Source organism: Pristis pectinata, chromosome 5 (assembly GCF_009764475.1).
Source record: "Pristis pectinata isolate sPriPec2 chromosome 5, sPriPec2.1.pri, whole genome shotgun sequence".
Taxonomy (NCBI): domain Eukaryota; kingdom Metazoa; phylum Chordata; class Chondrichthyes; order Rhinopristiformes; family Pristidae; genus Pristis; species Pristis pectinata.
Window position 1 is genome coordinate 103,477,488 of NC_067409.1, and position 72,089 is coordinate 103,549,576.

The window sequence follows — 72,089 nt, forward strand, 5'->3', positions numbered from 1 at the left end:
CAAATCTGGTTCTGATTGTGGGGAGGTGGCTGGGTGACAGAGAGGGGGAAATTAGGGTATCAGTTGGGGGAGTATCAGGACCTTGAGCAGTTGGATGGGGCATCAGGATGGGAGATCCTGACCAGCTACTGGAGGGTGGTTGGTCTTGAGCTTGGTTTTAGGAGCTAGGGTTTTGACCAATAGAACAAAAGGAAGCATTATTACCACAGATAAGTTTTTAATTTTAAAAAGATCTAGCTGAACAGATTCTCAGAGCTGGAATCAAGACCCCAGTGGTCACTGTTGGACACAATCATGCTTGTCCAGGCACCTCTAGGTATTAGACGCATACAGGATCCGAAACTGAAGACTTTGGGCAGCACACGGTGGGCCCTTGACTTTTCTAAACAATCATTTTTTTGTTAAAAACTAAGCATGTGGCTGACTTAAAAGTTGTGCTATGTGACTAAATCACTGGGATGTTGTTTCTTCTTCATATCCATTGGCTGATTATTTCCCGAATCAGTAATGGTTTGACAAAAACTATACATTGATATTTTGTGAGCTTATGTTCTTAACTTTTACTTTGATCTTAAAAGCTTAACCTATGTGATGTCTTCAACTTAGAAATTATTTCTATCTATTTAGATATAATTTAGCTAAATTTAAACTAAAGGTGTAAGAGAGTAATTGAACTGAATCCAAACTTGCTATGCTTCAACATTTGTCTGGTATGTGTTTATATTTGAGCATGTTGCTTGAATTAGCCTTCTTGTTATGTCAGACTTATTTAATGCTATTTTTCTTCAAACTTAGTTCAACAGATGAATAGGTTATATGTAACCTGATTTGTGGTATATGGAGCCAGATACCTGCAGAAGCACCTATGAACAGGATCACATGGATTTATCAAGTTCCCACTTTCACAGTACATGACTTCAAAAGAACCTCAAAATAAGATTAGTCATTTCTTCTCAGAACAAAAAAAACAATAGACAGTGATATTACTCTCAGTTTTGGAATAATATTTGCAGAATCCTAGAAGTCAGACTCCTAATCAGTTATGCTGGCAAATGGGGAGAATTATAATGGAGAAGAAAAGAGAATTTCTGTCACTCCAAAAAAAAAGGAATGAATAAAGATTATGTTAAAATATCAAGAAATTAAAAAATGAAATGAATTGAGTTTTATGTTAAAGATTCAATGTATTCCACTAATACTTCAAACACACTTTGGTAGAAGGAATATATTGTTTGGTTTATATGGTGTCTGTTTCTGATAACAAGTCCCAGTGGTGCTGCTGCTTAAGTTGTAGAGCAGTAAATTCCCTGGCAAACTTCTCCAAGCTGCACTCGTACCACAGTGAAGCTTTTGTCAGTGAAACTTCAACATATTCGCCATCCTTAATGTAAACACGGTGTGTCAGAGAATTTGCCAAATGTCATAAAAAATCTGAGATTTTTTCCGCAAATTCTTTGACATATGTAAAAAGAGGATAATTCTGACAGATTAACTTTTAAAGTGTGTTGGTATTTACAGCAACATCTGACTTTGTCACATCTGGCTGGTGTAATTCCATGTTTTCTTCCAGTTGACAACTGGAGAGTATTGTGTGCAAGAAAATCTACATAAAGTGGACAAGGCACCAATTCAGAAAACAAAAAGGAAGTAAAATGATGGACTTAATGCAAGAAATCGAAGAAAGAAAAAGAGGGAAGACAATATTAAAAAAGGCACACCTTTCTTCCTCAGGCTTTTTGTCCTCCAACTCATGCTACCCAGATCGTGCAGTCTTGGATATAAACAGGCAATTAAATGAATGCCATCAGTGCCATTCTCAACCTTCCATCAAGATCATAATCAATATGCTTTAAAAATGGCAATGCCCTCTGTTGTGGGCCTTGGCCCTTGCTTAATCCAAAATAATCGCATGTTAATTTTTCCACCTCCATCATCCTACCTTCCTCCCTGATATTTTACTGAGCATGGTTCTTCGCCTCTCCGTTTGAAACCAAATGGACAAGGACCCTATGTGACTCACACCTATAGACAATCTGGTTAAGCAATCAGCATTCTACCGCTCATGCAATCAGGTCACCAGAGACAAAGGAACAGAAAGTTCTTTATTCAAGTTTACTTACCCCTTTAAAATTAAATCACAAAGGAAAAACCATGATGGAGAATTTGTCAAAAATGTGCCTTGTAAAATTAGATGCAGTTTGTAAAACAAAATATTTGCTTTGCAAGCCTCCCTATGCAAGTTGATACTTGTGAAAGAAGCATGGTTTTTGACCCAAAATGGAGGTACTTTTCCTCTGTGAATTTCATCTTCAGCAAATCTTAGATTTGTTTAAAGCACCTTGATGTAAAAATGTTGAAATTGAATGCTTTGAAGCGAACTATATCTATAAATGTCAAGCTTGATTCTGCCTGTTTATCTAAATCCCTAAAAGGTGATGATCATAACTGATATAACTCTACAGGGATAGTCAGTGACACTTGTTCCTTAAAAACGAACCTCTTTCTACATTTCATGCTTAGCAGCTTAGCAAGCTGGTGAGAAGCTTTTTCAAAGTGCCATTGATGTGTTTATATATGTTCACCAATATAAAGGTACTATATACAGTACCTGTGAACATCTCTTCTGTTGAATGTAACAGAAAGACTTAAATGTCATAGCATTATACAGATGTACAGTACAGTAACAGGTTCTTCAGCCCATTATGTCCATGCTGACCTTTTTCCCCATCTACACTAATCCAGTTTTCCTGCAATTGGTTCATATCTTTCTATGTCTTACCAATTCAGGTGTCTGTCTAAATGTCTCTTAAATATAGTGATTGTATCTGACTCCACCACCTCCTCTTGCAGCAAGTTCCAGATATCAACCACTCTCTGTGTAAAAAACTTTCCCCTCAATTGCCCTTTAAAACTCCTTCCTCTCACTTTATCCCCATGCCCTCTTGTTTTTGTTACCCCTACCCTGGGAACGAGATTCCGACTATCCACCCTTTTATATACCTCTATCAGGTTGCCCCTCAACCTCCTTCACTCCAAGGAAAACAAGCCCAGCCTATCCCTGTTACTAAAGTCCTCCAATCCAGGCAACATCCTGGTGAATCTCTTAAGCACTCTCCCCAGTGCAACCATATCCTTCCAACCAGAACTATACACAATACTCCAAGCAGCATTTTTGTAAAGCTGCAACAAAATGTCCCAATTCTTATGTTCTATACCCTAACCTATGAAGGCAAACATACCACACAGCTTTCTTCACCACCTTATCTACTTGTAATACTACTTTTGGGGAACTATGGACTTGAACCCCAAGGTCCCTCTGTTCATCAACATTCCTCAGTGCCCAGTCAGTTGCTGCATATGCCCTACCCCTATTTGACATGCCAAAATGCAACACCTTGGACTTGTTGGGATTAGATTTCATCTGCCAACGTTCTGCCCAACTTTCCATCTGATAAATATCCTGTAGCAGTCTTTGACACCCTTCCTTGCTATTCACAACACCACCACTTTTTGTGTCATCTGCAAACTTACTGATCTCACCTCTAACATTCACATCCAACTCACTAATATATATCACAAACAACAAGGATCCCAGCATCGATCCCTGCAGTACACCACTGGTCACAGACTTCTAATCAGAAAGGCATTCTTCCAACACCACTCTCTTCTTCCTATCACCAAGCCAATGTTGGATCCAATTAGCCAGTTTATCATGAATCCCATGTGCCTTAACCTTCTGGATCGGTCTACCATGTGGAACCTTGTCAAATGCCGTACTAAAGTCCATATAGATAACGTTCTCTGCCCTCCCTTCATCAATCTTCCAACATACCTCCTCAAAAGGTTCAATCAGATTAGTGAGACAGGATTTCCCTCTGTGTGTTTGTGTGTGTGTGTGTGTGTGTGTGTGTGTGTGTGTGTGTGTCTGTGAATCTGTGTGCGTATACAAGCACGTACATTTAAGCAAAATGTTATAATTTTCACAACTTAAACCCAATACTACACAAAGTGTATTTATTACTGAAAAATGTCCCTGAAGACAGTAGTACAGAAATACTGCCATGATGAAAAATTAACTGTAATATTTTATGGGAGATAGGAATCAGAGTGAGCTGGCAGGCAGTGGTGATTTACAGCTTCTGAAATTAGTTGACTATTTGTTGGGGAGAGATTTATCATTCTGATGAACTTTACAAGATTCCTTCTTTTCCAGAAACAACAACACAGGTATTTAACCTGCTGCATGTCAACTCCTCTAGGAAAATTGACATTTTTTTAAGGAGTATGTGCAGATGTGTTTATTTTGAAATTATCCTAAATGACCATGTTATCTTTTTCCAGTGTTCAATGGAAGGTGGTCACATTCCAGCGTCTGATTAATGATGGTTTAAGTTCATCCGAAGGTTATATGTTAAGAAAAAAAACATTTATCTGGATAATATACTTGGAGTTTCTCAATAATATGCCTTTCTAACATTCTATGGCTATGTAAATAGTGAGAAAATCACATGGATCTCTAGAAATAATTAGGTAATTGCCTTAAATCTAGTAACAATGAAATTGTGTTTTGCTGCAGTACAAAATCATTAGCTCATTTAATACCTTGGCTAATTTGCTTTTCGTTGACTTCAATGGAGAAGAAAGTGGTTGGTATGCAAAATGAGTTGCTGCCGCCCTTTTGCTTGGTTTGGATTTTCACTGAGACAATCATTCCTCTAATTTCCAATCAATGAATCAGTGCTCTGTGGTCCTAGGTTCAGAGATCAGCCTCGAATGCAAAGAGCTGAATAAACTTTGGAATGGAAGAATTCATCAGGATATATAATATTTCTTGCTGTCACATGCATTTTGTTCAGAAGGCATGTTGCAGCCAGAGGGCAGAGTTTTCATAGTAAGTGAACTGCTGAAATCTGCTCCCGGTAAGTTATTGTAGGAAATATTTTATTTATTAACTGGGGTTCAATTTCCTTGCTAAAGTATTTGCATAAAATTGTCTGATGCATCAATTGAGTGCATTTGGTAGGCTGTTAATTTTCAACAGTATGACTCCCTGAGAAGAATAAGCAAGAACATTCCACCCAGAAGCATTCGTCAAAGAAAACTTTCCAGAAGATTTTTATGAAAGTAGTCTGGGTGATTTGTATGGACAAGCGTATGAACACATTCACATGACATTTCTTTCTTTGGTATTTTTAATGAATGGATTAGAACATAGAACATAGAACATAGAACAGTACAGCACAGGAACAAGCCCTTTGGCCCAAGATTTCTATGCTGACCATGATGCCAAATGAAACTAATACTACTTGTCTGTACATAATCCACATCCCTCCATTCCCTGCAGGTTCATGTGCCTGCCTAAATACCTCTTAAATGTCAGTGTCGTATCTGCTTCCACCATCATCCCTGGAAGGCTCTTCAGGCACCTACCCCTCTCTGGGTAAAAAAAACTTGCCTCGCACATCTCTGTAAACTTTCCCCCTCTCACCTTAAAACTATGCCCTCTAGTATTTGGCATTTCCGCTCTGGGAAAAAGACTCTGACTCTCTACCCTGTCTATGCCTCTCATAATTTTATAAACTTCTATCAAATCTCCCCTCAGCTTCCAATGCTCCAGAGAAAACAATACAAGTTTGTCCAACCTCGCATCATAGTTAACATGCGGATGAACCTCTTCTGCACCCTTTCCAAAGTCTCCGCATCCTTCCTGCAATGCAGCAAACAGAACTGCACACAATAGTCCAAATGTGGCCTTACAGAAGTTTTATACAGCTGCAACATGACTTGCCAACTTTTATACTCAATGCCCTAATTGATGAAGGCAAGCATGCTGTAATCCTTCATTACAACCCTGTCTACTTGTTGTTCCCACTGTCAGGGAGCTATGGACTTGTAAATGGAATTGGAATTGGTTTATTATTGTCACATGTACCAAGGTACAGTGAAAAGCTTGTCTGTTCATACAGATCAATTCATTACACAGTGCATTGAGGTAGTACAAGGCAATACAATAACAGAATGCAGAATAAAGTGTAACAGCTACAGAGAAAGTGCAGTGCAGGTAGACAATAAGATGCAAGATCATAACAAGGTAGATTTTGAGGTCAAGAGTCCATCTTATCGTACCAGGGAACTGTTCAGTGGTCTTATAACAGCAGGATAGAAGCTGTCCTTGAACCCAAGATCCCTCTGTACATCAATGCTGTTAAGGGTCCTGCCATTTACTGTATACTTTCCCCTTACATTTGAACTCCCGAAGTGCAACACCTCACACTTTTCTGGATTAAATTCCATTTGCCATTTCTCCACCCATATCTCCAATACACCCATATCTTCACAATCTACAACTCAACCAAGTTTTGTGTCACCTGTAAACTTACAAATCAGCCCATCTACATGTTTGTCCAAGTCACTTACAGGCTGACCCCAGGTAAAGAATGCCCAATTTATTGACACCCATGTTGCAACTCTATAAAACTCTGGTTAGACAACACTTAGAGTATTATGTTCAGTTCCGGTCACCTCATTATAAGAAGGATGTGGAAGAGTATAGAGGAGACTTACCAGGATGCTGCCTGGATTAGAGAACACATCTTATGAGGAACAGTTGAGTGAGCTAGGGCTTTCCCCTTTGGAGCAATGGAGAATGAGAAGCGACTTGATAGAGGTGTATAAGATTATGAGAGGCATAGATAGAGTGGACAACCAGCATCTTTTTCCCAGGGCGGCAATGGCCAATACTAGAGGACATCCATTTAAAGTGGGGAGATGACAGAGGTAGGTTTTTGTACACAGAGAGTGGTGGGTGCCTGGAGTGCACTGTCGGGGGTGGTTGTAGAGGCTGATACAATAGGGGCATTTAAAAGCCTCTTAGATAGACACATGGATGTAAGAAAAATGAAGGATGGGCTGTATAGGAGGAAAGGGTTAGATTGATCATGGAGTAGGTTTATATAGGTCGGCACAACATTGTGGGCCGAAGGGCCCATACTGTGTTGTACTGTTCTGTGTTCTATGCTGTCCTTGAATTGCCACAATCCTTCTGACAATGTACTTCCAAAATGCCTTTGGGGAGAAAGTTTCAGAATTAAAACTTGACATTCCTGATCAGTACGGTTCAGGATAAACTCTGGTGGAAACTCCAAGTAGTGGACTTGCCAGAGGCTGCCTGCCCTGTACCTCTCCTTCTGCCACTGATTCAATGAATAGCTGAGATTCCAATCGGGCTAAAAGCTTCCAGACAATATTTACATGAGGGTCATAATCTTCAGGATTTCCAGCTATATTTACAGCGTACCAGAAATAGTAACCAACATTGCTATTGAAGCTTTCAGCCAAGATGCAGAAGCTTTAATACTGGGCAGTTGGGTTGACCCACATTTTAAGTTTGGAAAGTGATGGGAACAGGTGAGAGTGGGGGAAGAAGGGTGCAGAAGTAGATGATCATGGTTGATCTACTCCAGACTTCAACTCCTCTTTGGATGGCCAAAGTTTGCATCGGTTATTTGTTCCCAGCCCGGGCCTTAACCCTTCTCACATCCCTTCCTTTATTCAAGCTCCCAAGCATTTCCATCTGATGAGCTGGAGATGGGTGAACATATGGACAGCAATCAAGAAGACTCTTGAACTGACACTTACAGCCACCAGTTCAGGTATTGGCCGTCCAAGTACTGTACAGGATAACAAAGAGGTGGACTTAACATGAGTGGCATGCAGCCAGGACGGGGATTGCTGAGGTGTTATGGTGGATCTGTAGAGCTGTCTTCTCCTCAGATCCTGACGAGTGGACAAGCGGACGGTCTGAGACTTTTTCCCAGGGTGTAAATGGCTAACACGATGGGGCATAATTTTAAGGTGACTGGAGGAAGGTATACGAAGGATGTCAGAGGTAAGTTTTTTACCAGAGAGTGGTGGGTGCGTGGAACGCACTGCCGGCAGAGGTTGTGGGGGCAGATCCATTAGGGACATTTAAGAGACTCTTGGACACATGGATGATAGAGAAATGGAGGACTATGTAGGAGGGAAGGGTTAGCTAGATCTTAAAGCAGGATAAAATGTCGGCACAACATTGTGGGCCAAAGGGCCTGTACTGTGCTGTAATGTTCCATGTTCTAGATTCCACCGTTGCTGCCCTACCAATGCCCTTGTTGTTCCTGTCAGCCAGTCAGCCCAGACTGCTGCTGTTAATGGTATGAACAGAAGTCATTTGGATCCAGTGCTGCTCAGGTTCAAGGCCATGGGCAGCCTCCTCCATTGAAGGCGAGCAGCCTTCCACTTGCCAAGCTATAGGCACTGGGAGTGCACTGATGTAACAACAAGAATGACCAGTAGGTTGAAGCTGTAACAGGTCCTCTTGGTCCTCACTTGATGCCCATCCTGAGGCAGAAAGAGCAGCACCAAACCTGATGTGAAGGAGCAAACCTCTCACAATAGTACTATAAATAAACCCTTCCCAACAGGAGGCTAGACAAGCCGCCATAAGTATTTAATGCCGACTTCTATATATTCCAAATATTTCCGACACCTACATCAAAATCAAAGTCAAAGTCGTTTCCTACAATTGCTGATTTACATGTGCCTTGTTTTCACTGGGAAGTTTCGGAAGAGCCTGAGACTGATGTTCAACTCATGAATGTTTTGAAATGTCGCTGTACTTAAGCAATTATCATATGTTAATTGCCAACCTGCCTCTCCTGAACATGTTGTTCTCTCAGTCTAACATGCTTGGGTGAAATATGAAAGCCAGTGGTGGAAGCCAGCTTCCTGACACACTGTCATTTTCAACAGCTTTAACACCCCCTATCCAAACTCAGCCTGTCATCCACAATAATATTCAGCCATTATGTTTCTAGAATCAAGGTGAAAAGGGCATGAGCCATGTCCCTCATTTGCTGCTTTCCTCACAAGCCTGCTGGAGATATGCTTGGCCCAGATCCTACAAGCCGCTTGTGTGGGGTGTGCAGCTTAATGGCCCAGACCTCGGCTACAGCTGCTGCTTGCTAACCCACATACTGTGCCAGTCTATCCACACAAATTATAAATTCCACTTATCCAGCCGTTGGAGGGGAAGAATCAGAGAATAGCTGCAGTTCAGAAGGATGAAAAACACGATGATGCTGGAAGAACTCAGCAGGCCAGGCAGCATCCGTGGAGAAAAGCAGGCGGTCAACGTTTCGGGTCAGCACCCTTCTTCAGGACTGAAGATAGGAAAAGGGGAAGCCCAATATATAGGAGGGAAAAACAGAGCAGTTTCTCTCACAGTTCAGAAGGAGTTTGGTTCCAGTCTGTTGGTTCTATGCAAGCACTGATATCAAAGTTTCTAGATACTGCAACTAGTGTCTCTGGCCAGCTGGAAGATTTTGCAAAAAAATTGTCTTTAAAAAAATGATTCAGGTGCTTTTATACAATTGTGTAGTGTGAAGTTCCTGTTGGGAACTCTCCACTGTAGTTACCATGTCTTTGCCATTGATTGTTATTTTTGTTCAAGAGAATGGGTCGTCTTTGAGATGTTTCAAAGATGTTTCAAGCTTGTTCTGAAGTCTGAACTGTTCAATTTCTTCAGATACTGCAGTTTATCACTGAAGATTCTAGGTCTAAATTTACTTAATGGGTGATAATGTTCAGCTGGTAAGTCATGAGTCAAGTAACTTGGTTTAACCTGCACTTGTTCAGAGTCCGCACAGAATTCAAGACTCCTAAAATGTTGCTACAGGCTTGCCACATATTAGTCCACCAAATATATATTTTTCTTGGGTAGTCCCTTGGCTCAAAGATGCCTTACTTCCATTCTGGTTTTGTTGGTTCTAAAGTGACAGATGAGGCCAATATGGGAACTGCAGTCTCTTCCACAGATGGGGCAGGAGGTGCCTAAAGGAACGGATGCCAGGTATCTTGTAAGCTCCCTCCATCATTTATGCTGGACTTCTATGTGTTCTTAACTTACGGACTTGAGATTCTCAGTGCCAAAGTGGAGAATACTCCTTGTCCACTTTGAGTGGTGATGGGCCAAGAATTCCCTTGAGTAAGTGGAGATGTTGTATTTTGTCATTTTGGCTTTGAGAGCATCCTTTAATCTTTTCTTCAGGGTGCCAGATAATCTCTTCCTGTGTCAGGACTTGGAATAGAGTATCTGTTTTGACAATCTCATGTTAGGCATTAGGTCATCTACCCAACAGAGCCAATTAAGTGCGATCAGAGCTTCATTGCCAGGGAGGTTGACCTGGCAGAGGACACTGACAATGGTTCACCTATCATTCCTGTGGATTTGGTGACACTTGTAGAGGCAGTATTGTGCTATTTCGCCCAGGCCTTGAGGTACTAATAGACAGTCCTAGTTTCAAAAGCACAGACCATTGCTGCAAGTAAACCTTAAGTTCTTTGCTAAGGCTTAAGGTCTTGATCTTCAAACACTCTTTTCCTCTGTAGACAAAAGGCTTGTGCTGAAAGCGCTGGTGAATTTTATCATTGATGCCTTCCTTCATTGAGGGGACTCTACTGCAAATTCTGCCACAGATAAGGAAGAAGTTGCCCGAAGGAACATATGAGTGGAAACTGTGTGAGGAGGTACCATTGTTACTACATCAATTGCGGCAGAGCAAGACATCCTGTGTTACAGATTCAGACAACTCAGGTACATGTTTCTAAAGAAATATCGGAAACAATGCTGAGACAATTAACACTGAGCATTGACAGTAAAGAGGAAGACAAACTGCCTCATATCAGTGGAGACACAAGAGACTACAGATGCTGAAATCTGGAGCAACAAACAATCTGCTGGTAGAACTTAGTGGGTGGAACAGCAGTTGTTGGGGGAAAGGAATTGCCAACATTTCAGGCCAAAACCCTGAAGCAGGGTTTCAACCCAATGTCAACAATTCCTTCGCCCATCCCCCACCCACCCCCACCCCACCCCCTTGAAACTGCTCAACCTACTGAGTTCCTCCAGCAGATTCTTTGTTGCTGCCTCATATAAGCCATGGTTTCATAAGCTAAACAGCTTCTGAAAGGAAACGTAGACTAAATGTCAAACTTGTACAGGAGGTAGCATGTGAGGAACAATTGTTACAAGTTAATTCAGAAGTTGAAGGAGAAGGAGATGTTTTAGTGTAGAATTTTGTGGAAAATTCAAAACAGGTTTTAATATAAATGGATTTTTCGAAGTTTGTTTGGTTGCAGTAATAGAAGAAATGTCCAGTGTTTTGCTGAACTGATGCCAGAAATCCAGAACATCCTGATGTTCACAAGTTCAAAACAGGGTAAAATCCCTTTAGAAACTTTCATTTCAATGAGGATCATTCTTCTTGGAATAGAAAGCTCTAGTGGGATTTTTTCCCAAGGATAGTTGCCTTCTGTTTTCCTTGCTGTCTTGGGCTCCCTCTTGTGTTTCAAATATAATTACACAATATGAAATTTTCAATCTGCAGAGCTGATTGGAATTGAGAAGGTTGGAAAGAATCAGCCTGGAAAGGAAATATTCATTTTCTCATATATCGTTATGATACAGAAGGAGACCATTCGTCCCACTGAATCCCTGCAGGCTCTTTGAGAAATCCCCCTCCCTTCCTTATTTCCCTGTGATCTATTCACTCACACATGCTGATTAACACCCCTGATATTCCCACCAGACACTACATCAGGGGCAACTGACAGTGGTCAATTAACCTTGCACATATTTGGGATGTGGGAAGGAACAGGAGCACCTTGGGGGAAACCCATGCAGTCACAGAGAGGGCATGCAAATTGCACATAGACAACACCAGACGGCAAGATCAAACCCAGGTAGCTGGAGCTGTGAGTCAGCTATACGACTGGCAGTGACACTGTGTCACCCAAAAACTGGACAATGAATGAACTAAATGAAAATTAATCTGTACTGTTTTACTTTCTTTCCATTCCTGGACTGTAGGTGTCTTTGGCAAAGCCAGGAGTTATTGCCCATCCCTGGGTGCTCAGAGCCTTTTTACTTGAGACAGCCATATGATTTGCCAGGGTGTTTTAAGAGGGCAGTTAATACTCAACCCCATTGCGATTATCTAAATATTTTGTGAAAGTTCTAAAAACTTGTTCTTTTATTATTTATTTGACATTCCATTCCATCTTACTAATTATAAGTTTTTAGACATTCTTTACGACTGACTCATAATGTTTCTTAACTGGCAATGATGTGTGGAATATTTTCTTAAGTGGAAAATGAAATTAAACCTTCAGATATTTTGCTGATCCAGGATTTAAGCTTTATTTTTAAAACCCTTTTTTATGTTCGCAGTTTTTCCATTTTCTTTAAATCTAATTTCACTTGGATGGTTATGTGTTGATTTGTGTGTAATTCAAGATATTTCTAGAATTAGGGATCTGGAATTAGAAAGGGAATCTATATTAATTCTGGATAAAGCTCGGTGATGGAAAATATCATGCAACTTCTCAGTCGGGTTCCAATAAATTACTTCTGCATGAGATTTTGCACATAAGAAAAATGAAATAGTTCATAAGCAGTTATGAAATCAAGAAACGGAAATAGCTGTCATATTGTCATTTTAGCTACTAGGCTGTTGGCAATCTGGTATTGCTTTCAGTCAAATTAATTCAGAAAGTATTATTGCATCTGGATCATAGTAATCAACTGTACAGTGAATTTTTTAACAATATCACATTTTTATGACTTTTTGGATCATTAGGTCATAATTTGGTTCATTCTAAACAATATCCACTTGTGCTTGTTGATTTCCTTAGAGTTGATAATCAACATACACATCTGGATACCTTGTAGAATTTAACTAAATTGACATTGCTATATATTTTGTTATATTGTAAAAAGGTGGAGAGTTCTTTCAGATTCCAAAAAACAACCACCACCAGCCTACTCTTGCTGCGCCCAATCGTCTCTCTCCACCTCTTCCCCAGAGGGTGTATTCCTAAGCTACAGTGCAGGCTGAAACTCACATGATTGAACTGCAGTCACGTGGGTCACAGGTGTTCAGAACAGACTTGATTTATTCTGAAATGGCTTGAGGACAAAGTAACTTCAAAATCTTGAGTGCCAGTACCGCATGTCGCTGGAATTAGACTCAGCTGGTTGGGATATGGGGATGAAGGGAGGGAGGTAGGAGGGAGGATGGAGGAAGAGGAGGCCAACCATTTCTGATTCTCAATGCAACAGTGATTATATTATGAAAAAGACCATGAAACAGTACAGGACATATGAGGTCAAACTGGTTTAGGATTAGTTTATATTATTTAGATGGGTCTTTCCCAGATTTTTGTGATCTGAGAGATTGAAAGAATGTACTTAGAAGACTCCAGCCATGGTCCCATAAGCATTCTACCTTAGGGGCATGCACAGGTGTTTAACTTTGTTGGTCTTTGGAGAGACCTTCATTCAATTCATTAACAGTACAGGAATAATGCATACAAGTGTAGCCAAAGCCTCACATTATATGTATACTTTCCAATAATTACTGGGGATCCAGGCCCGTTCTTGCCCACACATATTTCCCATACCTTTGTGCATACCCCTGTTTTACCTGTACAAAATACCCTTACATTAGGTATTTTGACAACCAGAACTAATGAGGATCGTTCTCTGAATTTTCTGTTGTTGCAAATTAAATTGTCTGCAATCTCCTCAAGCATCAAACATAACAGGGTAGGAAGTGTCTTCTTATCGGATCAATCTTTCTCAAATTCCAATGGAGATAAAAATTGGGAGAGAAAGAAAAAGAGTTACCAGCCCGCTTTGACCTGATTTTCCTTTAAAACAAATTTTCCAAAAATTAATTTTACACTAATCATGTTGCTTCCTTTTGTAATTGACTGGTTATTAATTAAAACGAGCTCTGACATATTCATTTGCTTGTGTACATGGGATCATATGCAAAGAATAACAATCTTCAGCTTAAACTATGAACTACAAGAAAACTGGAGATACTGCACAAAGCTGAATTTAGTCAGGATTAGGATAAATTAATGCATGAAACACAATAGGTCACAATTGGTTGATGACTATGATTTTAGTGAGCTATTCCAAACAAACTTAAAATGTCAGAAGATAATTAATCAGTCTAATAAAATGGCAGTCTCATTCATTTCAGTAAAAGGCCAACTTCTGGATTAATTTGTGTTCAAATATAATCTCTGCTTCTCCACTTCATCAACATCCCTTAGCAAAAACGGTCTCCTCATCCCACCTCATTCACATGTACAAACATTGGGAGCATAGTTAATAAATCTGTATAGACTTTTACAATAGAGAAACAGTCCATTCAGGCTAATGAATGCTTGTTGGTGCTCACATCCTGCATGAGCTTCACTTTATCAAATGATCAACATATCTTTCTATCCTATATTCCCTCATCCACCATTCCAGCTTTTCTTAAATGCAACCACTTATGCTAATTTATGCCAAGACTTCTTCCTGATGTCTTCTGGAGAAATTTATCTATAGAACCAAAATACTGTTTCGCAAGTGGAAACTTTCTAAGATCATTGAAAAGCAAAGATGTTATTAACAAAAAAGGATGTTCCAAGCTTTGTAGTAAAACAAGAAAATTTAAACAGTTGTTGAACTTAAATTAAAGAACAGAAGGAACAGAGGGACCAAGGAGTACAAGTAAGTGGTTCCCTGAAAGTGGCGTCACGGGTGGACAGGGTGATGAAGAAATTGTTTAGCACACTGGCCTTCATCAGTCAGGGCGTTGTGTATAGGAGTTAGACCATTATGTTGCAGTTGTGCAAGATATTGGTGAGGCCACATCTGGAGTATTGTGTACAGTTTTGGTTACTCTGTTATAGAAAATATGGCATTATGGTGGAAAGAGTGCAAAGAAGATTTGGGAGAATGTTGCCAGGACTCGAGACCCTGAGTCATAGGGAGAGGTTGGCCAGGCAAGACTTTATTCCTTGGAAAGTAGGAGAATGAGGGGCGACCTTATAGAAATGTTTAAAATTATGAGAGGCATAGATAAGGTGGATGGTAACAGTCTTTTCTCCAGGGTAGGGGAGTCCAAAACTAGGGGGCATAGATTTAGGTTGAGAGGGGAAACATTTAAAAGGGAACTGAGGGGCAACTTTTTCACACAGACGGTGGTCTTGTTTTGTACTTTCTTTTTTGATTGCCTGAATTGCTTTATTAGATTTCTTCACTTCTTCACTGGCTTTCTCACAATAACATGAGCACATTGTTTATTCAGATATATTTTCCTCACCAATTATAATCACTCCAGACATTATCTCCTTGCTAAGGCACTGCCCCACACCACTGGAAACTTTGCCTAGGAGGTAACTTTTCTTGTATTAACCTTGTTAGCTTAAGTGATATATTTAGATCCACCACCTATTAAACTGGTCAGAGTTGGTTTGACTCTCATCTGCTTGCACCTTAAATAGCAACCACTCCTCTATTTGTGACATTGGACTATATTACACAAGGACCATCACCTGCTAAGTCCAGGCATTCTGGACACTAAGTGTTAGTTTGAATGCTTCACCAATGTAATCAATTTTCATTGTTTTTTTCAGAGGATAAATGCTTCAAAATAGGGTTGGTGACCTTGCTGCTTCGTTATCACTAGAGACGTGACCTACACATTTGAAAATGCCTTGGCTGGTGTCCAGAACAGTCATCTCTTTATGGCAACAGGTCTCAGTAATATGATTCTGTGTCATGAATAGAACCGTGAATACCACCTTAGGCTGGAAGATTGTGGAGGTACAACATTTCTGCTCAGTTCATGAGTGTTGGAATGTTCTGAGTTCACCAATGCACACTACAACTTCACACACCAATGTAAAAATGCCAAAGCTGCCAGTTCTGTTAATGTATTCAATCTGCTTGCAGTGATTAGATTCGACGCTGCTCTTCAGCTGATGGTTCCTATGAGCACCAGCAGGTACCTCGTTCTTGACTTCCTTGCTTAGTTATTGCAGTGCAGAAGTCAGAAGCAAGTTGGAGATGAGATGACAGCACTAAGTCCAGGGACAGAAGACAGAATTGGTGAGCAGCAGGGATAGTTGGCATATATTCTATGACCCATTTGTTTGAAATGCGCTGCCAAACTTGAGATGGAAAGAGGTTTTTTAAATTTTTATCTCACCTTAATGGCTTAATTAATTTTTATCATTTATATATACTTGGAAGTTAATTTATTTTTAGAATATTTTAAAGAATATTTACATGATTTTGTACTATCTTGATAATCAGAGATATTCAAAATAATTCAAAGGCCTTTGGTTGCAGTTAGCTGTCAAAAGGCCATCGTCAATACAGGGTGGAGCCTCAGGATTCACCACCTGAGACCTAGTTACTGCTTGTAGATGCTTACGACTTATTGCAGTAGAAAAGCTTGAATGGGTGCATGGGGTTCCAAAAAGTGCCTAGTGCATAAACCATTTGTATGATATTCTTTGCAAATTGACCTGAATCTGCGGGAGTCCGAATGAAAATTTCATTCACAATGCGATAAAAAAGTAGGAATAAAAATGATTGGATTAGCCTCCAACAACAATTCTAGCAGCAGGAGCCAACATTTTGAGGATTAATTCATTGAGGCCTTAATCTGACAAGCTGCATTCGGGGTCTTGCTTAACTGACCCCAAAACCTGACTGTCAGATGGAAATGAGGTGCTAAACCAAAGGATCACATTAGAATGCACAGTCATTTTACATGTTCTGCTATTTGGTGGTCCAAAAACACATTCAACAAATTGATCCTGAAGTATATCTCTCAGCAAATAGTTGCATCAATTTCAGTGGCATAATTCAATCAGCCTTTATACTTAATAGAATCTGTCCAAGCCAAAAAGTAACAAAATACTGGTGCTACGGGAGAGGATTAAACATAGGTACAGGGTTAATTTTTGGCTTTTCTCCAGGAGCAGATTCAGCACCCATTTAGATTTTATGGGTTCAAAATTAATAGAACTAATATTTGAAGCCATCTGTGTGTTATATTGACAGATTGGTTCACAGTGCAACTCTTTACTTCGGTTGTAAAGCTTACGAGCCCACTGGGAAACGGCTTGGAAATAGACTACCTTAGGGTGCAATCAAGCATCTTAGCCACTCCCAGGAACACACAATGAGTTGTGTCACAAAGTCACATGCCAGATGAAGTGATACTTTCAGTAGAATAACTGGAATTTGTGGGGGTTTTCATGTATATGAAAATTTCATGCACTACAGGATAATAACATATTAATGAAAGCGGATGATTTAACTGCCAACAACAATTGAAGTGTAGCTGCTGCTGCAAAAAGAAAACTCAACCTAGATTGAATCTAACCAATGCAAGCAGGTTGATTGCAACACACAAGGCTGGTAGGCTTGGTATTTTAATGGTTTGAAACATTTATTAACTTAATCCTCTGAACATCTAAGTTACACAAAAACCTCTTTAACGTCCTGTAAAAATCTAGATATATTCAGAACAAATACAGTACTAATCCTATTAAACACTCCTTAACAGATCAGTTTTTAGACCTATTGTATGATTAAATAGAGAGACAGCATGTATTTTTGGGTGAGTTGTTATACTGATGTTAATACAAATTTATGATGATTAAAGCCACATTGTGTAGTTTTAATTGTCTGAATGATCTAAGCTAAGTAATTCCATCACACAGAAATTCCAAGTGGAAAAACACTCTGAAAATCCATTCAATGATGACTATTATTGTCACTTCCAGTCACAAGAAAGGTTCCCATGAAATGCTTTTCATGCTTTTTTTACACATCTGGAAGGGTTAAAAATCAGGAATTGTTTCTGATAGCATTTCTTTTTCATAATATTTTACATTTAATGTATATTCATATTTAATCCATTATGTGCGGTCAAACAAAAAAAAACACTGAATATACTGACAGAATGAATAAAAGTATGTCTTGATGTAAAATTTTGTGTCATAAAGCTCCTGTGAAAAACAGTATTATGTTATTGCAAGTTGTGGTTGAATGAAAAAAATCCAACTTTAATATGCCTACACCTTTTCGTGGTACTAAAAATTTTTTAACATGAAATCAATACAAAAGCAATGATATTTCTGAGTAATTATTGCTCATCTGTTTTTCTTTAACTATAAAATATTCTTTAAAACCTTAAGAGGGACTCAAAGAATGCAGCAGGCATGTGGAGACCGTCAAGTGTATTTGATCAATTTTAAAGCCGATTTAGATCATAGAAAATAGATATTATCTCTTGCTTTGGCAATATAAAAATAATCTATTCATCCCTGAAACTGATGGAAAGGTTTCTTCATGGCAGCAGGTGAGAATGCTGGCTTAGCTTTAATGTTACATCATTATAAGTTTGCTCTGTTGGCTTCACTGCCATAGACTCACTGTTCTGGCCTATAAGGCATTTGATTTCTTGACATCAGGTTTATTTTCTAAACCTACAGTTTGATATTCCAGCACTTAATTTCAGTGTGGAACTAAATCACAGAAGCCATAATATGTCAAGTGATCCCACTTGCAGGGAAAACAGTAAGTAATGAAAAACCTATGATTGCTTTTCTGTCCCACTGAATGACAGTTATCACCTCAATGACCTGCTCCGGGCGGACCCATCTGAAAATGACACGCTAAGGGATAACGTCATCTAACAGGGTAGTTACAAAAATCAATACAAAACCCATTTCAAAGATACTCAATGTAAGAGTCCTGGTGGAACGTTCATTTATTGAATAGGCCTGAGGAAAAACAACTTTTTTTGATATACACATTACTTCCAAAGCGAAAGAATTTGTAGGTAAGCAATAATTGTATTTTCTGAATTTTCAATTTATTACTTTGGGTCTTCATAACCCTGTCCATTTTTCAGAATCTAATGTTCAGATGTCTGCCTCAGCCTTCTTATTAACTCTAGTGTGAATGGCCTGGTCAAATAGTAATCTCACTGACAGCACTAATTCACAGTTAAGATTTTCACTATTTTATTTTTCAGCTTCGCAAACTCACAGACAGCTGTTGACAAAACTATTTAAATACAAAATTGACACGTATCTATTCAAATACAAGAAATGGTAGCATTTTAAAATTTTGGTCTTGTTCCCCTTGTCTGATTTTTCTGAGTTAGCTTTGAAGAATACCTATGAAGAAAATGTTCCTTGCAGTTTGAATAAGTAATTTAACTTGAAAGATTCTTGCAGTTTAAAATATCCAGTGTTCAGAAAACTATTTCATAAAACTTTTGACATTACTGCAATCTATTTTGTGTTAACTTTTAATTAACAAGGCCTATTTTACATGTTGCTGGATAGTGTACACCCTATGGAATGGTTACATGGAAAAAGCGTTTTGGATGAGGGTGATAATGTGGATATTACAAATGAATTCTTCCACTCAGCCAATGTTGTTCCTTGCCACCAGACATATCCATGTTTCATAATTATGCATTGAAAAGATGAGAGAAGCAGAAATTCAAATTCCTTCAGCCATCAGCTAGGGTATAGAGTATCACGATATTAGAATGTAGAGCAGAAAACATTGCCAAAATAAATGGTAAGGCATTGAAGAAAGCTACTAACACATTTCAAGTACTTATTCAAATGATATCCTCGGTGGTATTCACCAAAGCATTACTGATGTGCATCAATCATTTTTAAATTGGTAATTTGTAATGTAAATCATTCTGCAATTCAGAGCCGCAGCAGTCCTTTTCATGAGTAACAAAATACAACTTCCTTCATCAATTTAATGACAGTAAGAATAAAGAAATGTATTGCAGCTCAGCAAGTTGTTTCCACCTCTGCATATTACTGAACAATAAAGGCTTGCAGAAAAAAATAGCTTGTCTGAGAATTTGATGCTGAAAATATCTTGCAGCATTCAAGAGTTAATATTCCATTGCAGACTGTTCCATACCACACATTCAAGCTCTCTTTCCTTCTCCCACAGCCAGTTTATGCCAATTTATTTGAAGTCGAAGGGTTTTGGAAATCAGTACTCACCTCAGATATAGTGCTTTAGCCGATATTGCATTGTTGGTGAACCTCTCAAGTAGCTTTGAGTTTCTTGTTAGTACTGCAAAATCGAACCAAGGTTTGGATGGCTGCTCAATCACCAAACAAACATGCATCATTCTGAAGTATGATATACGTGTAATTTGTTCTCAGAATCAGAAGAATGAACACAAAACCTTCACCAAATCCAATCTAATTGTAGGATTGCTTTTTATAAAGACGTGACAACTGAAAGACTTAGAGCCTTCAGACAAGAAAGGGATTATAATCTGGCTTCCTATTTTAACCCAATACTTTAATGGATTCTGCACATAGATTTGCTTTTATTTCTGAGGTTGTTCCAACAGCTGCACAATTAACTGCACTTGCCGTAGGCCCAGACACTGTTAAGATCCCATTCTTGGGAATTTCAGCAGGGAGGTAATGGAGAAATCTCTTAGTCCAGTTTGTGAATTTCATGCCTTGTAACATTTCAGTTATAGTTCAGTTGCTTTAGACTGTAACTTTGGGTGACACCCCCCATTAGTAGAGCAGGCACAAGCAGAACCTCCGCAGCAATTCTTGCAAGCTTTAGAGCACATGGTAATGGCCTGTCAGTCAATACTACTGATATATCATTGAGCAAAGATACACCAACTTCAGGGTTTCAGTGCTTCTGGAATAAAAATAGTCCAAGGGAATGAAACAAGCATTCAGGCTCCCATTTTTTTCTAGATTGCACTTTAAATAGTAAATAGAAGTTATTTCTCTGTCATTGATTGAGACATGAAGACTCCACTTAAAGGTGGGGGTATTGGACTAGAACAAACTTTTAGGACTACAAAGTCATGCCCTCAGTTTTGCTGGTTGTCAAAGCTGTCAGAATTTCTGAATATCACTGACCTTTAAAAACTACCTTTTTAAAATAAATAAAACTAAGAAAAATGTTTTTCAACAGTTAAGAACATAAACATAAATAACCATACTTTTAAATGAAGTAATTTGCATTATGCTTACCCTTTTTTACTCCACAGCCTTACAATTGCCATTGAATGGTTTACAGATCCTAAACCAGGTCTAACCCAGTGCATGACGTGAGCCCAGATTCACCAGCACAAATGTTAGCATTCACCAACAAAATCCTGGCGAGTTGTTCTGGTAAGGGAGTGGAAGGAGATTTGCATTGTAATCAAGATTAAGAATACCAGTCATTAGTGACTTCCATTATATAACTGGTTTACCTGTAACTATCACAATTTTGGACATCAGATTGTTGACCTTCCCACGCTATAAAGCTGAGCTCACCCAAATGCACTCGTCAGTAAAGTGCTGTTATTTTCTTTCTCTGCTTCTTTCAAGATGAATTTGAACTTGCCTTTTACATTTTTGAACGGTTATGATAGATGTTTCTATTCCAAACCTAAATTCAAGGCCATGGTTTATAAATCCAAAGCATATGAAAGTTGGGATTTGTTAATTCTTTCTGATTGAGAATGGGGAGATGATTTACACCATTAGAGTAGGATATAAGACTACAGCACAACAGACTAATTTTGCAGATACAAGAGACGGCAGACATTGGAAACCTGGAGCAACACACAAAGGAGCTGGAGGAACTCAACAGGTCAGGCAGTGTCTATGGAGGGAGATGGACAGTCGACGTTTTGGGTCGAGACCCTTCATCAGGACTGGAAAGAAAGAGGGCAGGTAGCCAGTGTAAAAAGGTGGGGGACAGAGGTGCAGCAAGACCTGGCAGGCGATAGGTGGATCCAGGTGGGGGAGGGGGGGGGAAGTGGGAATGATGTAAGAAGCTAGGAGGTGATAGGTGGAAGTAACAAAGGGCTGAAGAAGAAGGAATCTGATAGGACAGTGGAACATGGAAAAAAGGGAAGGAGGAGAGGAGGGGAACCGAAGGGCATAATGTGTGGCTGATGGGCAGATCGAGAGGGTGGGGCAGGAGAAAGAGATGGGGTGATGGGGGCCAGTGGGATAGGGAAAAAAAACTGGACAGAGTAGTTCGATTCCAGACGTTAGAGAAATCGATGTTCATACCGTCAGGTTGGAGACTAACAAGGCGGAATATGAGGTGCTGTTCCTCTAATCTGTATCTAGCATCAACTTGGCAGTAGAGGAGGCCGTGGACAGACATGTCGGTGTGGGTGTGGGAAGTGGAATTAAAGTGGCTGGCCGCCAGGAAATCTCAGCTGGTACGGCGGACGGAGTGAAAGTGCTTGATGAGGCAATCCCCCAATCTGCGTCGGGTCTTACTGATGTAGAGGAGGCTACATTAGGAGAACCGGATGCAATAAATGACTCCGATGGATTCACGTGTGAAGAACTGCCTCACCTGGAAGGACTGTTTAGGGCCTTGGATGATGGTGAGGGAGGAGGTGTAGGGGTAAGTATGGCACTTAGCCCAGTTGCAGGGATAAGTCCCTGGAGGGGGATTGGTGGGGAGGGACGAGCGGACAAGGGAGTCACGGAGAGAGCAATCCCTGCGGAAAGCAGAGAGGGGAGAGGAGGGGAAGATGTGCCTGGTGTTGTGATCCCATTGGAGATGGCGGAAATTGTGTGGAGATCTGGTGCTTTTCTCTTTCGTCCTTACCAATTTGTTAAAGAGGATTAGAGCTTCAACTATAAAATCCATCAGAGGTTCCATTCTACTTTCTGCTGCATGGAATTTTGCTGCTATTGTATACTTACCTGATGAAATTGTGATCATATGATGCATTGAGAGATGCCCTATTAATGCAAATATTATGTTTCATATTGTTATATTTTTCACAACATAGAAGTAGCTCATTCAGCCCATCAAGTCCATGCCAGCTCTCAGAGCATTCCCATCACTCTCATTCTCCCAGTTATTTCCCTGTAAACACATTCTTTCTGACAACTCTTCCCAATTCTCCTGCCACCCACATTTATGAGAGGCAATTTACAGTAGCCAAATAACCGGTCTGCATACATTTGAGGAATCCAGAGCACCTAGAGGAAACCCATACAGTCACAGAGAGAAGGTGCAAACTCCACATACTCAACACCCAAGGTCAGGATTGAACCTAGGTCCTTGGACTGTGCAGCATTAATATTACCTGTTGTGCCACTGGACTACACCATGTTGCAAAATAATGCACGGTTCTCAAAGAAGTGAATAAAAAGAATAAAAGAAGCCTCCTGGCATGTGAATATTTTTAGTATTTTGGCCCAGCAGAGACATGAATGGGTGACTGTGATGGCAGAAATTAACTTTTTCAATACCATGCCTTAAACACAAAACTATGGAATTCACTTGTTTGGTTATTTTTCTATAGACCCTGAGAAATCTACTAGCAGCTTGGGAAGAGTTACTGCAGTTTGTTCCTAAAGGTTCTGCTTCAGATAGGAGACAGCTCCATTTGACAAGCATTTGAGAGGGGGGATCTTCACATGGTAACTACAGCCATTTTGCCATCTAATTGCTGAAATATTGGGAATTGCAGTTACCCAAGCAGGTGGGGGCTGACAGGAAACATACTAAAATAGGAAAACATGGAAAATACAACCAGATACCAGGAGACATCGCATTGCTGGTGGTCACCAAAACACTTCTGCTCAATTATGTGGTAGTGGAAGGGCGGTGAACCTAATGTAACTAATGCAGTAGAGAAATGGATCATAATAGTACAGTAACAAACCATGCAGATCTGGACAGTTGCAAGTTAATTCCTGGTTTCTACTGAATTAACTAATCTCAACTAGAGAAATAAAGTTGTGATAACTGGAATATCCTGGCATTAAAACAAAAGAAAGATCTGCATTTATATTGTCTCTTTCACATCCTTTTCAGCGCTTTGCAGCCAAAATGTACCTCTGATGTGTTGTCTTTGAAGGAAATACAGCAGTCAATTTGTCTACAGAAACATGATATTGTCCAGATAAATTGGTTTCAGTCTAGGTTGAGGGATAAATGTTGGCCAGAACAATGTGAGTTACAACTCTGCTCTCCATCAAAAGAATCTGATGGAATGTCTTATGTCCATTTGAGAGAGGACAGGAAATTTCACCCTACTCTCTTCCCAAAAGTGGTATCCACAATCGAGCAGCTGCCCCTAATTCTATACTGAAGAGTCAGCTGAGATTTTAGTACTCAAGTCCCAAAGACAGAGTCAGATAATAAACTATAAGATAAGATAAGATATCTTAATTAGTCACATGTACATCGAAACACACAGTGAAATGCATCGTTGCATAGAGTGTTCTGGGGGCAGCCTGCAAGTGTCACCATGCTTCCAGCGCCAACATAGCTTGCCCACAACTTCCTAATCCGTACGTGTTTGGAATGTGGGAGGAAACCCATGCAGTCATGGGGAGAACGTATGATGCTGTTGCTAGATGTAGAGTTCTTGCAAAGGGAACAATTAAGTCAAACAACTGCTGCCAGTCTACACTGGCTTGTGTCCAAATCATCACCAACGAGAAGCTAGCCTTCAGACTGGTGTAATTTAGGATGGCAAGTAATGCTTTCTTAGTTCATTTCAAGTTCCTGCTGCAAGTAGCATTTTCTTTCATTTTAGTGGAATGGTTTTCTTTCAGTGCACATAACATTGTGATGAAGATAGTAAACTCAGTATTGTAAATGGATCTTCAACTGTACTGTAACATTAACAACCCCAGAAAATCTAACACAGAAACTAACTGTCCTGAAGAAATCTTTTGCCCTGGCAGCAGAAAAGACTCATGTAATGTGTTACTGCAGGCAGCAAGTTGAAATGATGAGTTCTATGCTCCCCAGAGCCAACTCTTATATTCTTTAATTAATTGTGCAAATATGCATATAATGAAATAGGATGTATGTTAATTAACACCATGCTGCACAGTCAAAGGTCTGGCATATTTGATCATTTGTATTAGAAATTAATATATCTGATAAATTTGATAAATTTGATCCTTTATGTTAAGAGTTAATAAAACAGAACATTTGCATCTGGATTTAGTGAACCTCAATATTTTGATTGGAGTTTTGTGAGTCTGTCTGTCCTCTTCTTAACCTCACCCCATTTGAGGATTTAGTGAAACTGCACACTTGGGTATTTATTTAATGAAGCTGAAGAATTAAAGATTCTGGCCGACATTTACATGGCTCAAAGAAGAGAGAAAAGGGAGAGTGATTTAGAAATGATTTAGTTTTAATTATGCCAGTAATGGCAGTGCACTAATATTTTAATAGAGAGCATTGATACAGCAAATATTTCCTAATGGTTGATTAATCAAGGATTTTCTTAATCGACTACAAAAACATTTGCATGTGAAAATGCTATTTTCTTACAAATAAACTGTGTACCTACATGTCATGTCATTATATTGACTGTTGTCCACAGGTTCAAGAGACTTAATTGTAGTGAATATTGTTGATCATATTAGTGAATACAAAGTTCAGAGGTTGGCTTCTTCAAGGTACTGCAAAATGTGTCAGTAAAGACATAATGTTTTCCTAAAAGCAATGCATCAGATCATCCTGGCCCCAAGCTGCTGCCCAGACACACTGTCCTGGGGACCCACCAACCCAGACTTCCTGAAGCGGAGGGCCAGTTATGACCCACATTCAACTGATCTCCCAAGTGGTCTGTGTGGAGCACATAGGCCTGAGACAGTACACCCTGAGTTCACGCCCCTAGAAGACAAAAACCAGTTTTCAAACATCTCTTATCTTCAGAGATACTTAAGAACTAACCAAATACATTTAAGTAATTTAAAAAAAAACTGGCAGCAAACAATTTGCACGTATTAATCTCCCACAATTTCCTTGCAATGGAGAACGAGGCCATCCAGCCTATCAAATCAATGTCAACTCTAGGAGCATTCCCATAAGTCCCATTCCCACACCTTTTCTTTCCCCCTGGAAGTCCTCACATGCCCACAACTTCCCCTTGATTTTCCTGCCACCTACCAACTTAGTGGTAATTTACTGTAGCTAATTAATCTACCTAATGGTCTTTGGGACGTGGGATGAAACTGGAACACCAGGGCAAAACTGAGGTGGTCACAGGGAGGAACATCACATAATCTCTATATCACATCACACAGTACAAACATCACACAGACAGCACCAGAGGTTGGAATCATAGCCGGGTCACTGGACCTATGTGGCAGCAGCACTATCTGCAGCACCATCATGCGGCCTGTAAGGTCAAAATAATCAGTTTTTACCCTGTTGTTTGAGGCATAAATATCGTCAGAGCATGAGGGTAACTTTCCTACATGTATATGTGCTTGCCACAAACTCATAGGTTCCTCACATCTGAAGTAAGTCTGAGAGTTAAGCCTATTTGAGAAGCAGGGTGTTAAAGACCGTCTGGAAGTGCATGCAGGTATGTGAAAGTTACATAAATGATTTGAGTATTGGAAGTGTAGCAGGCTCAGTGTGCCTCAGAACTCAGGAGAAGACAGTGACCACATATCAAAGGGCATACAAGGAGGCACATAATCTTTAGGACAGCAGACCTATGCTACATTTTTGACAGCAGGAGGTTGCCTGAACAATCTCACCTGCTGCAGAGGAGATGTAAGAATGGCAACAGGAGCATCATCCGACTGGGATCAGGTTGAGGTGCTCATTAGCCTGCTGAGGGTGTTGAGGGTGTGGACAGTGGCTCAGTGGTACTGCAGCTCCAGAGACCAGGGTTTAATCCTGATATCAAGTGCTGTCTGTGTGGAGTTTGCATGTTCTCCCTGTGACCTTGGTGGGCTGGTTAGCTTGAGTACTGTAAATTGCACGAGTGTAGGTGGGTGGTTTGTAAAAGAAGCAGGCGGGAGGGGATGCTTGTTATTAATGGTCACACGTTAGAGAAATGTGCAGGAAAGGGTGACCTTGCACATGCTTGAAGGGCTGAATGGCCTCTTTCTATGAATTATTTTTTGCTTAAATAAACAGCTATGGCTGAAATAAAGGTAAAGGGTCAGATATGAAGTGTATCTGGTCCCTCAGCTCAGTCTGATAAGGAATCGCTGTCAGACTCAGCACTGAGTCAAGTGGAAGAGCAGGAAGTTATATGCACTACGATTTCACCTCCTGCGCATTCGGTATTTCCGCGCTGCAATGCACAGACAAGGATGTCTAGAACACATTGACACTCACTCTGTAACCAACCGGTGGTTTCCTGAAGAACTACCAGCTAAACATTATCCTGATCCATTCCAATGTTTCACAGTGGTTTGTGGTGGGAAGATAATCATTGCTATTCATAGTGATATTCATGTTTATTTATATTTCCAATACATAAGAGGCAAAGTTATCTAAATTGTGTGGTGCATACAAGCTTTATCTCTATCTTTTCTCAGGTCTGATGGATCAACCTGAAACATTAACTCTGTTTCTCTCTCCACAGATGTTGCCTGACCTGCTGAGTACTTCTTTCATTTTCTGTTTTAATTCAGACTTTCCAGCATATACAATATTTTACCTTTGGATTAAAATTAACTAGGATGATGTTTCCACATAAACTCTGATGATATTTCTACATAAATTTTTAGCTTACTTCAACAATTAAAACATTGCAGCTGAATCATTTAAAACACTTTGACTCTCATGGCTATCAATAGAGAGGTGAAAAAGTGCTGTTCATTATAATTGTACATAGTCATAAACCTTCTATGGATTTTGCACTGGAAGCTCCTATCAGTGAACTATCCAAAAGTACATCACCTTTACATATCCAGATTTGAGCTTCCGACAAGTAGAAACATTTTCTGCTTGTCTACTTATCAGACACTTTCATAATCTTTAAAGTCTCCATCCAATGCCTGTTAGGCTTTACTTTCCTGAAAAAGAGCCCCAGACTGTTCAGCTTTGTCTGAATATCTTGGACGTCCCCTGAATTCTAGCATCATCTTTGTAAGTCTTTTTTTTAACCGCATGTTATTGTGTACCCCATAACTTTTTTTGTAACATGGAGATTAGAATCATGCACAGTATGCTGTGTGGTCTAAACAACGTTCCAGTTAGTACTTACAGCACAGAAACACACTATTCAACCTAGGAGTTCCCAATAGTGTTTATGCTCTGCACAAGCTTTCCCACACTCTTCATCTAATTTCATCAACATATCATTGTAGTGCTCTCAAAGTAAAATTATTTTCTTGACTTTCATAATGGATTTATTAGTGGATGCAGTATGTTTGTTGCTGCTGTTTCTGGTTTCATGGTGAGTGAAAGTAACAAATAGTTTTTGAAACTACTTCTAAAAGACCAGGTCACCCCTCTTTTCTTGAAAGATGAATCTAAACCCTTGCATTCACCTTTGATTGGTATAATTCCAGTTGAACATTTTGGCACCATCTCCACTGCCTCCACCTCCTTTTAATAGCTACTGGAAATATACCTACCAGAGAGACCTGAACTGTTTACAATATTCTAAGTGTGGTTAGGTTCACATAGTTTCTCTGCATTTCAATTCCATTCCTTTCAGTATTAACCTCAGTGCTTTTATCACCTCTTTATGGCTTACCAAGCTGCGCCACTAGTTGTGGTCAGTTGTGTTTTTATATTCTTGATCCCTTTGGTCTCCAACCACGTTTTCCCCCAAGAGGATGTGGTTTCCTTTTATTGTCTACCAAAATATACAATATTAAACTTTCCCATTCATTTGATGGTTATTGAATAAAAGAATCATATAAATTCTTGGCACAGTTGAAGGCTATTCAACCCATAGGAATAAAAAAAATGAACCAGTTAGGTTATTCTGGTTCACAGTTCACAATCTTGTAGGTTAGAGCACCTGAAGTGCTCATCTTAAAATCTTATAAATGCCGTAGGGCTAATACATCCACCACCTTTTAAGTCACAGAGTTCCAGATGCCAACATTATTTGTGTGATTTTGTTTTTCCTTGAGCTTGCCTATTGCCAATTTTACCAAACACCTTAGATCTAATTCCTTATTTCTTGTTGAAGGAGATAGGTCTCTCCTGTTCATATTATCCAGGGCTCCGATAGTATTAGATGCCTTAATTAAATCTCCCCTTGCCTCCTTGGCTCCAAAGTAAAAAGCCCCAGTCTAGCCTCTTCTCATAACATTCTGCCAACATCTCTTCTACACCCTCTGTTGTGCTTCCACATATTTTCTGTCTTGTGTCAACCAGAACTGTACATATTGCTCTAGCTGTGGCCCAATCAAAACTTTAACCAGTTTCAGAAAACAAAACTCTGTTATCATTTTCTAATATTACCAAGCAAGGATTTTGTTTGCCTTCTTAATTATCCATCCTGATGCCTCAGGGTTCAATGGAATCCCCTCCAAGATATAGCTGTTCCTTAATACTGCCCAGTATCTAAGCATTTATTGTGTATTCCCTTGCCTTGTTTGCTCTCTCCAAATGCATAACTTCATACTTCTCTGGATTGAATTCCATATGTCACTCTGTTTGATCATTTAATCAGTCCACTGATAGCTTCCTTCAGTCCATAAACCTCTTCTCTAATAACTATGCCCCCTATTTTGGTATCATCTCCTAATTTCTTAATCTTGCTCTTAGATTTAAGAATCATCGATATAAACCACACAAAACAAGTAATGTTCTGCTGAGCTGTGCAGAACCCTGCTACACATAGAGTTCCAGTCACACAAGCTGTTACTGACAATTACATTTTGCCTCCTACCACTGAGCCAATTTTGAATGCAACCTGTCACTTACCCTTAAATTCTCCAGGCGTTTTAAAAACTGGTTTGACATGTGAGACTTTGAGAAAATCAAGTATGGTTTCTTATAGTGGTGGGAAAAAAGAGACTGCAGAGGCTGGAATCTGGAGCATTAAGCAAACTGCTAGAGGAATTCAGTGGGTCAAGCAGCATCTGTGGAGTCAAGGAATGGACACAAACTTGTAAATGAGGCAAGAAAAGCAGCATTCAGCAACTGACAGGCATTATGGGCACACACATAACTCAGCAAATGATGTATAAAGTCATTGCCAGTGTTCTTTCGATTGCAACATTCACACACATGCAGAACTTTATAAGCAGACATTTATCTTTCTGCAATCCTATCCCAGTGGCTAGATTTCTAAATAGTTATTCCAAATCTCATCGTTTCCTTATCCCAAATAATGCTCAGCTATCCTCCTTGTGAGAAAGAATGTTAAATTCTGATCTTCCAACCATCTCAAAGCTCAGATATCTAACTGTGGTGTCGCATTACAATTTGACCACTGATCACCAAGAAAGCAATGTGTCCCCTCAAGCCAGCTCCACCATTCAATGAGACTATGGTTTATCTGATCTTAGCCTCAACTCCACTTTCCTGCTTCATCTTACTTACACCTGAATTCTCTACAGCCCAAAAATCTGTCTTGAATATCTGGAATGATTCAAGTTCCATAGGCTCTGAGGTGAAGAATTCCAAAGATTCACAAAGCTTCTGAGTGAAGACATTCCTCTTCACCTCTGTCTCGAACTTCTTTTTCCAACAAAGGGAAACTCCTTTTAGCATTTATCCTGTTAACGCCCCCATTAGGGTTCTCAGCAATGTGTCAGTGTACATCATCTCAGACCTTGCTACCAAATTTGGCACATGAAAGCTGATGTGTTGTGTGCTTTGGAGCTCTCAGTCATGAAAGGCTGAAGGGAAACAAAACCATGGTTCACTCCTCACCACAGTCTTGCAATTCTGGCTGAAGATGGATCTGCTAGAATTTCCACATACTGAAGTAAATTAATTACTGAAACAAATGCTTTCTGCATTTTTTAATCAATAACTTCTGTGGATTTTTTCAGGTTTTGCATAGCAGCTGTTATTTTAGATATATGGCATATATAACACTGCGGGGTACTTCTGGGAAATATGATGACATAAATGTAAAACTTCCCTTGTGTAAAAGGAGCACCTTCATTCTTTGATAGTCATTATTGTGCTCAATATGTCTTGGTGTTATCGAAGTCATCATAGCTTTGACCATAGGGACTACATTAATAAAATAATTTCTTTATGCTGCCTTAGTTGTCTATAGTCTAATGTGGCAACAACTGTCCAGCAGATTTTGCAACATTGGAGTATGTAGCAATTTCACTTTAGATGTTAAATATATTTCTAAATGCCCATGTAAGAATCAAAAATATGGTTAGGTTCATAGACAATGTGATAACAATAGCTGGATCAAGTAGTCTGTGCTATTCATTTTTAATAACACAACTGATATTTTTTAAACAAAATTTCTATGTTGAAATTATAACATTCCAAACTGTAACATTTCTTTGAATCTTCTTTGCCAGCTTTTTTTCAGCTAACTACACACATGCAAAGTCAAGTTCACACAGAAGTGCCACTGGAACTCGAAATATTATTTGAAAAAAAATACTTTTGATGACTAAATGCATTCTATGAACCAATAAATCCAATAGCAAAAGAATCTTGCATTTTATTTCTTCCTTTAAAGTTTTAAACTGGGATTAAAGTAGATCAGAAATCATATTGTGTGAAAAGTCCATTATAAGTATAATTATATAAACTTCTATTAAACTTTCTATTAAACATTAAGTTAAAAGAAATGTAAGTAGTTTAATGGTATCTGGCAACCATCAGTGCTCTTAGAACCATTAGTCTTCCTTGTGCTTCTTAAATATTTTGGTTATATCTACTGTGGTAACTTCAGTAAAAGAACGAAATGAAGTGTACATAAATATAATTTGGACCTGTAGCTACTTGAATTAGCTGCTTGTGTATTCACAAAGTTGGATAGCTAATACAAAAAACATGTTCTAACACAGCGCCACAATAGTAATTTTGCATCTTGCAATCACTTCGAAAGTTAAATGTTTATAGTTGGACTTCATTGTGGTTTCCAAAGCTGAACGGCGCATTTACTAAAAGGCTGATGTAAAACCAATAATTAGAATTTTTCAAAGAATGTCGTATGGCACAGTGCCCAAAATTATGATGAAATACAATTTATTATAGCCCTTAAAGTACATACAAACTGAATACAGTTTTCATTTTGTTCCGATTCCATATACTGTAATCCTGTTGAAAGCTCAATAGCTCTATTTAAGCTACAGTTGTAACTTCTGAGACCTGAAACTTTGTGCTTTGCCTTTGCCACATTGTATGTATTTCTGTGCCCATCCTTTTGAACAGAATTGAGCAGGGATATCTAGAAATGTGTTGTGTTTTTGGTGGAAGTATTTGCACTCAATCCACTTCAGATCACGGTGGGATGGCAAACATAGATCAAGCAAACAATAATTCAAAGTAATCAACACAATGCATCACAAAAGAAATTTGTGGTTGACAAGCCTTTATCCTGAATCCTGCAACAGGAGAAATAGCGGTTCAACCCGAATACCAATCAGACGATTTAATGCATTTTTGATGTACATTTAAAAGATTGACACTTGGCCACAGATGTACATGTGTTGTGTTGTTTATTGCAAGGATATGGCCTGCAGTAAACCTATTATAACATATCATCGTGCAGAACTTCCTAACCTCAAATAGGAAAAATTCCATCACACATTGCACTCGCAGATGCATTATAGAAACAAATTGTACTTGGAATTGAAAAGTCACAGTCTTATTCTGTCTAAATTAATACCTGCCACAAGGCTAAGTGCGAGAGCACAGAACTTCCCGAGTGATTTCACTGTATTATCAGCTTTGACACCGGTTGGGATTTCAGCTGCAGCAACCTGATTTTGTATGAAAGTATGGCTCTAAGGTATATACTACCAAGCACTAGGAAAAGAAAGCAAGTCTCTCCCAGATTCACCATATTGGGTGGAATGTAGGGTGCATTTACAAGCCTGACAAACAACATTTTGTATTTACTTGAAGAAAAACCATGTTCGATTAGCCTGTGCTTCTTTAGAAGGCCATAATTCAAACTGAATTCTTTTTTTTATTTGTGGGACCATAAACTCCATGGACCTTAAACACAGCCTCACACATGTGACTGGATTGCTTTATCCAAGGAGTCAATGCAAGTCTATCACCCTCAGCTTCCTAGATTCAAGATCACTCCAGACTGCCACTGCCAATCTCTGTCACACCTCATAGTTTGGTGCTGCATGAGGGAGGTCACCCAAACTCCATATTTAAGGAGGGGAGACTTCATTTACTTTTTTTTTTGATCTACAGTAACAAGCAGAGCAGCCATTGGCATTTGTCTGCATTCTAGGCTTCTCCAAAGTGTAGCTATTAGGGGGCAGTGCTAATGTCATCACAAAGGCCTGTCTGACAAGATCCTGCCAGCAGGATATCCTTGGATGCTTTTCACAAAGCAAATGATTTCTGTGTGCATTGTACTTTACTAACCTGCCTAGGATCCTCTGTCCTCTCCCACTGGGCACTCTCCCATTCCCTTCCAATCATTGTGGACATTCATTTATTCAGTAGCAACCCTTTCCTGTGGCTGGAAGAGTGTTGCTTGTATTGTGGTATATCCATTTAAGAGCTGATCTCAGAGAATGCATCTGCTGTGCTAGGTGCTGGCACTTGTTTAAACTTGTAAGAGATCAATAGGGAATTCAGTGCTGAAACTAACAATATACTTACTAGTACACCAAGTGTTACACAGTCGTATTACACACGGAAACCTGACAATGCTGTTCAGTAAACCTCACAAATTAAGAATTTGATGTCTATGCGACTTTTACAAGCAATGTTATAATGACCCACAACATTGTTACAATGCCATTAAAACATAGCAATGCACTTTCTTCTGAGGTTTCTTTTTGTGTAGAAACAATTACACTATTATTTTCCCCCCCAACATACTGCCTAATCCTGTATTGTACACCCTTCTGGTAATGTTTCAATAACCATATAGTGTCTTGGTAACCTTGTTTTATTTGTCATAGGCTATGTTAGTAACAGTTGTAAAATAATCTAATTTTTAAATTATATAAATCAAGATTTTCTGTTATTTAACCAGACACATCCGCAATTACTGTTTAAAAATGATCAACCTATCTGTTAATTCAGGCTCACCACCTTTGATACCCATGTCCCAAGTAAAACCATTGCTATCATGCTATCTCTGCCCCATTAAGTCCAAGATATAGGCCACCTAAAGCAATAGGATGGAATGCATCTCTCCCTCATTCACTCACTTCAATACATGATAACAAATAATTTAAATTACTAAAGTGCTTTATTAAAGAAAAGAACACATTGAGAGACAAGTATTATTTATATTGTACAGTTACTCCCACACATACAAACCTATTCTGCTCAGTTTTACCCTGAATGACTTGAAGCACAGAGCAGTTGATCACATACTACAATTTTCAAAGGGATACAAATGCAGCAGTACATAAACCACAGAAGTTACAGTTCATACTCATTATCAGTAGTTCTGTAGAGATCCACTGGCTTTGTCCTTCTTCCGGACCAGCTAATCTCCTACTTCCAGGCCTGCACCAGCTGAAGATGAGATGCTGGCTCTGCCACTGGATTTCCACTGAATTTACCTCTAAGTTCAGTGGTGGATTACTGACATGTTAAACTGAGGGCCTGAATACATTTCACATCCAACCCATGGCTTTGCCCTAGCCACTAAAATGGTGTTGCTGACCTTGAGTGTAAAGTTAATTTCAGTGTTTATTGTTTCTTTATTTTCCTTTGCCTTCATGTTTTTAATTAATTTCTTTAAGGTTTTATTTATCCTTATTTTTTCTTTTTTATTTAAAACTTTGTAAGTGTTTGAAATGTCTCTAATTATCAGACATTTTGAAACACTTCATTGGCCTTTGACAACTGTGGGCAGTCAGTCAATCAGATTAGTGTGGGTGGACACTGCAGGTAGAGAGCTTGGGCAATGAGCTGGATCCAGTATGATCCAGCCTATTCAGTTCTAATCCTCTCTGAAAATCTTTTCTCCACCACAAATCGTCTTCTTAAGTCTCTCTTGCCTGCCCTCTCCACTTTCATCTTCAACAAGAGCAAGGAACTCATAAACTTCTTTGAGACTAAGTCTGACACCATCCAATCAGCTACCTTTGCCAGTTCCATCTCTTCTCCAAATCCACCTGGTCAAACTTCATCGAAGGGTCTCCACTTTTCTAGACCTGAACTCAAGTTTCTATACTTTCTCTCCTACCTCCTCCCACCTGAGCCCATCCATTTCATGAAATACACCCTCTGCTTCCTTGACTGTGTTTCCACTAAACAGTTTACCACATAACATACTTAACTGTCCGTTAGGTAAATTAAGAGCACTGAGATCATTGTCATTGGCCTCCACAACAGAATTGATTCCTGAGGCACCAACTACATGTCCCTTACTAAGAACTTTCTAAAAGCACGGGAAACCCTGGCGTTGTGTTTGACACTGAAGATGAATTAAAAAAAACACATTATCACCATCTCTGATAGTATTTAATGCCACCTTTATTACATTGCATAAATCTGCTCCTGACTCATCTAATCTTCAGTGGAAACCCTCACTTATGCTTTGGTTACCTGTAGATCTAAGCACTCATGTTTACCTCCGTCATTCTGCCCTCTGTAAATGTTCTATGCCAATTCTTAATTTGCAGTCTTGCTTATCAGTAATGTACTCATTGACTTATGGTGACTCAGAGTCAGTAAGTTTTCATGTCCTAAAAACAATAGTCTGGAGTGGATTGAAAGTCACTGAGTTGTGAAATTACCCGAATTTTTAATTAACTTTATTTTGCTGTGAGAAGGAACATAACACCATGTTAAATTGAGGTAAAGCCTCCCTTTGTTAGGACTAATGACATGGTGATTTTCTGTTACAAATATGAAAACAAAAGTCCTTTTTTTGTTTTTCTCAGTACTTTATCATGATGGGTGGTATTTTCTAATAATAATCAAAGACTATGACTTGTTCTTAAATGTCTCTGATTCTTTAACAGCCTTTAGAAGTAGGGTCATCAGCACCTAAAGCCTAATTTTTAATGCAATGTCTCAATGCACAATAGTTTCATTTATAAGCAGTCAGGGAGACGAGAGCTTTACATTTCTGAATCTTTGTTTTGAGTTCATTCATATTTATTATATGACATCTTTTCACCGAAAACATGTAATCTTGCGATATCATTTGAAGGAGGATGTATTCAGTGTCTAACCTATAGCCTGTTGGATGTGTTATTAATTGGTCATATATAACAGAGCTGGGCTTTGTTACAATTATTTTCTATGTGAAATTTTTTGAAAGTCAGCGTGCCAAGGTTTTTGATTGTATTCATTCCAGCTTAAAGCATGACCCAGCTGGAGCCTGGTCTCCAAAGTCAGCAAGGGAAACAGTTCAGTACTGTAACTGGGCTTGGCCTGGGCTTGGACCTGTGGTAAATGTGCCAAGCAGTGCTGAATGGCATACATACTTGGAATCTTGTCCTGCTAAATGATGCTGACAGGTGCCATGATGGGTATCATTAAGCTGTATTCCTTCTCCTTACAAACTTGTTCCCAGATCCTCTGAACATAATACATAGACTAGACACCACCCCATAAGAGAATGTCAAAGTAAATCTTGACAGTTGAACTTTAATTTCAGAAGACTTCAGTTAAGGGATTTGGATATTACTATTAATTCACAGAATCTTTTTGCTTTCTCCATATTTATTTCAGTAACAGTTGTGGCCGCAAACCAAGCAAATATTTTGGAGGCAAAATTTGACTTCATACTGCACATTTTATTAATCAGTGCACAAGATTATGTTTGCAGTGTGAGTCACAGGCAGATGGCCTATTGTTGTGGACATCAGAGATTCTTCATATAACACTTTCTTGAAGTAGTAGGTTGTTATGTCCATCAGTGAACAGTGCTGATCTAATGCCATTTTGTAGCTCAGCCTTCCAGGTACCACACTCTCTTAGCCTTACACAGCTAAATGTGTGTTCATCCCCAGGAAAGCACCCAACAGAATGGTATCTAAAGGAATCATCACCTACCTTCAAGTAAGTTGAACTCTACTAGATTTGCTATACTTCTATAATTGTTTGGTATTCTCTTCAGTTCTTTGAAGTTGTTCTATTATACAGGGAAAGGTGTATTTGCTGATGAAAACTTTGTCCAGGTTTCAGGCTTCTGCAGTACCCTTTGATATTGGTATTGGTGTTGGTTTATTATTGTCACCTGTACCGAGGTACAGTGAAAAACTTGTCTTGCATACTAATCATACAGGTCAATTCATTATACAGTGCATTTACATTGAGTTAGTACAGAATGTATTGAAGTAGTACAGGTAAAAACAATAACAGTACAGAGTAAAGTGTCACAGCTACAGAGAAAGTGCAGTGCAATAAGGTGCAAGGTCACAACAAGGTAGATCGTGAGGTCAGAGTCCATCTCATCATATAAGGGAACCGTTCAATAGTCTTATCACAGTAGGGTAGAAGCTGTCCTTAAGCCTGGTGGTACGTGCCCTCAGGATCCTGTATCTTCTATCTGATGGAAGAGGAGAGAAGAGAAAATGACCCAGGTGGGTGGGGTCTTTGATTATGCTTTGCTTCCAGATACATGTGTTTTAGCTGACAGCGAGACAGGGAAAATGTTTAGAGGGCACATGGGGGAGAGCAATTTAATGAAGAGAAGGCAGGTGAAAGGCTTTCAGCAGGATGTTTTGTCTTCGCAGGATGTTTATGGTGCAATTCTCCTACCTGAGCCTCAAGAGGAATAGTAGGTAGACCTCAAGCTGTGCCAGAACTGGGAAGCCTGGCTTGAGGTTGCACTTGCTTGTCATAGGGCCAGGACACTGGGATTGCTTGCTAACAGGCAACTGTAAAAACACTGGCAGGATGGCAGTGATGGGAGGATTCATGATGCCGTACTTGGAGGTGACTGCAGGCTCAAGCTCCTTGGAACTGCAAGATGTCCTCTGAGGCAGCATCATGGCACTGTAATTCCTTTCAAGACAGATTGTTTGATATTTGTGACATCCCGGAAGCCAATTTGAGCACTGGAAGCCCCATCAATGATGGTAACCATCTGATCTTCTGAGAAACAAGCTGAGCTTACATGGGAAAATTCTGAGCTTTCGCTGTAGCACCCACTTGTTGGGTGATGTTCGTGCTGAAATGGAAGCTGAGCCCACGGCCACCAGATGCTGCATACTGGCTTGGTCAACAGATACGAATAATGTTGCCCCCGACTTCCGTGCTGGAAAGGATCAGCCTGTACAATATGTGGATTAGATAATATCAGGTGTATACCCCTTTAAGGATTGTGGTATGTGACCAGCTGATCTCTGTATAATTGCAACTATCTTCAACAAAGTTTCAGAAAGTTTCTCTTTCTCAATCTCTTTTTACAGAAGCTGCTTATCTTACAGAGTTGGTACAGAGAAAAAGAGTTTCTCTCTCCCTCTCTCAGTCTCTCTCTTACACTATATATACTTCCACGTTATTTTGTCTAATAAAGCACCTTGCTAGTTCAACTTACTGGCTATCCTCCAGTATGACAGAAAGTGATGATGATATAATCTCTAAGCAAAGACCTGTGTAATGTTGGTGCTGCACCCCTGAGCACTCCTCAAAATTGCCTCTGAATTTCTGGGATGCCTGACAATGCACCAAGCATTCACTGTGCAGCACACCAGCCATCTTCTGTAGCTCCCCACAGAAGTTCCCAATTTCATGCTCTTGTGCCTGACGTGAGAAAAGAAAATTCCTGAGTGGATGGTGGAGGCTGAGACTCTCACAACATTTAAGAAGTACTTGGATCGCAAATGTATAGACGGCTACAGGCTAAACTACAGACTAGAGTTGCCTGTCAGCCAGCGATCCCAGACAAGAATGTGCAGGCTACTCCACAGACCATACTAATGGGATTAGTATAGATGGGTATAGGCTGGTTGGCATGGACATGATGGGACAAAAGGCCAGCTTCCATGCTAAATGACTCAAAATCACAGGATGGTATTCTCAGAATCGGAATCAGATTTATTATCACTGACTTATATGAGTAGTAGACTCAGACAGCTCCATCATGGGCACAACCCCCCCCCACCATCGAGGACGTTTTCAAGAGGCGGTGCCTCAAGAAAGTGGCATCCATCATTAAGGACCCTCACCATCCGGGACATGCCCTCTTCATGTTACTATCATCAGGGAGGAGGTACAGGAGCCTGAAGACCCACACTCAATGTTTCAGGAACAGCTTCTTCCCCTCCGCCATCAGATTTCTGAATGGTGCATGAACCCATGAACACTACCTCGTTATTCATCTTTTGCACTATTTATTTATTTTTGTAACTTATAATAATTTTTATGTGATGCAAAACAACACATTTCACTACATATGTCAGTGATAATAAAACTGATTCTGATTCTGATTCTAACTATGTGACGTGAAATGTGAAAGATATAAACATTGCTACAAATTCCAAAAATAAATAAATAGTGCAAAAAAAAGGAATAACAAGATAATGTTCATGGTTTCATGGACCATTCAAAAATCTGATGGTGGAGGGGAAGAAGCTGCTCCTGAATCATTGAGTGTGAGTCCTCAGGCTCCTGTACCTCCTCCCCGATGGTCGTAACGAGATGAGATCATGTCCCGGATGGTGAGAGTCCTTAGTTATGGATGCCACCTTTCTCTGCTGCATGGAAGAGGTACATGTATCCATCATCTGCAGGTTCTAACATTATCTCTCATCCTTTTCACCAAGACCACAAATGCAGCATTAGAAAGTTTTGGAGTCCACTAACTCCATGCCATAGTTTGCCTTTATTATGTCATTTGCTATGTTAAAATGAGTTCCCCACCACCAGCCATTTGCTCTAGTGACAATGCAACTCCTGTTTAAAAGATCAGGCATATTTTAATTTGCACAGATAACTTCAAGAGATGCTGTATGCTCATGACATTGGTCTTTTGGAAGATTGTGTGGCAACCATCAGCCCAGTTAGCTCTGGCTGCATACAGCAAATATATAAATGAACAATCAGAACAAGGCTTTTGCGCTTGCTGCATTGAAAGTAATGGGTGCTGATTAGTCCAGCATCAGAAGCCTCATGCTTGGTTTTGGGAGCTAATCAATTTAAATATCCTTTTTGCCTGCACTGAAATTTTTTGGTCTTTTATGGTCTCCTTACTGAAATGAGCACAAATGAGCTTTTTACATGCTAGACTATGCAATTCCCAGAAATCGGTATTCCGTTATGGTTGATAAATGCCTGTCCACATGCATTAATGTGGTGGAACCTGGAACAAAGATTTTCTCACTTGTTATTGGAGATTGAATATGAGTCTGCATTTTAGCGGGCACACATGGTTCAAGTGGAAAAATAAACAGCACAAATATTGTCAGCATTGCTTTATACTCCGGTTTCTCACATTTAAACATCTATTTGACCTTATGTCATTGTATATCTGCAGCAGCCATTCACCACACTGCACCCTAACACCTCAGAGCACTGTCAACTCCTCCAAAACTGCCTCCTTGCATATCAAATGCCAGCATTCCCTCTCCATTCAACCTTTACCCGACCATTGGCAATTGTGACACTGCAGTCTAGCCCTAGAGCCAATTCTCTTTCCTTAAAGGGTGGATGGATATTCTTATCTCATACATCTTTGCACTGTCAATTGTGAAATGATCCTCTAATACAAATTGGTCTACAGGTGCTCAAAGAATAAGAGAACATGAGAAACAGGAGCAAGAGTAAACCATAAAGTCTATGGAACATTCTCTGCCACTGTGTTAAATCATGATTGATCCTGAGCCTCAAATCCACCCTCCCACCTGATCCCTACATCCTCTGACTCCCTCAGCATTTAAAATTCCTTTGATCTTAGCTTTGAATATACTCAATCAACAAGCATCCAGAGTGGAGTTAGAGAATTCCAAAGATTGACAATCCTCTGCTTAAAGAAATTTCTCCTCATCTTAATCCTAAATAGTCAATCCCTTATCCTGAATCTGTAGCCACCTGGTCCAAGATTCTCCTGCTGGAGAAAACCCCCTCTCAACATCTACCTCACCTATTGTTAGAATCTTGTTTATATTAAAGAGATCATGTTTTGTTGTTTCAAACTCCAGTGAGTATAGGTCTCAGAGTGGATCTATGCAGCTTTGACTCAAAAAGGATTAAGGTATTCTACTCGTATGTGAAGAAAAGGAGGATGACTAGAGTGAAGGTAGGACCAATTAGGGATAGAGGAGAAAACATATGCCTGGAGTCAGAGGAGGTAGGGAGGTCCCGAATGAATACTTTGCTTCAGTATTCACCTGTGAGAGAGACCTTGACACTTGTGAGGACAGCATAAAACAGGCTGATAACCTAGAATATGTCGATGTTAAGAAGGAGGATGTACTGGAACCTTTGAAAAACATTAGGATAGATGTCCCTGAGGCTAGACAGGATATATCCCAGGATACTAATGGAAGTGAAGGAAGAGATTTCTGAGCCCTTGGCAATGAACTTTGCATTGTCATTGGCCACAGGAGTAGTACCAGATAATCAGAGGGTGGCAAATGTTATTCCTTTGTTCAAGAAAGGGAGTGGGAATAACTTTGGGAATTACAGACCAGTGAGTCTTATTTCAGTGGTGGGCAAATTATCGGAAAAGATCCATGGGGACAGGATGTATGAGCATTTGGAGAAGCATAGTCTGATTAGGGATAGTCAGCATGGCTTTGTGAGGGGTAGGTCATGCCTCACGAGCCTGATTGAATTCTTTGAGGATGTGACAAAACACATTGAGGGTAGAGCAGTGGATGTGGTGTATATGGACTTCAGTAAGGTGTTTGATAAGGTTCCCCTTGATAGGCTCATTCAGAGAATTGGGAGGCATGGGATCCAGGGAAATGTGGCAGTGTGGATTCGGAATTGGCTTGACCATAGAAGGTAGAGGGTGGTTTTAGGTGGAGCATATTCTGCCTGAAGGTTGGTGACCAGTGGTGCTCCACAGGGATCTGTTCGGGGACCCCTGCTCTTTGTGATTTTTATAAGTGATTTGGATGATGATGTGGAAGGGTGGGTTAGTTAGTTTGCAGATGACACGGAGGATGGTGGTGTTGTGGATAGTATAGAAGGTTATCGAGGTTTACAACGGGACATTGATAGGATGCAAAGCTGGGCTGAGAAGTGGCAGTTGGAGTTCAACCCAAAAGTGTGAAGTGATTCACTTTGGAAGGTCAAATTTGAAGGCAGAATACAGGGTTAATGACAGGATCCTTAGCAGTGTGGAGGATCAGAGGGATCTTGGGATCCAAGTCCATAGATCCCTCAAAGTTGCTGCGCAAGTTGATAGGGTTGTTAAGAAGGCGTATGGCGTGTTGGCCTTCATTAGTCAGGCGATTGAGTTCAAGAGCCACAAGGTAATGTTGCAGCTCTTAAAACCCTGGTTAGACCACACTTGGAATATTGTGTTCAGTTCTGGTTGCTTCACTATAGGAAGGATGTGGAAGCTTTAGAAAGGGTGCAGAGGAGATTTTCCAGGATGCTACCTGGATTGGAGAGCGTGTCTTATGAGGATAGGTTGAGCGAGCGAGGGCTTTTCTCCTTGGAGTGAAGGAGAATGAGAGGAGACCTAATAGAGGTGTACAAGATGATGAGAGGCATAGATCAAGTGGACAGCCAGAGACTTTATCCCAGGGCGGAAATGGCTAACACGAGGGGACATAATGTTAAGGTGATTGGAGGAAAGTACAGGGGGGATATCAGACGTAAGTTTTTTTATACAGAGAGTGGTGGGTGCGTGGAATGTGCTGCCAGGGGTGCTGGTAGAGGCAGATACATTAGGAACATTTAAGAGACTCTTAGATAGACACATGGATGATAGAAAAATGGAGGGGATGTGGGAGGGAAGGGTTAGATTGATCTTAGAGTAGCTTAAAAGGTTGGCACAATATCATGGGCTGAAGGGCCTGTACTGTGCTGTAATGTTCTATGTTCCAAAAATTAGTATATTCTCCTTTAGGTAATGAGAACAATGGCACACCATACTCCAACCATACTCCAAATGAGATCACAGCAAGCCCTATATCATCTTTACGTGACTTCCATTTATTTGTCTTCTAGCCCTCATTCCATAGACACCAACAAGCTTTATGTCTCCTGATTGCTGCATGTTTATTTTCTGTATGTCATGAACCAGCACATCTTATACCCTCCACACTAACATTTACTAGTTTTCACGTCTTTAAAATGTTTGCTGTTTTATTAGTTTTTCACCCAAGTGAATAATCACACATTTTTCCACATTTTACTCCAACTGTCTGTATCCTTTTGCAGATCCTTTGTGTCTTCTTCATCTCAATTTACATCCTAGCTTTGTATCTTCAACAGCATTTAGTCTTTTCATTTATATTGTTAATATATATAAAGGTAACTGGGAGCTCTATACTGACCACTGTGAGACCCCACTGGTAATAGTCTGCCAACCTGGAAGCAACCCATTTATTCCTAGTCTCTGCTTTCTGACCTTTAAGCAATCTTCAAACCTTGAACCATAATTTTATCAAACAACCTTTCTGTGATACCTTATCAAATATTTGCAATATATTTCCTTGCATCTTGCAAGCTTTAAAAAAAAGGCTTCCAAGTTCAGGGTTACATGAAGCTGCTCCCACCACTTTAATCAGTTTAGCTTTTAAATGCCAATATTTCCATCGTTATCCCTCAGATCATCAGCATGCCTAAAGGATCCCAGTACCTGCCTGTGTTCTATTTTTGTAAATAAGTCACGTGGTCAGAAGACATAGTGCATTATCCCAGGTATATATTTTATACTTCTCTCTTTACCTGTCTCTCAGAGCTTATATAAATGTATATATTTTGACGTAAGCACCATGTGTAGGGAATTGTTTGCTTTTGGAGTTAGAATAAACACTCTTGTTTGAAGCTCCTGTATTGTGCAGTTACTATTATAAGTAGAACTGAGCAGAACCCCACCTGGCCCACCTTAGGATACATTACAATTGCCAATGAGGATCAGAACATTAAAGAAAATCATGGGGGGGGGGGGCAGGGAGAAAACAGCTTTGCTTGTTTAAGAGAGGTACTCTCACCTTGTGAATTCAGTGAACACATAATGGCTATGAGGAAACATGGCAACAAAAGACAGAAAATGGGCCCTGCTTTTAATCTGCTGACTTTAGACTGATTAACATACAAAGTGCTGGAGGAGCTCAGCAGGCTGGGCAGTAACTATGGAGGGAAGTGAACGGTCAATGTTTCGGGCCGAGACCCTTCATCAGGACAGGAAAAGAAGAGGGCAGAAGCCAGAATAAAAGGGTGGGGGGAGGAAGGAGAGGACGAGCTGGCGGGTGATAGGTGAATCCAGGTGAGAAGGAGAAGGTAGGTAGGTGGGAAAAGTGGGAACGATGTGAGAAGCTGGCAGGTGATAGGTGGAAGAGGCAAAGGGCTAAAGAAGATGGAATGTCATAGGAGAGGACAGTAGATGATGGAATAAAGGGAAGGAGGTGGGGAACCAGAGGGAGGAAGGTATGGGTGATGGGCAGGTCGTGAGGGTGGGGTAGAGGGATAAGGGAGAACAAGGGGAGGGGGGAAACAGAGGGGAGTGGTTACCAGAAGCTAGAGAAATCGATGTTGATGCCGTCAGGTTGGAGACTACCAAGACAGAATATGAGGTGTTGTTCCTCTAATCCTATAATAGGTGTTGTTCCCCAACTCCTTCCCTTTATTCCATGGTAGAGGAACAACACCTCATATTCCATCTTGGTAGTCTCCAACCTAAAGGCACCAACGTAGATGTCTCTAGTTTCCGGTAACCACTCCCCTTCCTCTCCCCCCCCCGTTTCCCCTTATCCCTCTATCCTGCCTTCACAACCTGCCCATCACCTACACCTTCCTCCCTCTGGTTCCCCACCTCCTTCCCTTTATTCCATCATCTACTGTCCTCTCCTATGACATTCCATCTTCTTTAGCCCTTTGCCTCTTCCACCTATCACCTGCCAGCTTCTCACATCGTTCCCACTTTTCCCACCTTCCTACCTTCCCCTTCTCACCTGGATTCACCTATCACCCACCAGCTCATGCTCTTCTCCGTCCCCCCACCCTTTTATTCTGGCTTCTGCCCTTCTTCCTTTCCAGTCCTGATGAAGGGTCTCGGCCTGAAAGGTCAACTGTTCATTTCCCTCCACGGATGCTGCCTGACCTGCTGAGTTCCTCCAGCATTTTGTGTGTGTGTGTGTGTGTGTGTGTGTGTGTGTGTGTGTGTGTTGCTTCAGATTTCCAGCATCTGCAGTCCCTCTTGATTCTCCATTTAAGCTGATTAAACCCACTTTGTGCCAGTCACCCAGGTCAGATCAAAAGGAGACCAGGAGCACTCCAAACTCCTTTTTGCTTGTTGGATTGCTGCACTTGTTCTTAAAGTTGCACCAAACTGTAAAGCAAAATTAAAGCGACAAGGAGAGTGCAAACCTAGAAATGGTGGAACAAGCTGAGAGTAAGTTTTCAAATATATGTTCAACTTTCGAGGAAAAAGAAATAAAATGGCAGCTCAAGTACAGTGTAATGAGACAGGATAAATGAAAGGAAAACAGAACAGGCTAGAAACACTCAGAAGTCAGGCAGCATCTGTGGAAAGAGAAGCAGAGTTAACATTTCAGGTTGGAGACCTTAATGATCTCAAAGTAAAGCATCCCCTTAAAATAGTAGAATTTCACATTCAGTTTCACAGTGAGAAAATTGATCCGAAACGTGTGTGTTAAGAAAAGATAATTACAATGATCTGACGGTAGAACTGGGAAAACAGTGGACTGGATTAGCACTGGTAAACATTTAAGGAGCTATTTCAAAAATCTCAACAAACATATTTTCTAGTTAGGAAGGAAGGCTCTATAAGAAAAATGGAAAATCGGGGCATAATTAAGTAGATGGCTATCAAACTGAAGAAAAGGTATACAGGTTAGTGAACAGGGATATTTTTAGAAACCAGCAAATTATGACTAAAAAAATTATGAAAAGAAGTAAGATAGAACATAAGAGTGAGCAATGAAAGTAAACATTAGTACCTTAAAGGACAAGAGCAAGCAGAAATTATAAATGATTATGCTGGAACAATCTTCACAGTAGAAGATTCTAAAAACATTTAAGGAAGGATGTGTTCCATTAGAGGCATAGAACATAGACCATTACAGGCCCTTTGGCCCACAATGTTGTGCCGACCTTTAAGCCTACTCTAATCATTCCCTCCCAGATAACCCCTCCATTTTGCTATCATCCATGTGCCTAACTAAGGGTCTCTTAAATGACCCTAATGTATCTGCCTCTACCAGCACCCCTGGCAGTGCCTTCCATGCACCCACCACTATCAAAAACTTACCTCTGATATCCTCCTGTACTTTCCTCCAGTCATTTTAAAATTATGCTCCCTCATGTTAGCTATTTCTGCCCTGGGAAAAAGTCTCTGGCTGTCCACTCAATCTATGCCTCTTGTACACCTCTATCAGGTCACATCTCATCCTCCTTCACTCCAAAGAGAAAAGCCCTAGCTCACTCGACCTGTCCTCATAAGACATGCTCTCCAATCCAGGTAGTATCCTGGAAAATCTCCTCTGCGCCCTTGCTAAAGCTTCCACATCCTTCCAATAGTGAGGCGACCAGAACTGAACACGATATTCTAAGTGTGATCTAAGAGGGTTTTATAGAGCTTCAACATTACCTCGCGGCTCTTGAACTCAACCGTGTGTGGAACGAGCATGTAGAGCTGGTTCACTAGGTTTATGTGAATGATTCACATCCTCCATCGAGAGAGTGAATGGATTTTATGGCCAATAATGCTGGATTTCTTAAGCTGGAAGACACAATTGAAAATGCACAGCCGCTGAATACTGCAGTGAGGGAATGGCAGAAATTAATACTACTTAAGGAAATCGGATCCATATCAGCAACTTAGTCATTCAACAGAAAGCCACAGACATTTTTTTGCAGGGGTAGTTCAGAGTTGGAAGATTACTTCATTTGGAACTGTCTGGGATAGCAGAGAGCTATAAATTCAGCATGTGCAGTCAAAAGTTGAGAGAAACTTAAGTAATTACATCACAGAATTTAAAACCTATCAATGTGTTATAATTTTAGAAAGTTTTTGAATCATGCACTAGACAGGTTTGTGTGTGGTCTCAGAGACAAAGGGATCTTGTCAAAGATGTGAGGTACAAAAAGCTTTTCCTTTAATTTGGTGTGTAGAATTGAAACTTTCAGGAGATGGCTGCCAAAACCATCGTGGAATTTTGTCCTATGCCAACTATAAATGTAACAATAAAATCAAAGAATAATTTCCAAAGCTTTGATCCAGAAACAGGGACCACAAATGCTAAAAACTACTGATACAGATGTATGGGTAGGCATTCCACATGCAACTGTTCTTTTAAAGCGTCTACTTGTTACTCACGTCAGAAGAAAGGATACAGAGCGTCAGTGTAGAACAAACGCACAATGGACAGGAGTGTAAGCTTGAGTGCAAAATCAATACAGAGTTTCTCATAAGATGTCACAAAAAGGAAATCTGCACATTATAGAACCACTGCAGGTAGCTAGTTTGTAGAGCAAGAAAGCTAGAAGCAACTGTAGATTAAGGCAGGAGGACTTTCAGTTTCAGTCTTGATTGACAGAAATCCAATAGAGATGCAAATTGACATGGCAGCAGACTGTTCCGTTATGGGGAAGGACACATAAGACAAGCATTTCAGTCATCTATGCTCAATAAGGAACAAGGTCAGCCTTAAGATTTGGTTAGGACAAGTTATGAAAGTCTTGGGACAGATGCAAAGCACTGTGTGCTACAACAAGTTACCCATTGTGGTGTTTAGACTATACCCAGAGTCCTGTTTTGTTGGGCAATAATTGACATGAGAAACTGAAACTCATTTGGAAGGATGTGTTCAGTATTTGTGTGGGCATGCCAAAGTCAAGTTTGGCAACATTGTTTTCCCACAATAGTCACCTGATACAAGGCACATATACAGCTAAATCTGGTGTCAGGCCAGTCCACTGAAAATTAATATCAGTTCCTTATTGCTTGAAGAGCTAAGAGAAGAAGTTTTTAAAAAAACTGTGATTTTGGGCAAGTTAGACCACTGCAATCATAGTTGTACAGAGAGCAGATAGAACAGTAAGGTTATTCAGTGATTACAAAATAAATTTAAATCAGACACTTTACCAACTTCCCAGAATCCCCAGTCGCTGTTGCTGGGATCACAAAAGCTGACCTGTTGCACATTTATGAGCAACTAAAAATGGATGAGGAGAGTCAAAGAACAGTCAATACACAAAGAGGGTTACACTCTGATACTCAGTTGCTGCATGCAGTCAAATCCTCAGCAAAAATATTCCAGCCTTTCCTCAAAAAGTCATAGAGTCACAGAGAGACACAGCATATTGATACACCATTTGGCCCACTGGGCACTGAAAATTAATGTCAGTTCCTTATTGCACTGACCATATACACCCTGTACAAGATTTTGCAGGACATTGACATTTGTGTGTGCAATCAAATTATTGGCTGATGGGGTGGTCGGGTGGGTAGTTTGTGAGGTGTGCTCCTTCCACTGCTTACATGGGGGTTTTTGTGCACTCGCAATGCATGGCAGTGAGGTCCTCATTACCATCCTGAATACTCCTTTGCCACTATAGACCAGATATTCCCAGGAGTCAAAGAGGATGTTGCATTTCTTCAAGGAGGCTTTAGGCACACCCTTGATTTTTTTTCTCAGTCTGCATGGTACTCTGTTCCCATGAAAGCAATCGGAACAGTATCTGTCTCGGGATCCTGGTGCCAGGTATGTTAACGGTGTAGCTGACAGGATGTAAGTAAGGCCTCAGTACTGGGGATGTTGACTTGGGGGAAGATACAGACACTGGTTTGCCTGTTTGTTCTTCTATTGAATTTGGACGTTTTGCAGAGACAACATTGGTGATAATTTTCCAGTGTGCTTTGAGATGCCTGTTTCAGGAAGTTAGGTTTGAGATATATGTTGGAAGGTAGGGATCGTTGCTGTCCTGTAGTCCATAAGCTTTGTGCCAGGTAGAGCTCATGATTTTCAAATACACGTTATGTTAATTGACCAAAGGTTGTGTTGGTGCATTGAAGGCAGTGTTGAATTCCACCACCATCTTTGCCTTTGTCGAGACATAGCCCCCAAAGATATGGGAAGTGTTCAATGTTTTCGAGGGTCTTACCATGAACCATTATTGTCGGAGGGCAGTGTGGTGCAGAAGGGGCAGGTTGGTACATAACTTTTGTCAGGAAAGATTGAGAAATGTTTTGGTCCTCTTATGGCAGAGTTCTATTGATGCTTCTTTTATTGGGGCAAGGTTGATGGCAGATACATTAAGGACATTTAAGAAACTCTTAGATAGACACATGAATGATAGGAATATAGGTGGCTATGTGGGAGGGAAGGTTTAAATAGATCTTAGAGCAGGATAAAATGTCAGCACAATATTGTGGGCCAAAGTGCCTGTACTGTGCTGTAGTGTTCTATGTTCTACAATAAATTAGGCAACGATAAACCAGCTGTCATTGGTGCCTGTCATGGTGTGGGTGATGCAGACATCTACGTGGCCCCTCACTCAGATGATGATATAATCTACTAGGTGCCAACACTTGGACTAAAGGCTTGTTGTGTTTTTCTCTCTGATGAATCATATTGTTTTTGTTATGCTGAGGCCATGCTCTAAACATTTTGTCAAGAGAAGGACCCCATTGGTCAGTCTTCCCTACTCCCTCCTCACTGATCATGCCTTGCCAGAGGTTGCATCCCTTCCAAACCTGGTGTTGAAGTTGCCCTGGAGCATAAGTTTATCTCCCTTTGAAATGCAGATACAACTTTTTAAGGTTGAATAGAAATCTTCCTTGGCTTTGTCCAAAGATTCTAGGCTTGGGTCATAGGATAGGGTAGGGTTGGTTCGAAGGAGCGGCTCTCATTTAGGTGGCATGGTAGTGTAGTGGTTAGTGTAACGCTGTTACAGTGCCAGCGACCCAGGTTCAATTCCCACCACTGTCTGTAAGGAGTTTGTATGTTCTCCCTGTGACTGCGTGGGTTTCCTCCGGGTACTCCGGTTTCCTCCCACATTCCAAAAACATACAGGTTAGGAGCTGTGGGCATGCTATGTTGGCACCAGAAGAGTGGCGACACTTGTGGGCTGCCCCCAGCACATTCTCAGTGATGCAAAAAGATGCATTTCACTGTGCGTTTCGATGTACATGTGACTAATAAATAAATATCTTATATTACCTTATACCTTATATGCATTGATGACTGTAGCATGTTGGTTCTATGTTAGAATGAGCCAAAGAGTTATAAGGCATTCAATAATTCCACAGGTGAGGTTGCTGAGACCAAGGACTAGCTCATTCTTAATGGTGAAGCCCATTCTGTGAAGATGGTATTCATCTTCCAGTTTGCCCTTCGTTCACTAACTGGCCATCTCCTGCCCAATGTATTTCACTCAGTGTGGCATGTCAATATTAAAGTGTCTGAGTTCTTGAGCTCTGACAGCAAAGCAGTGTTCCGGTCTGCTGCTGTTGTGACTGTCCATGAGGGTCCTGATATTCTGGGTTCTGAACTTCATGTTGTGGACAGGAAGTTGCCCGTGTGTGGTTTCTTTTAATGTGGGGTAGACATTGCACAACAAGTACTACACAGGCTTCACAGGGGAAGGTCTTCTTTGCCTTGGCAAGAGGAACCAAGGCGAATGGAGACTAGTTCTGAGGTAGGGTTCTTGATCTGAAACATTAACTGTTTCTCTTCCCACAGATGCTGCCTGAACTGCTGTGTGTTTCCAGAATCTTCTGTTTATATTTCAGATTTGCAGCAGCTGCAGTTTTTTTTTACATCGGTACATGCCAACGTAATGCCCAGCAGTGCAATGGAAATCTGAAACAAAATTCAGGCCCTGTGGGACTAAGATCAGGAATAGTGTCATCTTTCAGTGTTGTCTGCACATTTCACTCATCGCCCCGTGTCCCAACATACTTCAAATATTGGCAAAGACTAGGTTGCATCTGCTCTGTTGCTGGCATGGGAATTCTGATTCTTGCCTGGCTGGAATTGGAGTTGCTCAAACTTAGCCACTTGTACTTCCTTGTAAAGATGTAAAGACATTACTGGTAGAATGTCATTTTTATACTGGAATGAGGAAATATCCATGAAAAATATGTTAGAAATATGTAAAGATAACGAAATGATTGTATTGGAACTTTTTATGTAGAATTTACTTTGAATCAATTGGAAATATTCATACATGCATATTAGGCTGCGTCTAGCTCTTACCTAGATTTAAAACAAAAGGCCTTGGCTATGGCTTCATACTCATAGAAAATCAGGGGAACTCCCATTAACTGTTGGACTTGGCAGTGTATTGTAGATCAGAACAATCACTTACAGAGAGGCAGTCCCCCAGGCAGCCATATCCAGTCAGGTTCATGAGAAGCAAGACGAGGTCTTGAAGCAGCCTGATTAGATGCAGTAATCTGCTATTTGTGAGTAATTTCTAAGTAACCAAGTTGCAGGTGGTTGCCCCAGCTAGCAAATCACAAATGTTGTGTCTCTATTCTCAGTCAGTGACTTGTCATGCATATTTGTCAACTATTTCAGAGAGGAAATAAAAGAAATTTATGCCACACTAGTTATTCAGAGGTAACATGATAAATGAACTTGGTCTAATTTGCAATAGGCTCCGATGTGCTTCTCTTACATAAAATGTGAATTCAGTGTTGGCCCAAACAAGTCAATGTAACGCTCTGCTTAATTGCCATCTTTCATTTGTTTTCCTTATAAAATGCTATGAAAACTCACAGGAGTTAGTGGTGCAACAGACCAGAGGGGAGCTTTTGAATATCCCACTTTAGTGCATGAATTGATTTGTTTCTGCAGGCTGGGATATACTGGATGCAAGGAATCTTCACTGCGCTGGAATGAATATACTGGGAGCATCCATTCTTTGGCCCCTGGCTTCATTTGCATTTACAGGATGTAGCCACTCACTGGAGATTTTTGGTTAGCTTGTCAGTTGACAAGTGTATTTCTTTCATACACATGAAGAAAGGGAAGGAAATTCTCCTGTTATAGGACACAATGGTACAAAATTAGATTTATTTGCCCTTATTTTGTGACGAAGAAATGGTTGAAGCAAGATATAGTGTCACTGAAATTCAATGCCAATGAGCACACCACCTTCTCAAAAAGCAAATGGTAGTATAAAACCAGCTACATTGATACCTTGCTCAACACTCAGCATGTGTCTCTGGGAACAAGAATGCTCATGGAATCAGGCTAAGGGGGGGTCATTACACAGAGAGAGGTGCACTGCTGATAACACTGTTGTGCTGAGAATCTAATGTGAAACCGAAACATTCCTGTTGCTATAAGCTGCAGCACCAGATTCTGGTGCAAATCCCTGCCCTCCACTGGGATTCCTGCAGCAAAGACTCGCCCATGGTTTGATGCAGACAGCCTGCCTATGCAGCCTGGTGTGGGGAGGGCCAGGTTGAGTGGTGAGGCCGTTCAGCACTGAGGTGGAGGCATAGAGTCATAGAATCATACAGCAAGAAACTAACCTTTAAGTCCACCATGTCAATGCCAACCATCAAGTACCCATCTATACCAATCCTATTTAGCACCATTTGATCTGTAGCCTTCCATGCTGAGGAGATTCAGCTGATCATTGCTGTAAACCAACAACACTCCTCCACATGTGTTGACAGATCGTTGCTTTTATCTGTCTCTCTCTCTTCCTTCCTTGCTTCCTCTCTTTTTCCATCAATCACTCTCTCTCTCTTTCTCCCTCTCCCTCCCTATTCCAGAGTTATCTCTAGAGTAACAAGCTCAAAACTGGCCTTTGAGTTCGCACTCCCATACAGAGGTTTCTGGGCTAAAGAGAGCTGCGCAGCCAAACAGCAGAGAGTGGGGAGGGAGACAGCGACTCCCCTCACATCCGACAGGAGGTGAGGAAACCACAGGATCTGGGCAGTCTGTCAACAGAAGGAGCAGGTGCTGCCAGTCCCTAGCAACGGCCCGAGCTCACTCCACTGGGCAAGGTGCAGCGCTGAGACCTGCAGCCCAGTGCTGAGGGGCTGCACCTCTCCATCTGACTCCAGCCCTTGCAGGCGACCTCTCCACACTGAGCCATGGGTGATCCTTTACTGCAGGGCGGTTTTACACCATGTTCCTTTTACTCCAGTACACAACCCTAGCAGGTATCTTCTTTAATTACAGTGGTGTATGTATCTGTGAGTGTAGAGACTGGAGCAACAAGTTTGCTGCAATGAATCAGTAGTCTGCAGGGTAGCCACCAAGTGAAGTACCAGTGTATAACTGGAGCAGAACTATAGCCTGGTACCAATTGGTGTCTTTCAATAGTTCCAGTCATTGCAGCCTGAAATCTTTCTTCACTATATTCCACTGGCATTTTACCACCAGTTGTTACTTAAAATTGGGCCGATTCAAATTTACATCTGCAGCTGGGAGATATCTGGTGAGAACTAGCAAGGTCTCAGCATTGGCCTCACTGAACATTATCCATCACTTATTAGCCCAAGCTGAAACGTTGTTCAGGTCTTGCTGAATATGGGCACTGAGGGTTGCAGTGGGTCCAGGGGACTACCCTAAACAACCCCTGTAGTGACACCTAGGACTGAGATCACAAGCCTACAGCAACCACCTTCATCCTTCTATGTGTTGACATTGCCTCCAAACTACCAACCCTTTTTAATTACAATTCTCCCAATGTTAAGTAAACACCGCAGCCGATTTACAGACAACAAAGTCCTACAATGAGAACTGTTAGAACTATTCGCATTAGCAGTTTTTCCAGCAAAGGCAAAGATGTGGGGACATGAAAATTGGTGGTACTGTTTATAGTGAAGAGGAGAGTCTTAGGTTACAGGGAGATATTGATCAACCGGTAAAATGGCAGAGCAATGGCAGGTGGAACTTAGTCCTGATATGTGTGAGGTGATGCAATTTGGAAGGACTAAAGTGAATGGTAGGGCTCCAGGGAGTAATGAGGAACAGATGGAACTTGGTGTACAAGTCCAAGGATTTGTGAAATTTGCAGCATAGGTAAATAAGGCAGTGAAGTAGGCCTACAGAATACTTGCCTTCATTAACAGAGCATAGAATATAAGAACAGGGAGGTTATGGTTCAGATGATAAAACATTGGTTAGGCCACAGATGGAGAACTGTGGACTGGTCACCACTCTGTGAGAAGGATGTGATTGCACTGGAGAGAAGATTCACCAGGATGTTGCCTGGGATGGAATGTCTCAATTTAGAGAAAAGACTAAAGAGCATAGGTTTGTTTTCCTTGGAGTAGAGGAGGCTGAAGGGGACCCGATTGAAGTATACACAGGCAGAGTAGATAACCCTAACTTTTCCCCATAACAGAGGTGAAAAAAAATAGAGGACCTACATTTAGGATGAAGGGGAAAAGGTTTAAAGGGGATCTGAGGGAGAATTTTTTCACCCAGAGGGCGGTTGCAACCTGGAACTCAACACCTGACTGGATGGTAGTGGCAGGTACTCTCACAACATTTAAGAAGTATCTGGATGAGCAGTTGAATTACCAGGCATAGAAGGCCACAGACTAAGTGCTTGTAAATGGGATGGTTGGTATCGGCATGATGAGCTGAAGGACCTGTTTTTGTTTTGTATGACTCTAATAACCCTTGTATGGCACATTATCTACGTAATTTGAGTGAAATTTAACAGAGAGGTTCTAAATTAGGCAAAAGGCTCATGTTTAGCACATGTCTGTCATGGATTGGCAACTTGGAAATTCATTATCATGGAGCCAGTGTCTAACCAGGGCCTAGAAATGAAGAATACAAATTTTAGTCTGCTTGAGTAACTCATCAACTTTCAGGCTAGTGCCAATTCAGGGATAGGGGGTGGATCTTGGTTTAGCCAGGGATTTTGGACAGGGATCACACCCAAGATAGAAGTCAGATCCAAAAGCATAGGTTGGGCTGAAAATTCAGGTGGGGATCAGTGGGAGTTTGAGGGGAGGGAGGTTGACGTTTGGAACTGAGAATGGAAGTGGGAAGCCGAAGAGAGCAGCAACGGAGGGAAGGTTATCCTGATTTGTATCCTGAAAGTGATTCCAAGTGACTCCTCGTCCAGGTGTTCCAGATTTCTGTTTGCATTTAGCAGACAATCCGTAGGCCTGGTTTACCTGACCACTTCTAGAATTGACACTGGCTATCTAAGGTTAAAGAAATCTTGCAAGTGGAGGAGGGGGGGGTGAGAAGGGTGGGGGAGAAGAACTTCAAAGACACAAATTCAAAGAGTCTAAACCTGTTCCAGCAAAGATAAAGAAGGAAATTGCTTCTTTTTTACTCAATATGGCCAATAGCAAATTTTTGGCTAGAGATATGTAGAAATTTTCCCTGTAATATATTGGGGACTTATGGATCTAAAATCTAAAGAATGGCTGCTGTACAGACCTGTCTCAAAGCCATAACATTAAATTTTAGTCACAGTGTAATGACTTTACTGCCTAGTCTTGATCCTTTGTATTCTGTCATTTGTTTCTTTTCTCTCATGATGAAGATTTAAGTCTAGAGTTTGTGCTTTTTGTTGATTTTCCCATCAACTTTATTATTTTTCATATTTCTTTAATTGATTTTTTATTGGAAATTATCACTGCAAAATATGGAAATAAGTGAAATGTGATCTCAACAAAATGTCACGTCATAAACAGTTCCATTGCAGTGCTGGCGTGCAGTGATCCTTTTTAACAGCTGCTTTGATTTAATTTAAATGTTATTATAATTTAGTGCCTAACCCCACGAGATGACCCAGAGTTTAAAGAGAAAGGTCCTTTTTCATTCCCTAGTTTGTGTTGGATTTCATTGTGAATATTTCATAGTGATTCAAGTGTGGTTGACTCTTTTCCAGGATGGTTACATCATGCTGTCAAGCTGTCAATTGCTACAGTCATACTGGCACTTTGACATCCACTTAACTGGGGTGAAGTGACTGGTAGCCTGGCTAGTGCAGAGCACTTTAGAATGCATGTTAGAAACTAATTGCCCTGATTTGTATTCAAATATGCACGGTTCCTTTTAAGAAGAGCAAAACAGCATAAAGATTCAATTTTCATCACATTTAAAAGAACTGACATGGAATCCTGCAACTTTTAAATAAAAACTGATAGATGTGTAAGGATTTATTTTATATTATAACAGTTGATATATGACGAGAAGCATTTTGTATGGATCTGAAGTTTAATACCATAGTAAGGATTAGTTGGCCCATAAATTCTCTGTAAATGATCACTATGGAGCAAACAACCAGGAAAACAATGTTCCTTCTGTGGAATATGAGGGCATCAAATAGTCAAATGTAATACCATATCTGAGTGTAAATGAAAGCTTTAAATGGGGGTTATCTAAATCCCATTACTTAGTGATAATCAAATTTTAGACCGTATGATGAGAAGATATTCCATTGTTTGTAAATCGGCCATCAGGATAACTAACCAATAGCTAAGATTAGTTCTGGGTGTTTTTTACCTGCTTGCCTGCCTAGATGATAGTACACTAAACCACTAACCTGCAAATACAGCTTTAAAATTGACATTTTTCTTCCAAAGGTTTACTCCACACAAAGCCATTAGTAACCTTGTCCACAAGTGTTAGCACAATATGAATGTTATTAGTATCTAGCCAATTTAACCAGAGGCAGAGTAAGGAGTAAATTCAGATTTATAGCCAGAATTTTGAAACAGATAGCAGCTGTTCCAATGCACAGTAAAACAGATACATAGTCTATTCTTTTTCTACCTCACTGCAATGTTGAATCCAAGAAATTAGAATGAAGTTAGAAATCCCTGAGATGTCAAATATTGGCTCTTTAAAAATAATGAGCAGTAATTTCATTGGCAGAAATTCAGTTTCCCCTCTCTCTCCCTTGCTTTCCAGTACTGCATGTCGAGAGTTCACTGTTACAACTACTTTCTTATTATCATTGAATGCTTTCTGATTGACCTATAGCTGTAATAGTCAAGTTTTGACAGGCAGACACTGCGAGGTTGTCTGGTTAATCCAGACAATCTGCAGACTGAAGAAGAAGGGCTCGTCTTGGAACAGTCCTCTGAGCTATACCCAGTGCCTGCAGGAAGATATTGTCAGTCTATAGGACAAGGAGTTATTTCAAAGGTCACTGTCTGAGACAGAAAGTGTCAGAGAGTCAAGGATTTCAAGAAGAAAGTGGATAATAGTGGATCATTTACAAAGGCAGAACAAAATCTGGGTAGGTAGCAAGAAATAAGGGAGGAATAGGCCAGAAACAAAATAAATTAATGACATTAGTATATCGTATCTATTTTTTTTCAATTTTAAATGATCCAAAGGTTTTACTTTCTTCCCTTATAACGGTTTTGAGTCTTATTCTTTTCAAGGCTGGAAATCTATTTTTTGTGATGCAGATGAATAGATGGGAGTAAAATTCCTTTGTGCCATATTCCAATAATGCAGTTAACTCATTTAAAATAAATGATGGTGTTAAGATGCTGCACCGGAATTTCATCCATTCCGTTTGAACTTTGGGGAATAAAGGTCGTGCACTGTCCAATAACAGCACCTTTTAAAATAAGGAGCAATGTTCAACATTAAGCTAATCATTCGGAGAAAAATGCAAAGTTAATACTTCCTGAATAATATTTTACTTTCAATTTATTTTCTTAGATACACTGGTGCCATATCCCCACAGTGATTTCTAAGAGCCAACTTGTTTAAAAAGGGATTCTATTCAAATGGCTATGATTCTTACAATTTTATAAATAGTGAAGACTGCAGCAAACAAAGAGGCTCAGTGTGTTGATATAAATTGCTTGATAGCTATCGGATAATTTATAGACTGCTCAAAGACCATCCTTTCCTTGAGATGTTCTCATTGTTATTTTAATCCACTGAATTAATTGATGTTGTGATGCTCATTCCCTATTCTCACTTGGTTTATTTTTTTCTTCTCATTATGGCTATATGTTTATGAAAACCTCCAGTCTGTGAATGTCATCTGCCTATGGTGGCAGCTCAGTGTAATGCTGCATTGCATTTGATAATGTGCCGGTGGACATATACACCTGACCCACTTCAGCGAGATGAGGGACTGGAATTTTCTTTTGTGTTTTGTGATCTAAATCTTCTTAATGTAAGAAATCAATGCACAGCCATTAAACATAATGAAAAGGGGTCTGCCTCCCTCCATCTCTTTGAAAGATGGAAACAGGCAAATAAAGAAAGCAGAATAAGAAGGATATAAAGAAGAGAGAAAGGAAAAGACGATGGTAAAGGAGTTTGTTATCAGTCCTGAAGAATGGTCTGGGTATAAGAAGAGAAGTGATAGGTTGCGTTAAGGACTTGGTAAAATAAATAATGTCAGAAATTCAAATTAGACAGGGAATAGAGGATAAAATTATGTGTGATATATTATTATATTATTTGCCTTTCTTTAAAGAATAATTATAGTGACAAAGATCAACTTGTGAGACGCTTTTCAAAAACAATCATCTATGCATGGAAAGGAAAATATGGGCAGAAACTGTAATTAATGAAGAGATATCAACCTCCTCTTCTCTACATCAGCAGTGAAGCTAGGAAATGGCAGACATGGGCTGGAAATAAATTGTCACAAGGAGAGACGGAGGCAGGCAGAACCAGAAGCTAATTGGTTCCAGTTTAAAATAAACAGTCATAAAGCCTGAAGGCTCCTGCGTGGTTAAAGTAATGAAATGTTGACACTTTCTACCACTGAATATACATTTAAAAAAACATGCACCCCCAACCATTCATGGAAAATTTTCCCATATTACTGTTGTTTTTGAATTAGCAGCATCGCTTTTACATTTTACAATTAAGTGCAACCTGATGTGTAGACACAGTATCGTCCTGTTAATGTTAACTCAAGAATTTGAGCTGTGTCACGTAGTGAAAACACTGAGGAAAACCTAGTTGTGGGTGATTAAAGCAAGGAGTTTCAAAGCCAGCTAATTATTACACCCAATCACAGGGAAGAATGGTAAAAAGGACATGTTCATTTACACTTAATGTCACCTGTGGAGGGTGATGAATATATAAAGGATAAAGTCCTTTCCATAAGGAAAACATTCAGTGGCTGTGGTTGATGTGCAAAATTCCCTCACAGCTTTCAGCGGCAGCTGAGGCACTACTGCCCCCTGTTGACATTTCCTATACATTGAAGAATGAAAAGGCTTACATGGTTGGCTCTCTTCACAAGACACTTCGGCGACTGACCTTGGCAATTAAAATATAAAATATCAAAGCTGTGCATCAAGTCCTTCTAAGGAAATGTGATACCAGGGGAACTTGGTAACACTAAAAAAATGTTATCTACATTAGCAGAGTTCCACTGGGAAAAAGAAACTTTCTGGAGAATGAGATGGTGTCCTGAGTGAACAGACAATGTAGATAACATTGATAAGCAGCAGATGTCTGATTTCTCTGCAAGCTGGCCAGTATAAATTTCAGCACCAATTACTGATATTGCATTGACCACTTCACCATAGCTGTTGGTATATCATTAGCTAATATTTTTACACATTTGTGCTTTGTATTTTGGTTTAAGATAAGGTAACAGGGAACCTGAAAAGATTTGCAATCTTAACAGGGGTACTCATTGGAAAAGAAACATTTATCTCTATTCATACCCAAAAAATTGTGCTGGTTTATTTCTTCATGATATTCAAATTATTTGTTTCAAAATCAATATCTACAGTATATATCTGGGCATGATGCCTAGCACCCACCAGCTCTGGGCATAGTGATAAACTAAGCCTTAATTTGAGAGTCAGGCTGAAAGAAGTAGATCGGATGGAAAGGCTGTTCCATTGAAACACAAGGTTCAGATGAAGATGATGAAAGCAGCAAGCTCAGGACAATAAATCCCCAATTATCCCCACAAGAAATAGGAAGAGTTTATTATTTATATTCATAAAATATTTCATAACTCCCTACCACAGGGACTATCAACTTTTTGTTTTAACATTTCAGCTATATGTTTTACTGCTTGAAAATTAGACATCACTAAAAAGCTAGACTTAATTGATTTAGTTTCAAAGGAAACCAGTCAATCTATTTAAAAAAAAACTTGGTGGAAGTAATTTGGCCAGGAGAAATGAACCCAGGTGAAAGGTCCAAAGCACAGCACACCCAAACAGTTGAAAAGTGAAGGAAATGTTTCTGATTCCGTCAGTAATGGTTAACTTGCTCTCCCACAAGTGCTTAACAGCACTGCTTGAGTTTAATTCTCTTGCAGCTGAGCCGTTTTGTTAGCTTCCAATATGGTTATTTTTAGACCTATGTTAGACATATTAAATCAGCCCCTGTGACCAGAAGTGAAATGTTGCATTGGAAGCCTACATGGGGTTAGCCTGAATTTGAAGCAGGCTTTTAGAAACAGAAGTCAGTTACTAAAATATGTTCCGTGTATTTTAGGACATTGGCAGGAACCAGCACATTTGGATTAATTAGTTAGGATATTCAACAGAAATTTAAAAAACTATGACAAGGCCCTTTAAATAGTTGATCTTGAGAAATTGAGAGGTACTACAATTATCTGCAGTACAAATCACTGTGGTGGTGTACTTATCATCACAAGATTACTTTACAGATTCTCTCTGGAACACTCAATAGTTCTAATCAGAAGATTTCATTAATATGTGGATTATTCCAGGTTTATATTGATGTTAAATTTAAATTTGTAGTTTTTCAGGTCACTGGGCTGTTGCCACTTGATTTCCTTTTTGTTTAGTTAACACATTGTTTTGCTCTTTAGAGGCTGGATCTGAGCTGCATAATAAGCTTCCCAGCTGCATCACATTTAACCATGATCCTGCTTACCCACGGCAATAAAAAAACAGTATGCTCAAAAATTATGTTAATTCCTGGTAAATCCTCATTAAACAATCAAATCCTGAACAGTAAAACTCATCTGCAAATTCTGAGATAATATATTGACAGGAAAGCTGTTATAAACATGTTATTTCTATTAGTTGGTAACAGAGTTTTAATAATTAATTTTAATAACTAACCATAACCTAACTATATCCATGATTCCTATAGGGAAAACTGAAAATGTGAATCTGATGTTAACACTCGTGTCTGTTGTCCTATGGATACAAGTGGTGCCACCACACTGGAGAGGCTTCAGATAGGCCGTACTCCTTGGTAATTTTTAGTTTTGAATTACTGATGATAATGCTCTTGCAATGTGAACCGTTGTGATCTACTTTTATTCAAACTATAAAAAATGTATTTTAATGCCAAGCTTTAGCTTGTGAAAGTGCAGTGCAGTGAAATGCAATTCTGGTTTTGCAAATGTCTTACGTTCTAATTTCAGCAACTAGCTGAATCCATCACGTCTCCTCAGCTCTGCAGCCACACAAAGACTTTGCCAATGTGTTCAAGTTTTGCACTCTACAGAAAAAATAAAGTAAAAGAAGATATAGACCAGTTACAATAAGTTATGGCCCATCATGGTTAAAAACTAGAGAACTAAAAAGGAACATTTAATGATTTAGCATCAGGTGACATCAATTTGAATAATTCAATGTTTCTTTTCAGATGTTAAAATATGATAACAATTGACTTGTCACTTCCTCTGATGCAGTTACATTAAACAATTATTTATAAATTTTATTCAGGTATGCAAATATTATGGTCAGCTTAGCAGGTTTTCAATGATCACATTTTAATTTAAAATATTTTCATGGATATAATGATAAGGCCATCCAGCATTTCATATCCTATGAGAAGTCAGTCTCTGAGAAGTCAGTCTCTGAGAGTTTCAGTAAATTGAAGAAAATGTTACAATATTTGAAAATTCAGCTTTCAAAAATGTTCAATCATTGTGAAATGCTACAGAATACTCCATTATCAGCCCCTGAAAGTCCCTTCTTATGTAGTCCAGTTAAAAACCATAGTAACGTCTTGCTTTTCGAGTTTCTCAGAATATCTACATGTTATATCAAGTGGCACATCTGGGATAAATATTGCAAAACATAGATAATATTCATGATCTTTCCTTGATGGACCTTGTATTAAGGAAAGGAAAGGGTTTTGCACAGCTTTACTTCAGCAGATTCAAGGCCAAAATGTCCAAGACCCTGCACACTGCCAGCATCTTGCCTAAAGCTGTACCCTCCTGAGAAGGTAATCATGGTATCAGTCTTATAGCAAGAGCTCCTCGGAGTTGATAATGGAATTGTGAATTCAGGAGGCAAGAAACGGTGGGTTAAAGAGGTGATGTTCACATTCCATGCAATCTTCGAAAGCAAACAGTTGGCAGATGAAACATAACTTGGTAGCATTGTGCATGGTTTAGCCACATCTGACATCAAATGGATAAATCAATTCATTGTCATAGCATTAATGTTACTTGGTATCTATTAATTGTTGGTCAGTTGTACTAAACAGATTATATGGCAGTAGCAGAAAATTGCTCAATGCTTCCTCCAGTGTTTTGTGTGGGTAATGCTATTACAGCACCAGCGACCCGGATTCAATTCCGGCTGCTGTCTGTAAGGAGTTTGTACGTTCTCCCCCATGTCTGCGTGGGTTTCCTCCAGGTGCTCCGGTTTCCTCCCACATTCCAAAGACGTATGGGTTAGGAAGCTATGGGCATGCTATGTTGGCACCGGAAGCATGGCGACACTTGCGGGCTACCCCCCAGAACAGTCTACGTAAAAGATGCATTTCACTGTGTTTCAATGTACATGTGACTAATACAGAAATAACTTATATCTTAATATCTTAACAGTGGCCAATTATCCTACCAACCAGCACATCTTTGGCATGTGGAAGGAAACATGAGCACCCAAAGTAAACTTGAGTGGTCATGGGTAGAACATGCAAACCCCACACAGACAGCACTCTGGGCGGCTTTTTGAGATCATTTGCACACACTTGGCTTTGGAACCAATTTATCATCCATAATGCCCAACCAGCCCAGGCTGCATTCTAAATTTTGTAATCTATATTCATTAACACTTCAAAATTTGAGGCAGCTGGTCAACAGCAAGTCAGAACTGAAAGGATGCAACTAAAACAAATTAATCTGTGGGCTATCAAAGTTCCAGGAATTTGTAGATGCTACCAGGTATTCTGGTACACTACACCTGCCAGGGCCAAATATAATTCAGCTAGTGTCAAAGCCTTATTGTTAAGCTTATTGGGTGGAAAGTGGTTTGTGAGTGGGAGGGACCTAGTTGAGTGATATATGTGGATGAGAGCAGGGTGTTGCTGCTGTTTTTTGGTGCTATGAATTCTCCTTCCTATTCCACACACACAAAAAAAGCTAATTTTCAGGAGTTTCCTCATTAAAACAAATTTAGGAATCTGGATTTGAACAAAAGCACAGAAATCTCATTTCAGCATCCAAATTTGCTTTGCAGCTATTTCATATCAGGACAAGGAGTAGCTTTAAAGACTACCTGCACAACACCAATTTTTTGGCCATTGGGTAGAGGAATCTCGAGGCCACAATCCAATCCATCACAGAAAAAGCTGCAAAACATTTTGGAACACAGTTACAGTAGCTCTCATACTTATATTCTCATTCATGTCATAGAATTGATTCCCTTTAAAACCTCACTACATTGCTCCAAGATCAACATCAATATTTCATGTGGTTGATGCTGAAAATGAACAGAGAGTTTTCCCTATGTCTCTGCCAATATTTCTTCATTGGCCAATGGGAAGACAGTTTAACTGGACACTTATTTAATTGCTCTTTGTGGGATGTTTCTGTCTGGTGCCGTTGCCTACAAGCTTGTCAGGGCTAATCTTGAATGAAGCATTAACAAAGTTTCCTAAGTGATTAGAAAAGCAGAAGATGTGGAGAAATATAAATGACTTGAAACACATGCTCGAAAGTTAAGCAGCAGACACCAAAATATTTCTGGGCAAGGCAAATATAACAGAGAGCCATCCAATGAAGCAGCCATCTGGCCAAAGAAAATAATAACCAAACACATTAATTTTCTGGATCAGGAAACAGCAGAGAGGAAGTTTCACTCTGTTCTGTGCCTGGTGTATCAGCAATTCTGTGAAGAGAGGGGAAAGAAAAGGACGTAAACTTGTTCCATCAAGTATCTGGCACCAGTGCCTTGCCATGGATTTTGAGGCAGCTTTCCTTGAAAGGCCCTGAGTCTGCGTCAGCAATGGCGAGCGTTATTACCGCAATGCAGCAGCATCGACATTCTGTGCTTCACAGTCTTCCACTGTTCCCACTAAGTTTAGATCCTGCTTCATGCAGTTGGTAGCTCTCTCACCATGTGCCTCTGAGCTCGAGATTCAAATTACACTCCAGGGGTTTGAACACAGGCACTCCAGTGCAATGCCACAGTAGTGCAGTCTTCTCAGAGCTGCTGTCTTTTGGATGAAATATTAAACCCAAGGTCCTTATTAGATGTAAAAGACAGTGGTGCTATTTCAAAGATACCCTCACTGTAAGAAGAATTTCTGCTAATCATCACATTACTGCAAGCGGAAGTGTGTTGCCTCATTTTCTGCTTTGCAACAGTGATTATAGTTCTAAAGTAAAGCACTGTGGGACTTCCTAAAAGGGATGTGAAAGATGCTATATGAAGTCAAGTCTTTACTATTATTTCTTTTTCTTCCATTTCCCTCACCATTACTACCCAGGTCTTTTTTTGGCTTGTGACTACCAGGGCACGAAAGAAATAGGCGCTGATACCCCAGCTGTTCACAATTTATATGATGAGAAAACCAGGTATAAATATCAAAGTGTGCTACAGTAAAAAGCTGGGTGGCACTCTGGGCTGTGTGGACGGTGGAGAGAGGCTTCAGAGGTGTATAGATAAGTGAATGTCCAAGGACATGGAATATAATGTGGAAAAAGATGAGGTTATCCCCTTTGGTAGAAAAAAATAACAAGGCGGAGTATTTTTAAATGGAGAGAGAGTAAAAAAACTTTGGTGTTCAGAGAGACTAAGATGACCTTGTTAACAAATCACTGAAGATTAGTTTGCAGGTACAGGAAGCAAGTAGGCAGGCAAACAATATATTGGCTTTTATTGCAAGAGGATTTAAGAACAAAAGTAGAGATGTCTTACTCCAGTTACATAGGTCCTGGTGACACTGCATCTGGAATATTATATAAATGCTTATTTTCCCCATCAAAGAAAGGATATCCTTGCAAAAAAGGGATTGCAGCAAAGGATCATAAGGTTGATTTCTGGAATGAAGCTTTGATATCCGAGGAGAAATTATTCACACTGGCCAATATTCTCTTGAGTTCAGAAGAATGACATGTGATCCCTTTGGAATATACAAACTACTTATGGGGCTTGACAGGGTAGATGGGAGATAATATTTTTTTCTTGGCTGGAGTGCTTAGAGCTGGGCTCACAATCTTAAAATGAAGGATTGACAATTCAGAACAGAAGTATGAAGAAATTTCTTCACACAAAACAGAGCGTGTCTTAGGAATTCTTAAGCCTGGGCTTGAGGTTGGTGAAGCCTCAGTTGGTGAGCATAAGTCCAGGGATTGATTGAGTTTTTAGATATTAAGAGAATTAAGGGATAGATATAGGCTTAATGCAGGAAGGTGGCACTGAAGTAAAAGATCAGCTGTCATCAGATTGAATGGTGGAGCAAGTACAAAGGGTCACGTGACCTACTCTTGCTTCTAATTCTTATGATCATCCATCCTATGTCCTGTCTAAATTCTTGTGCAAAGCAGATAACATCAGCAACATGTTTGAGTTCCGCCAAAATGTCCTGGCATATTAAACATCGGGCTTGCTTGCATTTGACCTGGTATGTACCTTGCGTAGATCTCCTGTGAGTTCCAACAGCCACACTACCTCTTCCTGTTGCACAGCTCCCAATATTCTGGAGGCATCACTGCTGAGGACATCCTTGTATGGGACCAGTCCTAGGGCTGCAGATTGTGAGGCCAGGCCCCAATTTTTTTTTAATGTAAGTTGTCAATCCCATGCCAATGAACAACACCACACAAGATAAGTATGGCTGTTTAAACTTTGGTTTAAACTTTGCACTAGGAAGAATAAAGGTGCAGACTATCTTCTAAATGGGGAGAAAATTCAAAATTCAGAGGTGCAAAGGGAGTTGGGAGTCCTAGTTCAGGATTTCCTCAAGGTTAACTTGCAGGTTGAGTCAGAAGACAAGACGGCAAATTCAACGTTAACATTTATTTTGAGAGGACTAGCATATAAAAGCAAGGATGTACTGCTGAGGCTTTATAAGGCATTGGTCAGACCGCACTTGGAATACTGTGAGCAATTTTGGGCCCCGTATCTAAGGGAGGATGTGCTGGCCCTGGAGAGGGTCTAGAGAAGGTTCATGAGAATGATCCCAGGAATGAAAGGCTTAAATTATGAGGAGCATTTGATGTCTCTGGGCCCGTACTCATTGGAGTTCTGAAGGATGGGAGGGCATCTCATTGAATCCTACTGGATACTGAAAGGCCTGGATAGAGTGATTGTGGAGAGAATGTTTCCAATAGTAGAAGAGTCTAGGATCTGAGGGCACAGCCTCAGAATAAAGGAACATCCCTTTAAAACTGAGATGAGGAGGAATTTCTTCAGCCAGAGGGTGGTGAATCTGTGGAATTTATTGCCACAGATGGCTGTGGATGCCAAGTCATTGGATGATTTAAGGCAGAGATTGATAGGCTCTTGATTCGTAAGGGGGTTAAGGGGAGAAGGTGGGAGAATAGGATTGAAAAAATCAGTCATAATAGAATGGAGGAACAGACTCAATGGGCCAAATGGCGTAATATCTGGCCCTTGGCCCTGCCCTTGGATTTACTGCTAAATCCTGCAGCACAGTGGGAGATTATACATGCCAATTAAAAATCAGCCCATCAGCCCAATGTCCCTGTGGCATTGTGTATTTCCATGAATTTACATTTCAGATTTACAGAATTGACAACATTTTACCTTATTATGAAATGGTTTCCATTGTCTCTGATTTTTTTTCAAGGAGATAAGAGAGTTTGGATTAACAAAGAAAGGAAATATCACAGCATCTCTCCAGGGATCTGGCACACACCTGCATAAATGTTGTATTATCATCACACATCAAATGAACATTGATGAAATGGAATCCATTGTGCTTGGCATTGCTCCTAATGATCTGGAGAGTTGCAGGTTCTCATGTGCATAATTGATGATGTTAAATGCATCAGCAATGTCAATATAATTGGCAACTGTGGCAATCCATCTGACTGCCACCTTCCTTATGCACCTATGACCACATTCCACCACAAACATAATCCAGTACCTGCAATCAAGTGACCAACAGTCTGTCTGCAGTCACTGACTCTCTACAATCACCAAGTCTCACCAAGACCCGAGTCTCCTTAACCATCAAATTCTACCCAATCACTGATTCTCTGAAATTATCCATTCTTCAATAATCATTTACTCTTCCCCAATTACCAACTCTCTACAATTGCCTGCAATCGCTTAACCTTCTGCAAGCACTGAGTCTCCATGGTCATTGGCTTTCTGCAATCACTGACTCTCTCCCATGACTGACTCTGCACAATGACTGCCTCTTCACAGTATCAAAATCACTAACTCATCGAAAACACTGACTTTCTGCAAATGCCAAATTCCCACCATCACCAAATCTCCACAAATAGTGTGGCAACCAGAACTGCACATAATACTCCAAAAGCAGTCTAAACAGTGTTTTGTAAAGTTGTAGCATAATGTCCCAATTTTTATATTCTGTGCCCCGACTAATGAAGGCAAGCATGTTATATGCTTTCTTCACCACCCTATCTACCTGTGTTTGCACTTTGAACTTGGACCTCAAGATTCATCAACATTCCCTAGTCCCCAACCATTTACTCCATGTGTCCTACCTCTATTTGACTTCCCAGAATTCATCACCTTTCACTTGTTGGGGCTAAATTCCATCTAATAACACTCTGCCCAACTTTCCGTCTGATCTATCTCCTAATTTAGTCTTAGCCAACCTTTCACACTATCCACACTACCCACAACTTTCGTGCCATCCATAAACTTACAATCATACTTCTACATTCACATCCAACTCATTAATATATACCATAAACAACAAGGGTCCTATCACTGATCCCTGCTGTACACTATTGGTCACAGACTTCCAATCAGAAAAGCACACTTCCATCACTACCCTCTGCCCCCTATCACCAAGCCAAGTTTGGATCTAATTAGCCTGCTTTCCTTGAATCCCCTGTGCCTTAACCTTCTGGACCAGCCTACCATGTGGGATTTTGTCAAACACCTTACTAAAGGCAGGGTGGAATAGTTCTATTCTTCAAAAATGCAATCAAATTAGCGAGGCAGCTTTTCCCCACTTAAAACCATACTGGTTAGCTCTGATCAGCCCCCACCTATCAAATTTTACATTAATTCAATCCCTTAATATCTTCTCAAATAATTTCCTGACCACTAAACTGGCCTGCAGTTACTTGGCTTAGCTCAGATGCCCTTCTTAAATAAGGAGAAAAACACCAGCTGTCCTCCAGTATTCTGGCTCAAACTCTATCAGGGCCCCAGGAATCTCATCCCTTGCTTCCCATGGAAACCTGGGATAGGTCTCATTTGGCCCTGGGGATTTATCAATTTTTATCTGTCCCACGATATCTAATGCCTCCTGCTTGTTAATACTCACCTGCTCCAGATTATTCACATAACCCTCCCTGAACTCACTGCCTTCCATGTCCTTCTCCTTGGTGAGTATTCATTTTGGACCTTGCCCAAATTGCCTGGCTCCACACATAAATTACTCTTTGGTTCATAAAAGGGCCCACTCATTCTCTGGCTACCCTCTTGCTCCTGATATACATATAGAATGTCTCAGAATTCTCCTTAACCCTACTTTCCAAGGATATTTCATGGCCCTTTTTTGCCCTCCTAATTTCATTCTTAAGTTCTCTCCTATACATTCAGCACTCCTCAAGAGACTCTTTCGATCCTAGTTTCCGATACCTGCCATATGTTATCTTGTTTTTCCTGATCAAACTTACAATGTCCTTTGTTATCCAAGGTTCCCCAATCTTGCCCACTTTGCCTTTCACCCTTACTGGAACACACTGGCCCTGAATTCTCACTAACTCTCTTTTAAAAGACTCCCACGAGTCAGCTGTTGTTTTACCTGTAAGCATCTGCTCCCAGTCTACTTTCACTAGGTCCTCATGTACGCTGTTGCAATCAGCCTCCCCACTACCAATTTAGGACCTTAACTTCAGAACCATTCTCATCTCTTTCCATAACTATCCATACAGAATTATGGTCGCTCTTTCCAAAGTGTTTCCCCACTGACACTTCCCCTGCCTGCCCAATTTCATTGCCTAAGATAAGGTCGAGTACTGCCCTGTCTCCAGTCAGACTTTCTATATATTGTCTCAAAAAACTTTCTTGAATGCACTTAACAAATTGCACTCCACTGGGAAGGTTAAAATCCCCCCTACTATAACCCTCATGCACCCTTCTGCGATTTGCTTATACATTTGTTCCTCTTCTTCCTGCTAAGTATTGGGTGGTCGATAGTATAACCCCAGCAAAGTGATCGCCCCTCTCTTCTTGTTGAGTACTACGCATATGGCCTCACTGGATGATCCCTGTAGGATATCCTCTCTGAGTACTTTCATTATGTTCTCCCTATTGGAGAACTTCTCCTACTGGAGAGCCAGTGCAACTCCTCCTGCTCTTTTGCAAGCCCCTCTGTCATGCCTGGAACTTTTATCCATGGGACCATTAGGCTGCCAGTCCTGCCCCTTCCCTCAGTTATGTTTCTACAATTGGAATAACATCACAATTCCAAGTACTGATCCATGATCTGAGCTCATCTGATTTACTTGTGGGTGTCCTTGCATTAAAGTAAATGCGGTTGAACCTGCCAGCCCTCCCATTCTCCCTATACTGCTTCTGTCTGTTCTGCCCACTGGACTTGCTTGATTTATCCTCCACACTTTTCTCCCCACCTGCTGCACTGCTAGTTTGCTTCCCACCTCCCTGTCAAATTAGTTTAATCGCTTCTGAGTAGCATAAGGCTTTTTGGGTGGCACAGTGGTGCAGCTGGTAAAGCTGGTTTTACAACATGATAAACAGCTTGTACATATGGCACCTTAAACATCGCAGAAAATCCCAAGGAACTTCAGAGTAGCATAATAATATGAACTTTGACATAGTGTAGTCTTGGTCTCACTAATGTCTTCCATCCATATGGTCCTGTAAAAACTCCCACACACTCTGAGTGCTCCCAGTGCCTTTTCCATTCTACTCATCCACCAAAGGACACTGGTTCAATCATAGAACAATACAACACAATACAGGCCTTTCGGCCCACCATGTTGTGCCGACCTTTAAACCATGCCTAAGACTACCTAACCCCTTCCTCCCACATATCCCTCTATTTTAAAATCCTCCATATGCTTATCTAACAATATCTTGAACTTGACCAACATATCAGCCTCCACCACCACCCCAGGCAGCGCCTTGCATACATCAACCACTCTCTCGGTGAAAAACCTCCCTCTGATATCTCCCTTGAACCTCCCACCCATTACCTTAAAGCCATGCCCTCTTGTATTGAGCATTGGTACTCTGGGTAAGAGGCGCTGGCTGTCCACTCTGTCTATTCCTCTTAATATTTTGTCTACCTCTATCAAGTCTCCCCTCATCCTCCTTCTCTCCAATGAGTAAAGCCCTAGCTCCTTTAGTCTCTCCTCATAATCCATACTCTCCAATCCAGGCAGCATCCTGGTAAATGTCCTCTGCACCCTTTCCAATGCTTCCACATCCTTCCTATAATGAGGTGACCAGAATTGGACACAGTACTCCATGTGTGGTCTAACCAGAGTTTTGTAGAGCTGGATCATTACCTCGCAGCTCTTAAACTCGATCCCACGACTTATGAAAGCTAACATCCCATAAGCTTTCTTAACTACCCTATCCACCTGTGAGGCAACTTTCAGTGATCTGTGGATATGAACCCCCAGATCCCTCTGCTCCTCTACACTCCCCAGAATCCTGCCATTAACCTGTACTCTGCCTTGGAGTTAGTCCTTCCAAAGTGTACTACCTCACACTTCTCCGGATTGAACTCCATCTGCCACTTCTCAGACCAGCTCTGCATCCTATCAATATCCCTCGGTAAGCTTCGACAACCCTCCACACTATCCACAACACCACTGACCTTTGTGTCATCTGCAAACTTGCTAACCCACCCTTCCACCCCCTCATCCAAGTCATTAATAAATATCACGGAAAGTAGAGGTCCCAGAACCGATCCTTGTGGGAGACCACTAGCCACAACCCTCCAATCTGAATGCACTCCCTCCACCACAACCCTCTGCTTTCTACAGGCAAGCCAATTTTGAATCCACGTGGCCAAGCCTCCCTGGATCCCTTGCCCTCTGACCTTCTGAAGAAGCCTACCATGTGGAACCTTATCAAACGCCTTACTAAAATCCATGTAGACCAGCTCTACTGCACTACCCTCATCAATCTTCCTGGTCAACTCCTCAAAGAACACTATCAGGCTTGTGAGGCAAGATCTTCCCTTCACAAAGCCATGCTGGCTGTCCTTAATCAGTCCATGATTGTCTAAATGCTCATAGATCCTATCTCTTAGAATCCTTTCCAATCAGCTTGCCCATCACAGATGTAAGGCTCACTGGTCTGTAATTCCCTGGACTATCCCTACTACCTTTTTTGAATAAGGGGACAACATTTGCCACCCTCCAGTCCTCCAGTACCATTCCCATGGACAACGAGGACTCAAAGATCCTAGCCAACAGTTCAGCAACTTCCTTCCTTGCCTCGCGAAGCAGCCTGGGGAATATTCCATCAGGACCCGGGGACTTACCTGTCCTAGTATTTTCTAACAGCTCCAACACATCCTCTCTCTTCATATCTACATGCTCCAGTATATTAACATTACCAACACTGTCCTCAGTGTCATCAAGACCCCTCTCATTGGTGAATACTGAAGAGAAGTATTCATCGAGAACCTCACCCACTTCCACAGCTTCCAGGCACATCTTCCCACCTTTGCCTCTAGTCGGACCTACCTTTACACTCGTCATCCTTCTGCTCTTCACGTACGAGAAAAAAGCCTTGGGATTCTCCTTAACCCTACTTGCCAAAGCGTTTTCATGTCGCCTTCTTCCTCTCCTCAGCCCCTTCTTAAGTTCCTTCCTTGCTACTCTATATTCCTCACGAGCCCTATCTGATCCTTGTTGCTTA